Raw genomic sequence first — 72,089 nt, 5'->3', positions numbered from 1 at the left:
CTTGTTTCATTCTAGACTTAAATTATTTCCAGGAAAACTAAGGTCAAGATGGGTTGGACCATTTCTTGTAACTAATGTGTTTTCTCATGGTGCAGTTGAAATTCAGAGTCTTCGTACTAATAAAATATTCAAGGTTAACGGACATTGTCTTAAACCTTATTATGAAGGATTTCAACTGAACAATTTGGAAGTAATCAGTTTGCAGGTTCCAATTTATGGAGATTGATTTGGGACTTCTTCTAGCCAAAGACGGTAAATTTAGGCTCTGGTTGGAAGGCAACCCAACATAATTAGCAAGCTTTTGTATGCTTTCTTTTACAATTGCTACTAGCAAAGCACCAGAGGATATGATCTGTTCAAATTAACTACTGTCATTTTGACAGTCTTATTTTGATTTTTCAACTTTTACTGTTTCTTCAACCTTTGGAAAAAGGCAAATAGACCAGCAATCCTTTTTCATGGCTGGGAGGTTTATTTGTGGTAAGGCTTTGGTTTTAATGGTAAATGGTAATATCAGTAGAGTTACAAAAGTTGCTAATATTTTTACTTTTTAGTTTTTAGGTTTATTAGTGTTTTATATTATGTATTGTCGTTTTTCTTTGTAGGTTTAGTTTTATTTATTTAGCTTATTTTAATTGCTTTACTTTTTAGTTATGTCCCTTGCACTTAATAACTCTATTTTACTCTTTTTGGTGAGTGAATAGCCGGTGAATGGCGTCGACAGCATGTTATGTGCGAGAGGTTGAAGTCGTCGTTTACATCCTGTAAGCAATCTTCTTTCTCACTCTCTACTTGCTCTGATCCGGTCTTCATTATGCGCACCTCTTGCCTCCACAACCCTAGCCGCCGCCATCTACCAACTGTCCCGGCGGTCACGAATATTCAGGGCGCTGCTATCTCGCCTTTCAAATTCAATATGTGCTGCTTGTGTTTTTCTGCTCTTCGAACAGCAATCATCCGAACTCGCTGTCGCTTCCTTCTCAACTCAGTGTTAATGGAGATTTTTGATTCACATCAGATTGCATATTTCCATTTTACCCATCATTTGTCAATCGGTTTGATTTTGTAACCCTTCTCATTATTCTCAGTTTATTGAATTCTTGGTTATGAAATTGGTAAAATTGACAGTAAATTGAGACTAATTTCTCTTAAAAGATCAAAATCTGAACTGATTGAACTTCTAGAACTTGGGCATGTGAATTGAGCAATTGAGATGTGGAGTATGTTTGGTCTAAGCTAATAATTTGGTTTGCTGAGATTGAATTAGACTATTCATGTTATATTGTTGACACTTTAATTGGGAATCATTTGAAATATGTGAATTGGCTTGCTGAGATTGAATTGAGAGGGCTGAACTTGTGGGTTGTTAATTGATTTTGTTGATGGTATGGAGTTTCTTTGATTTTGTTCACTTAGATTTCATTGGTCAATATTGTTTGTTTAACATGAAATCCCACCTTATCTGATGAATTTTTTTTACCAGTTGAGAAGAATAAATAAGTGAATTGGTGGTAGAAATATTGTTGTTTTCAAGCCTTGGTTCAACATGTTTTTGTTGGTAAATTGCAACTATAGTTTCTGATTGGTACAGCTCTGGTTTTGGGTCTGAAGAAATTTGATTTACAGCTGCTAATTGGTTCTTGGACTTAGTTCTCACCAGGCTATTTCATCATTTACCCTTTAAGTTCAGGGAAGTTATCTTTTACTTATCCTATTTATATTCTGTTTTATCTTTGTTTTTCTTTTGTTACTTAAGCTTATGTCTTGGGTACATTGAGGACAATGTCAGATTTAGATATGGGGGTGTATATTTATAGCTTGAGTGTTTTTTTTATGATGCTAAATTGGCCAATTGCTTGTGCTAAAATGCTTCTCAAGTTTCTAAAAGAGTTGAAAAAAAAAATTCGAACAAATTTTCCATTTTGTCAATTTGCAGCTTGTGTTCCTTTTCAAATTAGTATTAAGTTGCCATGTTCTATAGACTTGACTTGATTAGCTTGAGGAAATTTGAAAAATTATAGCCAATCTTCATTTACCAATTTAACTTGATTATTCTCTTTGAAATTGATTTGTTTGACAAGAGTGCTAGACATTAAACACCAACATACACCTTTTCTGTGAGATTTTGAGCCTAATGAGCAATTCATTACACATTGTTCTTATTTTTCTTTGTTTGAGTGATGTCCACTTTAGATTGAGAATTCTAGAACTTGCTTTGTTATGCATTTTGAGACCACATTTAAACTGACTCATGTATGAATATGATAAGGGCAACTAGGAGTAGCCATTTTGAACTTTCTGAAATAGCCAGCCTGCAATTTATCCACTAGTTAGCCAACTTTGAGCCTTAATCCATTTTTTTTGTTTGAAATAAACACATCAGTTTCTAGCCCTTTGCCTAATGTTATCCTTTCTACCCTTGATCACTTGAACTAAATCACACATGGACATGTTCTTAAGTCAATATTTCTGCAAGATCTTTTCATTCATAGATGTAGCTATTCTAATGCTACATAACAGCTTAAAAAAAATCATAGATTAAATAGCACTTGAAGTCACCAAAGCTTGAGAAAAAGTCCTCATTCTAGTGTTGTTCCTTCCTCTTGAAAAGAAACAGAGAAAAACTCCAAAGGGCCAACGCTTCAAAATCTTAAAACAGCTTCTCAAAATCCTTTATATCTGTGCTGTGTTCTTCATTCAAAAACAAAAAAAAAACAAAAAAAGGTTGCTAAATTCTCTAATTCTATATGATTCAAAATAAAAAAATAAATAAAATGAAGCTGATTATTGAGCTTTCTTTTCTTGCTACAACAAATTGACATGAACAATGTTTGATTATTTAGTTCCTTTGATCCTTTCACCTAAATTTTTCCTTTACCATACCAATACCCTTGCCCCATTACACCCATCTTAAAGACCCTTCGATTTTTACATTGAGTTCAATTTAGTGGTGGAGATTTGATATATCCGCAAGCTTATGGTTAATTCCTTTTTATTGTTCTGACTTGAGTGCTTCAATTCAACACCCTTAAACACTTGTGTGAATAGAGTGACATCAATGGGAGGGTGTTTAATTCTAGTATTCTTTGATTCCATTGTAAATTGTTAAGCTAATGAGATAATTAAATTGGTGAATGCATCTTGTGCTATGAGTTGTTTTTTTTCCAATGGTTAATTTAGTCTATAGTGCTTGGTATATGCAAGAAAGTTTGGAAAGGTAAATATAGCTGGGTTGAGAAGTGTTGAAAACTTGTTTGTTTTGTTTGCTTGAGGATAAGCAAAGGCTAGGTATGGGGGAATTTGATGATAGCATTTTATTCTTGTATTTTTACTTCTTTTTCATATGGGTTTTAATCTTTTTTTGGGCTTATTAGAAGTAATTTTACAAGTTAGATGCATTTTGGAGGCTAAGGAATTAGTTTGCTAGAAATTGGGTTAAATTATGACACTTTTGGTTATTGATCTTTGTTACTCATTTCAGGTTTTCACCCGCGTCGAGTTTTAAATCTAAAGAAGGTCTTAATCAAAGTTGAAGTATACATTTCAAGCTTTCCGAAAAGCTATTACGGGATGAAATCCAAGTTCGTTTCAGTCCCCAAATAAAGCTGTAAAGTTAGTCAAGTGGAGATGTTATTTGAAGAATTTTCAATTCAAGACCTGTTGACAAAACAGATATTATCTCGGGCCTCGGTTATCCAAATTGAGTGATTCAAAAGACCAAATTCAACTATATTTCAAGGGCTACGTTTTCTCTGAAGAGCCCAGCTTGAGATACAAATGTTTTGGGCATGAAAAATACAGTACAAGATTTCTAGCAAATTTGTTGGAAGAAAAATCTGATATTATTCAAATTTTATTATTTGAAATAAGAGGATTATGTGGGATTCAATTAGTTGATTACCTAATTTGTTGGAGAAAATCTCTTCATTATTTTGACCATTTGATCCTATAAAAAGGGGCGAGAAATGTACAGTAAGGCATCCTTTTTTTTTTCATTCTTTTGAGATTTAGTTTTCAATCATTTGTTTGTGTTGCAAAGTCATGAGTGGCTAAAAACCTCTGTTCTAGTCAAGATTTATCAAGGTTTGATTCAATAATATTGTGAGAATTGTTCTTCATTTAATTCCTCTTCTTGAATGTTTGGATATTTTCTGTAATCTTGAGATTTATTTGATATTAATATTGACGTCTTATTTCTATGTGGAAAACCGATGCATTCAATGAAATTAAATCGTTTGAATTGCATTTGTGAAAATATTCAATCCATCTTAAATAATCCAATTCGAGTATTATTGGGTGGAAATAGGTAGCTTTACTAATTTCTAAGGCTGTTTACATTCTAAATTCTAAAAGCTTATTTAGAATTGATTGATAAACAAGGTTTATTGGTGGATCAATTCCCTTTTAAATTACAATTAAGGAAAAGTAGAGTATTAGAACTTGTTAGTATTCATAACCATTTCATTTGAGAGAGAAATTTATATTTCTATTCGATGATCAATTAAATGGGATCAATACTGAAATAGATCTTAACTGGAAATTTTCTTATCATTCTTAAAGTCTTAATTTAATTATTTACTTTCAATTGATCAACAACAATTTCAAACCCCCCTCTTTTATTTATTGTTTATTAAAAATTCAGATTATAATATCAGTCTTTGTGGATTCGACCCTGCTTACTGTTTCTACAAAATTTACAGAGTAGGAAATAATATTTGGTTGTTTCGACACCTAACATCAGTGTATATTTTCACATATCAGTGCCTCAACTTTGGAGGTTTGTCCTTGAAACCCTTCATCACATACATCTTTTGATGCCCCTAACTTAAATGCCTCAATTTATCGCCTATGGACACGAAGTCAGTTAAACAAATCTTGGCCTCTTGACACATTGAGTACATGTCGACCATGATCTTCCATCCATTGCGTATGATCTGTATGGGAGCTAGGTTGAACTATTTCAATACCTCTATGACAAACGAAAGCAAGGGAAACCGTATACCCATGTCTAGTTGATCCTCGTACACTATCATTTCATTCGACTATATAAAATTGTCAACTCTAGCTGTTTTCGGAAGAGAATTTATGTGTAGGGGATGACCTATCAAATATACCATTGAGAAGGTAAAGAGAACCCTACTTATGATAATAATGTACGCATTTATCAATGTCTTAGACTTTGGCACCGATGGATGGCCAAACGGATAAAACCTTTCCCATCGAGACTTTGGCCTCAGTACTATACCTCAAGGCTAGATCTTCTCCCTCAAATCCCAAAAAACAAAAGGAAGTGTGGGGTCAGTATCCCTATAATATTGAGGCAATACTATTTCCATAAGACAATAATGATCGCATATAACATTGTCCAAACAAGGCAAGTGTGGGACCGACTTTGTGTCCGATGCTTTCCTTTTATTCTTTTTTTTTTCTCCTCACTCAAATACGAGGTCTTTGTTTTAGTAGCAGGCGATGGTGCGGATTCACACCATTCATATTCTTATTCTCGATCTTGACCTTTACACTAAAGGAAAATAGGCTAACGTTTGACAAAGGAAATATAAAATTTTTAACCTTTTTCCATTAAACCAAGATCCGTTAATCGTTATTTCATATAAAGAGGGATAGAAGGAAATACCTTTTGATGAACTATCTACCATTGCAAGCGAAGTGCCCTCAACTCTTACTCTGAGTTTAAGAGCACAAAACAAAACACAAGATCAAATCAAGTTAGAACTCAACCGTATAAAAACAATCAAGAATAGATTGCCTCTAATTAATCAACACAAGATCAAGGAATAAGAAAGATATGAAAATCAATTGAATGGAAGGAAGCGGTGGATGATCTCGTCCTCAACAAGGGGTGTCAAAATTCTCTCTCCAGGAATACTAGGGCTGGCCGAATTTTGCTAATAGGAGGGGTATAAATAACCTCTTGTATCTAAACCCTAGTTAGATAGAATTATGTTACTTAATAAGAGTTATATTCTGAATAATACTCTTGTTATTATTATCTATAACTATATCTAAATATAAAGATAATATTAACTTATTTAATAGGATAACTATTAGAAGTAATTTTTTATTGCTTTTTTAGTCTGTGTTCATATATTTCTTCGAAACTCTTTATCCGTCTGATTGTATCTGCTCTCTATTATTCTGTCGTTTATACTTTTTTCGAATTTAGCAAGAACGAAAATGGTTTATCTTATCCGTAGATCAATAAATCTACGTGGTTGCAACAAAAAAATGACTCAGATCCGAATATTCGGAATGGTCTAAAAGATGAAGTTTGGATTGCAGATGTCTTTCTACAGATTTGGATTAACGAAGGATATATTGTTGTTTTGTGTTTTTTGTGCCTTTTATGGGCTCTTTTTGCTCTTTGTAGTCATTTTTATCCCTTTGTGGATGTTGTATTTGCTTTAGTCTGTGTGAGGTTTTATTCCTTACATTTTGCTTGTTGTACTCCTTCATTTTTTATCTAATGAAATTACAAGCATTTTTCTCAAAAAAAAAAACAATTAGAAGTAATTTAATCATAATAAACCTTCTAATTGAATTATCCTATAATTAATTTAATCCACAATTAAAATCTAATTAAAATTGTTAAAATCAAATTAATTATTTATGTATTTTATATACATAAAATCGCCCCCTATATACTGGGCCATAGTGGACTCAGTTGGGCTTCCATCAATTAATTAACATATGTTTCTCTTTTGGGCTCCAAGTCTTATGTGTGACCCATTAGGTTCTTATCGCTTCTAGTCGTATACAACTATTAAATTAATTTTCTCAGAATTATATTTAATCTTTGTATAACGGAATGAGTACGTGAACTGTGATTGGCAGATCCGAAACATTCCCCAGAGCAATAAGAAGGCAGGTTGATTCCGTCGTTGACCTTTTCGTATTAGTTACAGTATAATTCGATCCTTCCTCAACTACATCCTTGAAAAAAATCTTATGACTATGGATAATGTCAAGTCACATATAGCGAGACGTTCGTTTTACTTGTACAGGCCGAGTTAACTCCAATTAAATAGGTTAAGTGAAATCCGCATTTCAAGTCTTAAGCTATCACCTTGCAAGGATTTAGAGTTAAGTCTTCCACAAGCGATCTTTGGACGTATCTCCCATTTATTAGGAGTGACAAATGCTCAATCCAATGTATAACTATCCTGCAATTACTTCTTGTGACACCCAACGTCTGCCGTTCACACCCAAGAGTCATCTCTGTTATGGATCGTGTTATAACAGGATCAAAGCATCACATTCCATAATCCAGAATCACTAATTAACATTCCTTTGAGTCTTAGGATTACTTATACTTATTAATACCAATTATATGAACAGGTGACAAGGATAAATCTACCCATCCTGTTATCTCAAGTCGGGTCCCCAATCCTAATGAACCCCTTTCATTTGATCCATGTAACTGTCCAGATATCTACATATCTGAAGCTTGCGAGATCAGCTCTCTGGTTCGACAGAAGACATTATTACATGCAAGTCTCAACAGTGATATGTCAATCCCTATTTAAAACATATTACTTGACTTGGGGTGGTTTTAAGTTTATTAATTTATTATAATGTTTCGTCTCACTTCATGCTTGTATGAACACTTTATAATCACTTTAAATAAACTTAGGGATTTCCTTTTATTAGACTTATTTAGTTCTTTAAAAGAGGTTGCCTTTATATAGTTATAAAACCATATCTTATTAAAACAAATGACATAAAAAACAATTCATTTATATTAGGTTTATATCCTGGAACAATTGTCTATAGGACACTAAACCCCAACATACTCCCACTTGGACTAAAGCCAATTGTTTCTACAACTTATCCCAGTAGAACTTAAATGACGATCATGTACTTTCTGGGCTAAGGGCTTTGTCAACAGATCTGCAACGTTGTCCTCTGTAGGTACTCTTTCTATTCTCACATCTCCTCTCGCAACAATCTCTCTTACAAGGTGGTATCATGTAACATCCCTAAAACCCTAACATATGAGTCTTCCCACATTCATATATGTTTTCATGATTGAATACATGCATTTTAGATTCATCTCATTGTCATTAGAAGTTTCGTATTCATAATGCGATTACCGTGCGATTAGGAGGTGATTAGTGTGTCATTAAGATGTAACGATTGGTTAATTGAGTTTGGACTTAAATGAATGAATGCATATATCCTTAATTGATTAAATTAGACTTATAGAGGACTGCAAATGAATTTTAGTAAGTAGCACCTCACAAAGCATGATGTCACTCAATAGTAAGACAAAGTATGCCTCTTCACTTTTAAAAAGATGTACACAACTCATTCTTTATCTATTCCAGCCACAATTTCGACCAAAGCTTCAGAAAAACCTTCCTTGTTCATAAACTAACACCCTCCAAAAAAAACTCTTCCAATTTCTTCCATTTTCAAGCCAAACAAGTCAAGTTAGGAAGCATACTAGGTGATAGACACAAGTTGAAGGTTAGTATGTTGTTTTAGCTTGTTTTCTATGAGTTTGAGATTCTGAAATACCTAAGTATGATCATAGGATTTGTTGTGGATGCGTTGTGATTGAGTTTGTTGAGTTTTGGTTTTGTTTAAAGTGGTTATAGGCTGTCCAAATGAAAGATATGTATCAAGTGCCCTAAACAGAAATCTAGGGTACTGCTTTCAGTCATTTTGGAGCATGTTTTTCATATTGCTATTGTTCGAATTTGAAGATACATAAAGAATAAACTATGTTCCTATATGTGTTATTAAACCCTCTGTAAAATATGGGACTTTAATTCCATATATAGAGTAAGAAAACCTAGATGGATCATGACTGCCTCGAAATTGAATGTCATGTGAGGCAGCCATGTTGATGTAGCATTTTGAGGACCTTAGAGTCATAATTTAGGAAAGTTTATTTATTCAAAAGTGTACTAACTACTTGAAGTATATGTATGTAAAAGGATTTGACAATCCATTGTGTTTAGTGTGATCTAGGTTGAGTGAATTATGGTAGATGCAAATCTGGGTAGTCTGTTTCTTGGCTGGAAACAGGACATAATCATTTTGCATGCCATATATTGTGTAGAAGTGATATTAATGTGAATTTTGGATATGTTATATTCATATATGTCTAGTTTCAGTAGGTTCAATAAACAGGACATTTGGATTTATATAGAGAAAGTTATGGCAGAATGTGTGCAAGTAGGACATTTGATGATCTAAGACAAAAGGATTAGATTGCATGAACTTTGTGGAGTTAGTGTCTTGTAAATCATATAGCATTCATTAGTTTATATTTTCATTAAGTTTATGTTAAGGCTAATTGTATAAATTTTATGTGACATTAGGAGGACAAGGTGCAATTGAACGCACACCCGATCGTGTTGAATAGATCGAACCAAGTGCGACGGTAAGCATATTGCTTATATATGTGTATGAATGTATCGTGCCTTGTGACTTGTTGAGTGTGAGATGTGGTTGAATCTGATGTGAATGATGTGGATAATGTTTGAGTGTTTGTGATACGTCATGATTGATAAGAAAGTGATATGATTGAGTATGTTGCAGTGTTATGAGTAAATACGGCATGTTGAGCCTTGTGCACATACTGGAACTGAATAATGGTTGGATTATAAATGAATATGAGCTTGCTTAGATGGATATGTGAAATGGTCCAAGTTGAGAGTGTTATCCGAATATTGTGAGCAGGAAGCACATGTGTTGAGATATATGAGTACGTGAGTTGAGTGTAACTCCTCCGTAGCACAGATGATTATATTCCGAATTTAGTGAGCCGGAATACAGATTGGGCCCAAGGACCATTTTATATATATTGTCTAAGTACAACAAGGCCTTTCTAAAATAATTATTACTATAATAAGTGAAACAGGTGAATAAATTCTAACTTGGTACTGATGATATATTTTGATTTGTGCTCTTTACATTACTTTTGTATATACATATATGTGTAATATGTTTATTGAGTAGGCAGCTCACCCCTTGCCAACAGATTTTACAGGTTAGGTGGAGTTCTTCTTGCTTAAGGTCGCACCAGCAGTGTCAGTCCATTCTCATCTAGGCATTTTGGAGTCTTGTGATGTACTTTTGTTTTGTAAATCCTCTATGTAGGATAATGACTTAAACGTGTATTGTAAATGCTTTCTCTTATGTATAATATGTAAAGTTTATATGAGATTGAAGTTTATATGATTGAGAATTGAAAGCATGTCTATAACTGATATTGTGTGAGATATCATGTGATCCAAGTGAGGGGGTTACATTTAGTGGTATCAGAGCGGGTCTACTTTCCTAGGGATTAGGTTATGTATGACTTGTTTTGGATTCCTAGGTTAAGACCACATAATCATATTTTCTTATTCTAAAGCATGTTGACATGGTCATGTTTCATGTAGGGTTATGGAGTCTGATGGTGAGAATGGACAATCCGGTAATGTGTCTAATCATGGTTCAGTTGGTCATGTTCATAAGTCTGGGGGCTCAGAACATATAGGAGCTTCAGGACATGCAGGTTATCCGCTGTGTTACAACCAGTTTGAAAAAATGATGGGAATCTATTTGGCTCAAGGTCAGCCTCAGCCACGTGTTCAAGCTCGTCGAGATGCGCCAATCTTTGAAAGAATTTTTGAAAGGCTTAAAAAGATGGGTGCAACATAGTTTGAGGGTAGCACAGATCCTGATATAGTTGATAAATGGTGGGCCAAGATTGAAGATGTACTTGAGAACACAGAATGTCGACTAGACTCAATGGTCAAATATGTTTCTAATCTTTTCACTGGAGAAGCTTTAGAATGGTGGAGATCTATAAAAAGGACAAGAATTAGAACTGAAATAACATGGGATATTTTCAAGAAGTTGTTCACTAATAAGTACATGTCAATGATATACAAAGATAGGAAACAAACAGAGTTTTTGACCCTTATGCAGGAGGATATGTCTGTGGCTGAATACGAGCTTAAGTTTAACACCTTAGCCAAATATGCACCTGCAAATGTGGCTACAGAAGAAGCAAAATGTCATAGGTTTGAACATGGTCTACACCTAGATGTTAGAATGGGGATTCATGCACATGAAACGAGCTTTAGATTGTTAGTAGAATCTGCACTCAGAGCTGAGGAAATTGTGAAAGATAGAGAACAACTTTTTGTAACCAAAAGGGCTAGATTTGATACAGAGGGTCAGTCTAGTAGGCCATCAAAGAGAGGTGGATTCTCAGTTTCTTCTAGAGGCTATTCTCAACAATTTAAAGGTAGTAGTAGTATCCATCGTGGTGGGACTAGATCACGGGGCGGATTTGGAGATGTTTTGAGTAGTGCTCCATCTGTTGGTAGTAACAGATTTTCAGGTGGTCGGTTTAATAGTGGGTATAGAAGAGGAGCGAGGACAACATCTTTTCCAGCTTGTCAGACATGTGGACGGGTACACAGAGGTGAGTGTTGGGGACCTTCCCTGGTTTGTGGTAGATGTGGCCGATCTCACACAGGAGAGTGTTATGGTTCATTTAAGAAGGGTACATGTTTTGAGTGTGGAGAAACAAGCCATTATCGTAATGATTGTCCCTTATTAGTTGATAGAGGAGAGAGAGTTCAACCTCAGTCTAATATAGGAGGTGGTGCAGTTGGAGTGGATAGAGGCAGAGGTAGAGGTCGAGGAGGAGGTAGAGGGGGTAGACATGATGCTCCTATGGGTGGACAGACACAAAATTTACCACGGAATAGAGCCTTCAATATGACGAGGGGTGAAGCTCAAATAGAACCAGAGGTTATATCCGGTAAAATTTCTACCACATATTCATGGTCAAAGTGACCAAAAACTCTACCACATATTCCGTAATACGGGGAAAACGCATAGAAACAAATTCTTGCCAACCCAAAGTTTCAATAAAAGCATCAATTCTAGTAGAGAAATTCAATGCTCTTACCGAATCGAAGTCAAGTAAGTGCATATCCACAAACTCCCATTTGGAATTGGAAAAGTGAATGAATCGAGCGGCTTCCTCCTCCGTTTCAATGTCAAAATAGGCTCCGCAACATATACGAAGGCGATTAGCTTCCGTAACTGCCGGCTTGTGACTAACACGCTTTGTTCTAGGCATGTTAATGGTGTTTTTAGGGTTTGCAAAGAAGAAGAAGAGAAAAAGAGAGAAAATCAAAGGTTGAAGGTGAGGTGAGAATTGTAAATGAGGAATTGAATTGATAAGTGATTAGAGGGGGTAAAGAATAAGTTGGGAAGAGTAAAAGTAATTTATGGGGAAGAGTTTAGAGTAGGTGATTGGGTAAAAAGTGAGGTGATGTGAGGTTTGTGTAAGGAGTAGGTTTATATAGGGTGAAATAGGGAGGTGTAGAGGTTGAATAGGAATAGGAATAGGCCAAAAATATGTCAAAAATCCGGAGAGATTTGCCCTACAGGTCGCGTGTCGCGACCGAGAATGCCGATCCGCGGTCGCGGCACGCGAAATTCAGAGAATTTTTTGCTCTGAATTCGGCCTGTTTTTGCTGGACTTACCGAGAATATATAATTCTCGGCCGAGAATTGGTCCCTGGTGACTGTTTTTGTGTATTTTTACTTGGTTTGTGCAATTTTGTTGATTAATTGTGTCCTGAACTTAATGTAAACTCTACCTACACTTAAGAACTTAATTGAAAAACATTAAATTCAAGGAAAACCAAAGGTTTATCCTTATTAATTGTAAAAATAAAGAGAAATAAATGACATATTAAGAATTAATGAAACATTAATGCATATTTACGTATATAAGTTAAATGAATCATATTAAGTGCAAATAAATACAAGTTCATGTATTAATTAATTGAATTAAATCCTAATGTATTGAACACAATAGATTAAGTTTATGAATTTTGAATTAAGTGTGAATATATGTGTTGATGAACAAAACCATACTAGTTCATTTTAAGCATTTTTTATCTCCATTTGAGCAAGGATAATTAGAATTGGTCTACAAAAAATTGACTTAGTATAGATTTATCCATGATCACATAAGAAATGGAATAAATATATAATAACTATGATTAAATCAATAAATGAACTAAAATGAATAGAAATTTTATTGAATTAACATATATGTACAAAAATTAAAACAAAACATAAAAAAATAAAGAATGAAATTAAATAACACAAAATACATAAATATTTACAAAATAAAACTTATAAACCTAAACTATTCTATATACTCATTCCTATCAATCGGGATTTCTCTAGTCCTCAAGCGGTCAATTTTCAATTGCACGAAAGCTTGACGTTCTGGTGCAGAAAGAAAATGCAGGCCTGCTCGAAAGACACGTTTCACTAGACCTTCATACTCTAAAAACTCAAAGTCTAGCGTCGGAAAAGATTCATCCTCACTCCAAGGAACAGTAATAGTACCCTTGGTACCGAGAATTATTCCGCAAATTATATTCCTGAATCCAATCTTTTTATCCTTGGATCGAGAAGCGGCAACAAGACCCTCCATCAGAATTTTTGAAGAATCAACTGTATTTCCTTGGAATATATCGCCAAGGATATACAAGTCGGTGTCGCGGACCACACTGCTAAATGTGCGACTGAACAGACTGTGACACAGAAACTTGTGTAGATACAGCATTGAATTGGGGTGAAAAGATTGATTGTAGGCGAGTCTAGGATTGAAACGCCAGAATCCAGTGAGCATTCTCCATATGTCTGTGGATGTCATATCTTTGCCAGGATGATGTTTGATTGTATCCCTCGGGGGAAAACCAAACCAGGCATGCAACTTAGGATATCCAAAAGTAAATATTTTGCCATCTCGACGAAAACTAAGACGCACCTGTCGTTTGTTAACAAAACAAACGGTACAGAAAAACTCGAGGATCCAATCGCCAATTATAGGAAATCGCATGTTGGCGAATTTTGTCCATCCTAAGCGTTCCAAATAGCGACTCATGTCATCGCTTATTCCGAGTTGTTTATTCAAAAACTCATCCTTATATAACATTCCGACGAAGAACTTGTAAAGAAGCCTCCAGTAGCGCCTGCCTTCATCATGATTGAAGATAGGAAATGGCGCACCATATCGCTTGGATAAGTCGGGACGTTTATTTCTTAAAGCAGCATTTTTCTTAGGGGATTTGTGTTTAGTAGTCATGGTTTTGTAAAAAGGAAGAAGAGTTCTGTAACTTAGTTAACAATGGTGTTTTGAGAAAATCAGAATTTTGTTCTGGTCGAGATGAAAAGAATGTAACAGAACTTTGATCCTCTAGGATTTATTTATAGGATTCTAGGATGAAATGAGGTGTTGTTTTGATGCGAAAAGGCATAAAATCATACCTCTGAAAGTTGAAGAAACTCAATTTTTCGTTTTTGAAAAGCTGTGCACTACAACAAATATCTAATATTGTGACGAAAATTCGTCTGAGAAAATAAATTTTGTCACAATTAATGTACTTATTGTGACAAAAAAATAATTAGTAAAAACATTTGAAAATTCCAAACAAAATTATGACAAAATAATATTTCGTCCAAATATTTATCACAATAAATCACCAGTCAATCGATATTATGACAAAAAAAAATTGTCACACATTTTTGTCATAAATACATAAGGTTGTGACAAAAATTCATACGTAAAAATAATTTTTTATCACAACTAATGTATTTATTGTGATCAAATAATAATTAGTAAGAAAAGGTAAAAAAACCAAAAGAAATCGTGAGAAAAAATATTTTGTCGAAATATTTATCACAAGAAAGTAGAACTTAATACGTATTATGATAAAAACAAATTGCCACATCATTTTTGTCATAAATATATAAAGATGTAACGAAACATTCATACGATAAAATAACTGTTTTCGCAATTAATGTACTTATTATGACAAAATTACAATTAGTAAAAAAATGAAAAAACAAAACCTAATTATGATAGTAATATTTATCAAATTAGACTAATATATTGTTTCGAAAATCAATTTACAAATTTTCATATTTATTTGGGGATTAGAATGTGTCAGAGATTAATATAAGATATACGATTAAGCCTTAATCATTTTGAGCTTTTAGTTCAAACGGTTCCATGACATGGTATTAGAGTTGCTTGGACCAAACGGTCGAGGGTTCGAGTCCTGGCAACCTTATAAATTTGTAGAATTAAAAACACATGGCGGGTTGGGCCACCCAATGAGAATTTGCATGTGGAGGTGTGTCAGAGATTAATATAGGATTTACGATTTAGCGGGTTGGGCCTGTGTTGTACAAGCTGCAAGCCCAATGGGCATTTGCGAACGGGGGGGTGTGTATGTAACATTTTTCTTGCTACATTATGTAGTCACAATAAATCATATTTCACGGTTATTTAAATTTTGTCATAATAGCTAGATTAATGACAAATTATAGTTGTAACAATAATTAAAAACTAATTATGAGGTAATACAATTTTGTCACTAAAAACTTATTAAGACGGGCTTATTGTGACTAGGATGGTGACAACACACTTTGTAACAAGAAGTTTCTCATGATAAAAATATAACTTATTTTGACAAATTAAATTGTCGCAACAAGCTTGAATTCTTGTAGTGGTGTCTGCAGGTAGAAGATGATACAGGTCTGATGGGCAGAAAAATCCCGTGTCGCGACCGAGAATCTCAATTCTCGGTTGCGACACGCTGATTTCCTTGCATAAATCAGGCGTCGAAACCCTATGTTTCCGAATCTCGGCCGAGAATATAAATTCTCGGTAAGTTCAGAAAATTCCTTACCTGTTTGGACAATTCTGAAAATGTGAATTCTCAACTGAGAATTCCAAATTCTCGGCTGAGAATCACCAATTTTCTCCTAATCCGTACTAAAGACCTAAAAATAAAATAAAAGCATGACTTAAACATATTTTTATGTATCTACACCTTAATATAAAGTCAATTAATAATTAAAAATCATAAAATTGGCATGTGTAAAAATTTAAACTAAATTAAAAATCATTAAAACATATTAAAAACTAATAAAATGAAACAAAATAAAATAAAATAAAAATAAAAATAAAGTACATTAAATCTAAATGAATTAATCGTCAGAAAAATGCGTCACGAACGCAATTTCTTCGTTTGAAACATTTTCGTAATAGATTTTACATCTATTGCCGTTAACTTTGAAACGAACCCCGTCAGGTCCCTCAAGTTCTAAAGAGCCATAATCAAATACTTTAATGACTGGATATGGTCCTGTCCATCTGGACTTAAGTTTATCTGGAAATAAACGGAGCCGTGAATTAAATAATAGCACTTTATCCCCAATGTTAAAGCTTTTGACTTTAATCTTGGCGTTGTGCCATTTTTTCACTTTTTCTTTATATATCTTCGCATTTTCGTAAGATAGATGACGTAACTCATCTAACTCATTTAAGTTGAGCAACCGTTTCTTACCTGCTTGTTGCAAATTAAAGTTAAGTTCCCTAATAGCCCAATAGGCTTTGTGTTCTAATTCGACTGGAAAATGACATGCCTTCCCATACACTAATCGGTATGGAGTCATTCCTATTGGTGTTTTAAATGCAGTACGGTATGCCCATAACGCATTGTTTAGTTTATAAGACCAATCTTTTCTTGAAGATGAAACTGTCTTCTCTAGAATCCATTTGAGTTCTCTATTTGATATCTCTGCCTGACCATTCGATTGAGGATGGTATGGCGTTGACACGCGGTGGCGTACTCCATATTTTTTCATAAGTATATCAAAACTTCGGTTTATAAAATGGGTACCGCCATCACTTACAATGACTCTAGGACAACCAAATCTACAAAATATATCTTCAAGAAAACCAACAACAACTTTAGAATCGTTCCTCGGGGTCGTAATTGCTTCAACCCACTTCGAAACATAATCTACGGCGACTAATATGTAAGTTTTACCATTAGAAGGGGAAAAGGTCCCATGAAATCTATTCCCCACATGTCGAAGACTTCAACCTCTAACATGTTTGTGAGGGGCATCTCATCTTTTCTGCCTAAATTTCCTGTTCTTTGGCACGTGTCACAAAGAATAATAAATGAACGGACGTCTTTAAACAATGTAGGCCAAAAGAATCCACATTCAAATATCCTGGCTACTGTCTTACTAACGCCGTTATGTCCCCCATAAGAGCTAGAATGGCATTCAGACATTATAGACTCATATTCATTTTCACTAACGCATCTCCTAATTATCCCGTCACCACAAGTTCTGAACAAAAAAGGATCTTCCCAAAAATACTGTTTTATGTCGAAGAAAAATTTCTTCTTTTGTTGGAAAGTTAATCCTTTCGGAACAATGTTGGCTGCAAGATAATTTGCAATATCCGCATACCATGGCGACATGACACTTTTTATTTGATAGAGATATTCATCGGGGAAATCATCTCGTATACCGATAGTCTCACCTATAGGACCGTTTTCATCTTCGAGTCTTGATAGATGATCAGGGACAAGGTTTTCTACTCCCTTTTTGTCTTTAATTTCTATATCAAATTCTTGTAACAATAAAACCCATCTAATTAGACGTGGTTTTGCATCTTTCTTAGCAAATAAATACCTTAAAGCTACGTGATCAGTATAAATAATAACTTTCGAACCTAATAAGTATGACCTAAACTTATCACATGCAAAAACTACAGCTAACATTTCCTTCTCGGTTGTGGTGTAGTTTAATTGTGCACCGGACAGTGTGTGACTTACATAATAAATGACATGAAGTTTCTTATCCTTTTTTTGACCTAAAACACATCCGAAAGCTAAGTCACTTGCATCACACATAATTTCAAAAGGTAAATTCCAATCGGGTTTAGCAATAATAGGTGCACTGACTAAAGCTGTTTTCAATGTTTCGAAAGCTTTAACGCAATCTTCATTAAAATCAAAGGTTGAATCTTTCATGAGTAAATTAGTAAGTGGTTTGGAAATTACAGAGAAATTTTTAATAAATCTTCTGTAAAAACCTGCATGTCCTAAAAATGACCTTACTCCCTTAACCGTAGTTGGAGGGGGTAATTTTTCTATTACTGAAGTTTTTGCTCTATCCACTTCTAATCCTTTTTCAGATATTTTGTGACCTAAAACAATTCCCTCGTCAACCATTAAATGACATTTTTCCCAGTTTAATACTAAATTTGTTTATTCACACCTAGACAAAACTTTATCCAAGTTCTGTAAGCATGAATCGAAAGAATCTCCATAAACGGAAAAATCATCCATAAAAACTTCCATGATATCTTCAATAAAGTCATTAAAGATCGCACTCATACAACGTTGAAATGTTGCTGGTGCGTTACATAGACCAAAGGGCATTCTCCTATATGCAAATGTTCCGTAAGGACATGTGAAGGTTGTTTTGTCTTGGTCATCCGGGTAAATATATATTTGAAAGAATCCGTAGTAACCGTCTAGAAAACAATAAAAAGCATGACCAGCTATCCTTTCAATCATTTGATCAATGAAAGGAAGAGGAAAATGATCTTTCCTAGTTGCTTTATTAATGTTCCTATAATCTATACAAACCCTCCAACCAGTGGTGGTTCGTGTAGGTATTAATTCACCTTCGTCATTCCTTACAACAGTTATGCCTCCCTTTTTGGGTACACAATGGATTGGACTAACCCATTCACTATCCGAAATAGGATAAATGATTCCATTATCTAGAAGTTTAGTAATCTCATTTTTTACTACTTCTTTCATATTCGGATTTAAGCGCCTTTGCATATCTGCTTTAGGTGGCTTATCTTCTTCTAAGTGAATTCCGTGCATTACAATACTAGGATTAATTCCTTTTAAGTCTGGAATTTTCCACCCCATACTTCCTATTCTATTTCTAACAAAATCCTTTAATTTTTCTTCCTGAACCTGTGTTAGTTTGTTAGAAATAATTATAGGTAGAGAATCGCCTTCGCCTAAGAAAGCGTACCTCAAATGGTTTGGTAATTCTTTAAGTTCTAATTTAGGTGGAACTATAATTGAAGGCGGAACTGGTCCATCGTCTCGAATCAAAGGCTCTGGGTCCTTATCTTCTAATTCTTCACTCATTATAGGTTCTATTATTTCTTCTTTTTGAACAATGTCATTTACACATTCTTCAACTAAATCAAGTTTCATATAAGCGAAATCCTCCATAGGATATTTCATTGCTTGGTTCATGTCAAACTCTATCTTATAATCTCATATTCTTAAAACTACTTTCCCTTCCAACACATCAACTAGAGCACGTCCCGTGTTCATGAACGGTCTACCAAAGATTAGCGGACAATTAACGTCATAAGCAAAATCTAATATAACGAAATCGGTGGGAAAAATAAATCTGTCAACTTTAACTAAGACATCCTCTATAATACCATATGGTCTTTTAGTGGTTTGGTCCGCTAATTGCAAAACCATATTGGTACGTTTGATATCTTCTTCTAAGGCTAACTTATTAAAAATTGATAATGGCATCAAGTTTATGCTAGCTCCTAAATCACAAAGACAACTTGGGAATTCAATATCTCCCAACTTACACGGAATGGTAAAACATCCGGGATCTTTGAGTTTAGTGGGCAAATTACTTGACACAATTGAACTACAATCTTCCGTTAGTGAAATGGATGAAATTCCTTCCCAACTAATTTTCTTTGAAACTAAATCTTTTAGGAATTTACCATAATTGGGAATTTGCGTAATCGCATCCATAAACGTCAAATTAATATGCAAATTTTTAAGTTTGTCTAAAAACGTTAAAAATTGTTTGTCATAGTCCTTATTGCGGACTTTGTGTGGAAAAGGTGGTTTGGGTACAAAAGTTTTTGTACTTGAGTCAATTGGTGTATCTTTTTGATTTAACATATCTTCTTTGGATTTTGGTAAATCAGTTCCAGGTAAGGTTGAATTTTCGGGCATTTCCGGGCCTAAGTAATTTTTCCCTGAACGAAGAGTGATAGCCTTTACATGCTCTTTCGGATTTTCTTCCGTATGGCTTGGAAGACTTCCCTCTTTGCGGGATGGAATTGATTTAGCGAGTTGTCCAATTTGAACCTCCAAATTATGGATGCTAGATGATTGGTTTTTAATAAGCTGATCGAATTTATTCTCGATCCGTTTAAAACCATCGTCGTGATTACTTATTTTTCCGCTCATAGCATCTATAAATTTGTCGATTTTAGAAGATAAAGTGCTAATCGTATCTCTTGATGGATTTTGATAATTAGTGGTATGATTTTGATTAGCATTGGCATTACTATTATTATCTCTCCAGTTAAAGTTAGGATGATTTCTCCATCCGGGATTATATGTATTGGAATAAGGGTTATTAGTTTGGTTTTGCCCTTGGACAAAGTTTACCTGTTCAATTTCGCTCATACCTTCATAATCCACATCCGTTTGGATTGGCTTACCATTAGGATCACACGGTGCCATAAACCTATCAATTTTATGCGATAAGGCAGAAAATTGGGCTTGCAACATCGCAACTGGATCAAGATTCACTATACCTTTAACTGATGATGTAGTTGAGGATGATGATTTCGCCACTGGTATGTGTCCATGTTCCGCGGGCCACATACTACTGTTGATTGCCATTTCCTCCAAAAGTTCTCTTGCTTGGGCCGACGTTTTCTTCATGAATAACCCTCCAGACATAGCATCTAATGAACCTCTAGTTGTAGGATTTAATCCATTATAAAATGTTTGCATTAAAAGTTCAGCGGGCAATTGGTGGTGTGGGCATAAACGTTGAAGTTCTTTAAAACGTTCCCAAGCCTCATAAAGAGTTTCATTATCATTTTAAGAAAAAGATGTTAACTCTTTTATGACTCTTGCGGTTTTTGCTAAAGGAAATTTTTTAGATAAAAATGCTTGGGCCAATTGCTCCCAAGTTTCAAATGTTGCGGCTGGCATAGAAGTTAACCATTCTTTGGCTCGATCCTTCAAAGTAAAAGGAAAAAGACGAAGGTTGATTGCTTCCGCAGTCACATTTGGTATTTTAAAAGTGTCACAAATTTCTAAGAAATTTGTCAAATGGGTGTTAGGATTTTTGTTAGGTAACCTGTAAAATGTTACATTATTTTGCAACATATTAAGCAATGCTGGCTTAATTTCAAATTGGTTTGCATTTATTTGGGGTCTAACTATGCTGTTTGTTACACCTGCCACTCCTGGCCTAGCGTAATCCATAAGTGTGGCCATAATTTCTGGCTCAGTAACTCTAGTTTTTATTGGAGTCTTGTTTTTGTTTTTCTTGTCTTTCTTGTTCTTTTTAACCGTTTTTTCAATTTCTGGGTCTAGCGGTTTTGGTGGAATGTCTGAACTTCGATAACTGCACATGAACTTGAAATTTTGCACGAACCGAAACTACCTTCAAAACAGAATTTGAAAAATAAATATGTTAGTAATTTGAAATAAGTAAAATATAAAAGTTTGAATAAATATAAATAAACCTAGATTCGAAATAAAACATGAAAAATCTAAATTTTTGTCAAAAAGTTTGGCGTTCCCCGGCAACGGCGCCAAAAACTTGTTGAGCGATTTCCGCAAGTGCACGGTATACGTTTGTAGTAATAAAAGATATCGATCCCACAGGGAACGTTTTTTAACAAAAACTTATTTTGAATTGGTTAAATTTACTTTTAAGGTTTATAATATGAAAATCGTTAAATCGGATTTGCTTTTGAAATTGCTAGAATAAGAATTAGAATAGAGTATAACAAATGTTAGAAATTACTTCTGATTTAGGGATAAATTTACAAAACAGAAATGTTTAGTTCTTTTAGAAAAGTAAACAAATGTATTCGTTTGCATTAAGCAAAGAAAACAACTTTAAACTTTGCATAAATTAAAACAATGAAATAAACGTCGGTTCCTCTAATTTTTGGGCTTTGAACTGCAGTCAATCCTCCTACGGTCGGGTTAGCTTGCTACCTTAACCAAATTGATACTCTACTGATGATATCAATTTGCCTAAGTGTTCAACAAAGTTTCCTTGTAAATATTTTGAATTTAACTACGTTTTAATGAAAACACCAGCATCCACCTCAGATCCTTTACCAAAGTGCTGCATAAAAATCTATCGAATTGAACAGACTTTATTAGATGAAATATAAATTTGATACAAGTTTACAGAGAACAAGAAGCATGAAAACATTTGACGGCGTGCAAGTGAACGTGTTGTCAATCCTTTCCTTGAGTTTCGTTAGAGTTTGTCAGACTCAGGGCGGATTCTCTACTCAATTTTCTCGCTGTAACTTCGTAATAGGGATGTGGTCGGACACTACCAAAATGTAAACTAATATGAACAAATCTAAATGCTACTGTCTTTGTAATTATTGAATAAACAATTGATAACAAGGGAGAAACTTCTGATCGGAGCTCGTTCCTGTGGGGGGCGTCGTTGGGTTCGACGGGGGAAACTCCGATGCTAAAGTCAGTATAGAGTATGGAGAATAAACTGTATTGACAAAGCTTAGAGAATATAGAAAAGTCTGAGTACCCTGATAGCCTAGAATGGTAGGCTATATATAGTTGAGAAGTTCGTAACCTCTAGGTAACTAGAAAGTCCCCATTAATGCTCATTTAATGGCGGTTACAAGTTACTCTTAACCTGGCGAGTAGGACAGTTAATGACCCATTTAATGATCCTTTATGGCCGAGCCGGCGGCCAGCCATTACCAAGGTGAATGGAGAGATTCGCCTTAGAGATCCGCCAGCGAATCTCCTAGAGCTAGTCCAGGGAGATCCGTCAGCTGACTTCCTTTGCTACGTGGCATACTTAAAGGCAAATATCTCTTTTGGCCCTCATGATAATATCTCAATGTTATCAGAAGCCCCCCCTAAAGTGCCTTTAAAGTCCTTTAGGGCTTTTAGACTTCCGCGCGCCGTCATATGCTCCATCATTAATGTGCGCTCTGTTCAACGCCATTTGATGGTTGACACGTGTGGTGGCACACTGTCTTAGGCAAGTTCAAAAGAAACCTTTTTCTCCTTCTAATTTTTCTTTCTTCTTCGTTTCTTCATCTCTCTCCGTCTTCGAAGCTTTTCCTAGAAGTTTTCCAGAGTTCTTCTTCAAACTTCTACATTTCCATGTAAGTGCCCTTTCATTTTATCTTGAATGTTTAGAAGTTCATCCTCGTCTTCTGGGTCGACTTCTGAACTTTTTAACTCGACATCTCCTCCTAAGATTGAAGTAGATTTTAGTTGGACCACTTCATCGTCGGAGGACTCCCAATCTTCTGTAGGTGCGATTAATTCCGGTTTAGCTGAGTTCAGTAACTCGGCGCGTAACCATTACCAGACTCGTTCAACCAGAAATCCCTCTTTCTTTTTTTCTGTTTCCGGTGCCGTTTCGGGCGGTGCTCGTAACCGGTTTCTGGGTTCAATGGCCACTTCTTCCATCCCTGCTAAGAAAAAGAATCCTCGAGCGGAGTCCACTCCATCCCGTATGAATGCCGCGGATCTAGCGAATCTGGCGAATCGCTTTCCGTGGATCAAAAATTACGAAACCCAACTTGCTGCTTCTCATCAACGCCCCTCCAATCCGCCTAACGGCTTCTTTACTGTATTCTGTAGTCATGTAGAGAGAGGGTTTCGCCTTCCTCTTCCCAAGATGATGGCGGATATCCTCTCATACTTTGACATTGCCGTCAGTCAGCTACATCCTAATGGCTGGCTCGATATGGCCCTAGACTGATACCTCGCTTCAAATTTAGGCGTTGTTTATACGGGCCGTATTTTTAGGGCCTTTCATAAACCTTCCAAGAGGAAGTCAGAATCCTATCTTACATTTGCCAAATTTGGTGTCTATTCGCCCTTTTACGACAAAATGTCCAACGTTCATAGCTGGGATGAGAGTTTCTTCTATGTGAAGATAAATGAGGATGAACCGTTAGGTTTCCCTTCAGTTTGGAATTCTCGTCCGCTACATATGGCGGGTGACATGCGGATCTTAACAAGCAGTGATGAAGAGGTGGCGGATCTCATGAAGCAGATCAAGGCGGATGCATGGACTTATGCAAATGCCTTAGCCTTCATGATGAGTGACATTCCATTGATTCACCGAGAAGGGGATCAATTTATTTATTCGAAAATTACTCAGTTTGATCAAGGTACCTTTCTATTACTTCAGAAGTCTTGATTATCTTGATGTCTTCTTTGACAGGGGTGTATCTAAGGCCAATCACGCTCTTGCAGAGACGCGCAGGAAGCTTTTGGAAGATGAAGCGCGCAAGAAAAGTCAAGCGGCTAATCCTCAAGCCGATACGGGCAAACGTCCTGCAGAGATAGCTGTTGATCCGCCACTGAAGAAGAGGCGGCCTAACACTATGGGTAGTACCAAGATTATGGCGGACGCGATACGATCCGCCAAACCTGCTGAGAAAATTGTTCAGGTAATCCATCTTTTGATTTCCTCTGCTGCTCATCCGATTCTAAAGCGATGTATGGCTCTTCTCTGTTTGTGCAGATGGCGAAGCCCGATATTGGAGGATACTGGTCCGCCAAATTGGGGGCCCAAGGTTCTTTTGAGAATGAATCCCTTCTGAATGATCTGGATGAGGCCTTGGGTCAGGTGGGAGAGGTACAAAGGAACTATAACCAAATCCCTGGGCCAACTCACGTCCAGAAGGGGAAATCGGAGCTTCGTTCGGTGAGTTTAAAAAGAATGTAGATAATGGTAATTCCTTCACCTCTTTTTCGCCCTTGGACTAAATCATTCTGTCTTTTATAGCTGTATGCCCGTCTGCGTACTTTGGAAAATGGGCTTCTTCAGAACGTGGCGGACAGGGCAACCATTGAAAGGTTAGAAAAAGAGATAGCGAATGCCAATTCCACCATTGCCTCTGCAAACGCGGATCTTGCTTCCGCCACAGCTGCTTTAGTTCTTCGGGATGAAGAGATTAAAAGTTTAAAGGCAACGATGGCTTCTGATGCCAAAAGCCATGAGGATGCTCTCGGAGAAGCTGAATACACGGCGGGTGTATAGGCGTTTTACTATGGCGAGATGCTTATGGCGTACTTCTCCCTGGCCCATCCTGAAGTTGACTTCACAGATCCTCTGCTCACCGTCCCCGAACCAGAAGACGTGGCGAGGTTCAACAAAATGCCAGATGTCAGGGAATACCTCCGCAATTATGTACGGAAATGGATGAAAGGACCCCCGCAGGAAACCAAACCTTCTACCACAGTTGTGGCGGACAATTCCGAAGAGATGCCGCCCAAGGTAGGTACAGAGCCCATTCTTGATTCTGTCCTTCCACCGGGTCCTACTTCTTCGAAGGATAAGGAGGTATCTCCTGGTGGCGAATCTGTGACTGTGGAGAAGAAGGATCCTCAAGCAAGCATCATAGGCGAAGGAAGCACAAAAGAGGATGCCCCTATTATTATTTAGTTTTTGTTTAAAGATCTTTTTGTAAAAAATCTTCTAAGTACAATCTGGTTAATCTTTTACGCTGTTATCTATTTATTTTACTCTTACATTTACGTAAAGAAGTACTTTGAACATACGTATGTTTAGGATTTATGTTTGGAATAGGTGGCCAGTCATACTCCATGGTATGAACCTTTGTGAAGGTTTGAAGCTGTTTTATTCCTTCTTAGAGGAAGTAAAGCTGCCCAGGGGTTCAATTTGCTACCTATCTTTGAGGTGAAATGATCCGCCCGCAGGACTTGTGAATCCTTCTCTGGGAGGGATAAGAGAGTGTAAAGACCTTGCGTCCAAGGATCGTTTTAACTCTATCGGTGATCAGGATCCGCCAAGTGGCGGATCTACATTGAATGTGGAGAGCGTTGGATGCCCCCCTTCTTTTTAAGACTGGAATATTGATATTGCAGCAGTAAACTATAAAAAGAACATAGATGATAAAACCAACAATGTTTATTAATGGGAGAAACACCTTATTACAGCGAATAGGTCTTTATAAATGAGCCTCGTTAAAACCTTTAACAAGAAAAACCACATGGGAAAAAGCTTGTTAAAGGAAAAAGAGTACTCAAGACCATGAACATACTTCATTTTTTAACAAAGTATTTGTGGAGGTTTTGGAGATTCCACGTGCGTGGCAGTGTATTGCCCTCCATATCTTGTATTTTGAATGTGGCCGGTCCAACCTTGTCTACTATCTGGTATGGACCTGTCCAGTTGAGCCCCAACTTGCCCTTGCCTTCTCGAGATTGGACTTTGTCAGTTTTGCAAAGCACAAGATCTCCTATCTTTAGATCTACAAGCTTGGCATTTTTATCATGGTAAGCCGCGATCCGCTGTTTGTATGCTGCCATGCGTATATAGGATTGGTTCCTGCGATCCTCAACCTGATCCAAACGCTCCCTTAGTCGTTTGTTGTTGTCCTCTTCACAATAAAAGGCTACCCGATCACTAGGGACTTGTATCTCAACTGGGATCACGGCCTCCACTCCATGAGAAAGGGCGAATGGTGTTTCCCCAGTAGCTGTTCTTGGGGTGGTACGATAAGCCCATAAAACACTTGTAAGCTGATCCGCCCACTTCTTGTCATGCTCTCCCAACCTCTTCTTTATCCCCTTAACAATTGTCCGATTGGTAACTTCGGTCATTCCATTGGACTGAGGATAATAAACGGAGGCGAATCTGTTCAGGATGCCCAACCCCTCACAGAAAGCCTTGAATTTGCCACAGTTAAACTGTGTTCCGTTGTCAGTGATGATGGTATGTGGAATGCCATATCTTCCCACGATGTTGTCCTTGACAAACTCCACTATCTGTTCTGCTGTAATAGAGGAAACAGCCTCGGCTTCTACCCATTTGGTGAAATGGTCCACTGCCACTATTACGTACCTCTTTTACCGGCGAGTTGGGGGAAATGGGCCAACGATGTCTATTCCCCAGAGGGCGAATGGACGTCCCTCAATGATTGGCTTTTGGATATGTTTGATAGTATGTGACTTATTTGCGTGAATCTGACAATTGTGACAAGATTCTACCAAACTCTGGGCATCTAATTCAGTTGTGGGCCAGTAGAAACCTGTTAACCTAGATTTCTTCAAGATCGTGGCGGACGCTTCATGTGACCCACAGGATCCCTCGTGTAGCTCCTTGAGGATCTGCTGCCCTTCCTCTGGTAGAATGCATTTCAGCCAAGGATGACTAAAGGATTTTCTGTAAAGACCATCATTGATCAAGGAGAAATAGGCTGATCTCCTAACTATCCTCCATGCCTCTTCCTTGTCTTCAGGTAATGATCCGTTCAGCAGATATTGGCGGATGACCGATCTCCAATCACCCTCCATCGTTGTGAGTAGAGACACTTCCTCAGAGGCAAATGCTGGAGCCATTTTTACTTCAAAGGGACAATCCCGGTCCGCCCATTTTTCCTCACAAGAAGCCATTTTGGCCAATTGATCAGCCTCTGTATTGGATTCCCTTGGTATATGAATCAATTCCCACCTAGTTTCTTTAACTTCAAGGTGATCCAGCAACTTTTTGACTTCTGCTACATATTTGGCCAGAACCTCGTCTTTCACCTCGTAATTCTTGATTACTTGGTTGACCATTAGTTTTGAATCGCTATATATCACGATCCGCTCTGGGGTGATTTCTTGAAGTAGACGTAATCCCAGTATCAGAGCTTCGTACTCAGCAGCATTATTAGTGGCATGGAAATTTAATTTTGCTGCGTATCGTAATCTTATGTAGTGGGGACCTTTGATCACAACTCCCACACCTGCTCCATCCGCCGAGGAAGCTCCATCAGTGTACATCGACCATTCTTCTAACGGAGGCTTGGGATGAGATATCCCTTCATCAGTGAATTCATTCACGAAGTCCGCCAGGACCTGACTTTTTAAAGATGATCTGCTTTCATATCTTACATCAAATTCGCCCAGGCGAATCGCCCATTCCATCAACCTTCCTGAAGTGTCCGGCTTCTGCAATACCTTTCTCATTGGTATATTGGTTCGAACTATTACAGTATGCACCTGAAAATATGGCCTAAGGCGAACTGCCGTGGTTACAACAGCCAGTGCCATTTTATCCATCTTTGAATATCTGGTTTTAGCGTCTTTCAAAACTTTACTTACGTAATAAATTGGGAATTGTTGGCCATCTTCTTCTCGTATCATGACTGTGCATACGGCTTTATCCGTAACCGATATGTACATGTATAGATCCTCCCCTTTCAAAGGTCGGCTCATCATGGGTGGCTCTGTGAGGAACCGCTTGATTCCTTCAAAGGCATTTTGACAATCCTCATTCCACTCGAATGTTTTTTGTTTCTTAATGACTTCGAAAAAAGGCTGACATCTACGAGCTGAGCAAGAGATAAACCTGCCCAAGGCTATGATACGTCCGTTGAGGCGTTGTACTTCTCTGATATTCTGGGGCGCTTGCATTTTTAGGACTGCTTTGACCTTGTCCGGATTTGGGCTGACTCCTTTTTCGCTGATCATGAATCATAAAAACTTCCCATATGTTGCCCCGAAAGTGCATTTCTCTGGATTCAACTTGATGTTGTGGTGTCGAAGTACGCCCAATACCTCCTTTATATCTTCTGCATGCCTTTCTACAGTTGTGCTTTTAATGATCATATCATCTACATAGACAGAATAATTACCGCTCTTATTGTCCGCAAATATCTTGTTCATCATCCTCTGATAGGTAGCACCTGCGTTCTTAAGCCCGAAGGGCATGACTTTAAAACAATAAGTAGCTTGATGCGTCACGAATGAGGTCTTAATTCTATCTGAGGGTTCCATGGGGATTTGATGATAGCTTGACTTCACGTCAGTAAAGGAGTACATTGCGTGACCGGCAGTTCCATCTACAAGCATGTCTATGCATGGCAAAGGATAATTATCCTTGGGGCAAGCTTTATTGAGATCTGTAAAGTCAATGCACATGCGGTAAGATCTGCCAACTTTCTTGACTAGCACGACGTTCGCCAACCACTGTGTGTAGAGTACCTCCCCGATGGCATCCGCCTTCTGGAGCTTGGCGATCTCTTCCTCTATCACCTTTTGCCTTTCCGGACCATGGTTTCTCCGCTTCTGAGCCACAGGAACTGCATCTTTATCGATGTTGAGCTTATGGGTAATTACATCTGGGCTAATTCCTGGGAGAACTTCGTCCTTCCATGCAAAGACATCTTCAGCTTCACAAAGTACTTTGGTGATTGCATCTCTGATCTTGCCTTGTAGCCCCTTAGCTATTCGCACCTGCTTCTCCTCTGCCATAAAGTACATTTCGGTTTCGCCTAAGGCCATTGTGACACGCTCCTCTTCATCTTCTTCTTTAGATTGAGGGCGAATCATTAAGGATGCCGAATATGTTTCTTGGGCCACCTTTTGACAACCTTTGACCATGACACCTCCCTTGACCGTGGGAATGTAAAGTGTCAAATGGCGAATAGAGATAAGAGCTGCAACTTCGGAGATAAAAGGTCGTCCGAGGATAATGTTATAAGCTAATTGTCCATCCAAGATCGAGAACTCCAAATCTCCTCTCCAAACTTGATCATTATCAACAAGCTCACAATCCAAAGTAACTTGGCCTTTCGTCTGAATGGTATGACCTGTCACTCCCAAAATGTCAACCACCGTCGGCTCCACCTGGATGGGATCAATCCGGAGTCTGGCGAATGCTCCTCGGGTAATGACATTACATGAACTTCCCGTATCAATCATTACCCTCTTCATTTCCCAACCTTCAACCATCATGGTGACGACCAGTGCATCCGCATGGGGTGGAATCTCAGGACCTGTGTCTGAGAAAGGGAGATTTAATGATGTCCTATCAAGGGCGGTTGTCTTCGCCTTTTTCAATGCTGGCTGATAACCAGGTCCTCCTGCTATGACATTGATGGTACCCTTTCCTTTCTTCTTTGGGTCCTCCTTGGATCTATCATCTTCTTTTCCTTCAGCTTGGATGAACCGATCCAATTTACCTCTTTCAATGAGTCGTTTAATTTCTCGAGCTAACTCCCAGCAAGCATCCGTATCATGGCCATTTTTCCTCTGATACTTATAATAATTTTTAGGATTTTTACCTTTATTGGTGTACTCCCCCCCTTTTGGCTCGGGGTATGAAATGCTCCGCTTGTGCTGGCTGTTCTCAATCCACATAAGAACTTCACTTTTAGAGGCATTAAGAGGTGTGAAGGAGGTGACAAACGTTGATTTATTCCGAGAATCCCTTCGTTTGTTCCGAGAAGAAGAATCCTGACGTTTGTCCTTGTCCCGGTCCCGAGGACGAGATTCGCCTCTGTCCTTTTTTGGTGATGATGGCGAACCTCGACGAATGTCATCTACTTCTATAAAGTCTTTACGACGCTCCATTAACTCTGCCATGCTGGTGGGATTTTTACGAATGAGATCCTCTTGCAAACTTTTACAAGTAGTGTTTCTCACAAAACACTCCACAGCTACGGAGATATCTACATCAACGATTTGTATACACAATTGGTCTCGGAGGGGTTCATTCGCCTTCTGCTTTAATTCAAAAAGCTTTCCAGATTTCACCACTGCAGGAATACAACCAGCAAATTTAGCACAAAATTCCCTGCTTAATTGATCAAAGCTGTTTATTGATCCTGGAGGTAGAGATTGAAACCACAAATAAGCTGGACCTCCCAGCGTGGTGACAAACATTTTGCAGAGCACGGGTTCGGTGGCTCGATTGAGCCTGGCCAAGATTCGATACTTTCGAACATGAGCTTCCGGATTATCTTTGCCTGTGTATATTGCAAGATTAGGAATCTTGAAAGCTCTGTCGGTTTCCTCTGCCTCGATCCAGGCTGCAAAAGGCGAATCCCTATTGGCGAATGGATTGTGCCTAGCATTTTCTTCGTTCATTTGGAGTACTAGGGCCCTCACTCTATCATCAAAATTCTCCGGATCCGCCCTGGGGTGACCCCTTCGTGGCGATCTGCTTGGAGAAGAAGAAGAACTTGACTCAGACGATGGATCTGATGGCGAATGTCTTCCTGCATTACCACATCCGCTCCCTCCTCTTCCTCCACCATCTCCTCCACCACTTCCTCTGCCTGGGGGAGTTGGACCATTTCCTCCTTGCTGGCCTCCTGACGAGGTGCGTCCAACAGTTCCTGAAGATGGATGTGGCGGTGGTCCACCTATATGAGATGTTTTTTCTGGCCTTTTACTTCTTCTACGACCAGTAGATGGAGGTGATCTACCACGGCGTAGGGATCCTGCTTGCTTATTTTTATCCTTTTTATGCTTTTTACGAATGGGCTCCTTAAATCCGCCAAGAGACGAATTTGTCCGCGGGCGCCTAGGTACATTTGGTCCATCAAGATTAAACCTTGGAATCTCCGATCCTCCAGGAGGGACCATATCATTCCTTCGACTTCCCTCGCCAGGAAATAACTCCCTGATAACCGGTCGTCCGCCACCCGATGCCGTAGTAGTTATCATGGAATCAATGTTGTGAGCTTGAAGGAATGAAGAGCTATGGGCACCTGGTCCCAGACCAAAATTTAATGGAGGCAAAGATGAGACAGCTGACGTAGATATCGTACTCCAACGAGGAGGAAGAGTCATGAACGCCCGGAGGCGGTTCCCAATTTCAAGCCCATACCGTGCCTCGATATCCCGAGCACACATATCGATGAAGGAAGCAGTGGGCATGTTTCCATCGATATTTGTTATAGGAGCAGTTGTGTTAGTGCGATCAGCGCTAGATGGTGTAATTATCGGTGATTCAATCCCAGAGGAGGGATTTTGTCCTCCATCGGTCATGATATTTCAGTGTGAACGAAAAACCCTTTATTTGATCAAGGATTCCACCTTCACCGCACCAATTGATAACAAGGGTGATTCAATCCCAGAGGAGGGATTTTGTCCTCCATCGGTCATATTGCTTTTTACAGAAATGAACTCTAAATTCTGAATCACTTGACTCGGAATTTCTGCATTAATTCTATACTAATATTCTCTTTTTCTATCTCTCCAACTCTCCATCAACTCTTTATTTATAGATGTTGAAGAGTCGTGATTGAAGTGTCGTGTCCGTTGTGAAGGGACGTATCCTCTGCGAAGAGATGTCTTTATCCACCCGAACGAACGCTTTTCGTCGAAAACGAAAGTGTGCGAATGGCTCTCGAGAAATTGCTGAACTTACCGAGAATAATTAATTCTCGGCCGAGAACGGGGGAGCAATTATTTGGTCTTCGGACGAAAGGGAGGGGCGCTGGACTTTAGCGTGTCACGACCGAGAATTTGAGATTCTCGGTCGCGGCTTCACAAATTCTCTACCGAGAATTTGGTTTCTTCAACCGAGAGTTTGGCATTTTTCTCTGTTTCTGACTTTGTCTTTGTCCTCGTTTTGGTGTAATTGATCTTCGTCGTTTTTTGACTCCTTTTGTAGGGTTTTTATTCTGTTTTTAACCTCTTTCGTTCCTATTTGGATTTTACCAAATATTTAGGTACCTTACAAGAAAGAAATATATTCAAATGTAAAAGTATTCTAAACAGGTATAAATATTATGAATTCGAAGCAAAACTGATGTAAATACTAATGATATTTTAGGTATATTTTGGGCTTAACAATAGTATATGGGTGATAGTGGATAGACTTACAAAATCTGCTCACTTTCTACCGGTTCAACAGACAGACTCGATAGATAAATTGGCTAGACTTTATGTGGAACAAATTGTGAGATTGCATGGAGTACCTATATCTATTGTTTCAGATCGTGATCCTAGATTTACATCTAGATTTTGGGGCAGTTTACAGCACTCCTTGGGAACAAAATTGCATTTCAGTACAACTTTTCATCCACAGACAGATGGACAATCAGAAAGAACTATTCAGACCTTAGAGGATATGATGAGAGCTTGTGTTCTTAATTTCCAAGGTGAGTGGGATATACATTTACCTCTTATGGAGTTTGCTTATAATAATGGTTATCATTCGAGTATAGGCATGACACTTTATGAGGCATTATATGGAAGACCGTGTAGAAGCCCTATATGTTGGGATGTTGAAGGAATGAGGCAATTGGAAGGACCTGAGTTAGTCCAAGAAACTGTTGAGAAGATCAATGTCATAAAGAAGTATTTAAAAGCTGCACAGGAACGTCAGAAAGCCTATATGGATCAGCACCGAAGGGAGATGGAATATAAAGTTGGAGATAAAGTGTTTTTAAAAATATCCCCATGGAAAGGAACAGTTCGTTTTGGCAAAAGAGGGAAGTTGAATCCAAGATACATCGGGCCTTATGAGATCATTGAGAGAGTTGGACCATTGGCTTATAGGTTAGCTCTACCACCAGAATTGTCTTTAATACATGATGTATTTCATGTGTCAGTATTAAGAAGATATAGATCAGACCCAAGTCATATGATTCCTGAACCTGAGATTGCAATAGTGAACACAGACTTGACTATTCGTGAGCAACCTTTAGAGATTTTGGGACGAGAAATGAAACGACTCAGAAACCGTGAAATTCCAATGGTTAAGGTGAGATGGAGTCATAATCAAACACTTGATGAGGCAACTTGGGAGGTAGAAGAAAATATGAGGACACAATATCCTTACCTATTTGAAGCTTCTAGTAAGTGAATTTCGGGGACGAAATTCTTTAAGGGGGGAAGAACTGTAACATCCCTAAAACCCTAACATATGAGTCTTCCCACATTCATATATGTTTTCATGATTGAATACATGCATTTTAGATTCATCTCATTGTCATTAGAAGTTTCGTATTCATAATGCGATTACCATGCGATTAGGAGGCGATTAGTGTGTCATTAAGATGTAACGATTGGTTAATTGAGTTTGGAATTAAATGAATGAATGCACATATCCTTAATTGATTAAATTAGACTTATGGAGGGCTGGAAATGAATTTTAGTAAGTAGCACCTCACAAAGCATGATGTCACTCAATAATAAGACAAAGTATGCCTCTTCACTTTTAAAAAGATGTATACAACTCATTCTTTATCTATTCCAGCCACAATTTCGACCAAAGCTTTAGCAAAACCTTCCTTGTTCATACCCTAACACCCTCCAAACAAAACTCTTCCAATTTCTTCCATTTTCAAGCCAAACAAGTCAAGTTAGGAAGCATACTAGGTGATAGACACAAGTTGAAGGTTAGTATGTTGTTTTAGCTTGTTTTCTATGAGTTTGAGATTCTGAAATACCTAGGTATGATCATAGGATTTGTTGTGGATGAGTTGTGATTGAGTTTGTTGAGTTTTGGTGTTGTTTAAAGTGGTTATAGGCTGTCCAAATGAAATATATGTATCAAGTGCCCTAAACAGAAATCTAGGGTACTGCTTTCAGTCATTTTGGAGCATGTTTTTCATATTGATATTGTTCGAATTTGAAGATACATAAATAATAAACTATGTTCCTATATGTGTTATGAAACCCTCTGTAAAATATGGGACTTTAATTCCATATATAGAGGAAGAAAACCTAGATGGATCATGACTGCCTCGAAATTGAATGTCATGTGAGGCAGCCATGTTGATGTAGCATTTTGAGGACCTTAGAGTCATAATTTAGGATAGTTTATTCATAAAAACGTGTTCCTAACTACTTGAAGTATATGTCTGTAAAAGGATTTGACAATCCATTGTGTTTAGTGTGAGCTAGGTTGAGTGAATTATGGTAGATGCAAATCTGGGTAGTCTGTTTCTTGGCTGGAAACAGGACATAATCATTTTGCATGCCATATATTGTGTAGACGTGATATTAATGTGAATTTTAGATATGTTATACCCATATATGTCTCGTTTCAGTAGGTTCAAGAAACAGGACATTTGGATTCATATAGAGAAAGTTATGGCAGAATGTGTGCAAGTAGGTCATGTGATGATCTAAGACAAAAGGATTAGATTGCATGAACTTTGTGGAGTTAGTGTCTTGTAAATCATATAGCATTCATTAGTTTATATTTTCATTAAGTTTATGTTAATGCTAATTGTATAAATGTTATGTGACATTAGGAGGACAAGGTGCAATTGAACGCACACCCGATCGTGTTGAATAGATCGAACCAAGTGCGACGGTAAGCATATTGCTTATATATGTGTATGAATGTATCGTGCCTTGTGACTTGTTGAGTGTGAGATGTGGTTGAATCTGATGTGAATGATGTGGATAATGTTTGAGTGTTTGTGATACGCCATGATTGATAAGAAAGTGATATGATTGAGTATGTTGCAGTGTTATGAGTAAATACGGCATGTTGAGCCTTGTGCACATACTGGAACTGAATAATGGTTGGATTATATATGAATGTGAGCTTGCTTAGATGAATATGTGAAATGGTCCAAGTTGAGAGTGCTATCCGAATATTGTGAGCCGGAAGCACATGTGTTGAGATATATGAGTACGTGAGTTAAGTGTAACTCCTTCGTAGCACAGATGATTGTATTCCGAATTTAGTGAGCCGGAATATAGATTGGGCCCAAGGACCATTATATATATATTGTCTAAGTACAGCAAGGCCTTTCTAAAATAAGTATTACTATAATAAGTGAAACAGGTGAATAAATTCTAACTTGGTACTGATGATATATTTTGATTTGTGCTCTTTACATTACTTTTGTATATACATATATGCGTAATATGTTTATTGAGTAGGCAGCTCACCCCTTGCCAACAGATTTTACAGGTTAGGTGGAGTTCTTCTTGCTTAAGGTCGCACCAGCAGTGTCAGTCCATTCTCATCTAGGCATTTGGAGTCTTGTGATATACTTTTGTTTTGTAAATCCTCTATGTAGGATAATGACTTAAACGTGTATTGTAAATGCTTTCTCTTATGTATAATATGTAAAGTTTATATGAGATTGAAGTTTATATGATTGAGAATTGAAAGCATGTCTATAATGGATATTGTGTGAGATATCATGTGATCCAAGTGAGGGGGTTACATATCGCTTTAGGTAATGCTTGGATGCATTATGAGATCGTGGTTCCTTTGCTTGTGCAATGGCTCCATTGTTATCACAGTACAGAGTAATGGGATTCACAATGTCAGGCACCACACCAAGTTCGGTAATGAACTTCTTAATCCAAACAGCTTCCTTTGTTGCCTCTGTAGTAGCGATGTACTCAGACTCGGTCGTAGAGAAAGCCACGTTTCCCTGCTTGGAACTCTTCCAACTGACCGCGCCCCCATTCAAGATAAACAGGTATCCTGATTGGGATCTAAAATCGTTCTCATCTGTGAGATGACTAGCATCTGAAAATCCTTCTATTTTCAGATCCCCTTCTCTGTACACTAGGAACATATCCTTAGTCCTTCCCAAGTAATTAAGAATGTTCTTGACGGCATTCCAATGCTTGTCACCCGGATTACCTTGATAACAACTCGTTATGCTTAACGCGAACGCTACGTCAGGTCTAGTGCAAAGCATAGCATATATAATCTAACCGATTGCGCTGGCGTACGGAATTATAGCCATGCGTTTCTTATCATCTTCGGTTTTAGGACACTGATGATTGCTTAACTTTACCCCATGTACCATGGGTAAGTTACCTCGTTTCTATTTAAACATGCTAAACCGCTTTAGCACCTTTTCAATGTATGTACCATGTGAAAGACCAAGCAGTCTTCTTGATCTATCTCTATAGATCTTTATCCCCAGTATATAAGCTGCTTCACCAAGGTCTTTCATGGAGAAGTTACCTGATAACCATACTTTCACCGACTGTAGTAGAGCTATGTCATTTCCCATTAGCAATATATCGTCAACATATAATATGAGAAATGCAACTGAGCTCCCACTTGCTTTCTTGTAAATACAAGCTTCTTCCAGCTTGTTCCAGCTTCTAGATGATTGCTTGAGTCCAATCTTCTTGAGAAATGCAAACTTTTTTATGGTTTCGTCAAAACGTTTGTTCCAGCTTCTAGATGATTGCTTGTGTCCATAAATGGATCTCTGAAGTTTGCAAACCTTGGTTGCATCCTTCGATGTGAAACCTTCAGGTTGCATCATATATACATCCTCAAGCAGGTTTCCGTTTAGGAAAGCTGTTTTCACATCCATTTGCCAAATCTCGTAATCGTAGTGAGCGGCAATAGCGAGCATTATTCTGATTGATTTGGACATGGCTACAGGAGAGAAAGTTTCGTCATAATCAATTCCTTGCTTCTGACGATATCCTTTCGCTACTAACCTAGCTTTGTAGGTGCTAACCTTTCCATCCATGTCGGTCTTCTTCTTGAAGATCCACCTGAACCCAATGGGTTTTATCCCTTCGGGTGGATCAACCAAAGTCCACACTTGGTTAGTGTACATGGAATCCATTTCAGAATTCATGGCCTCAAGCCATGCTTTAGAATCTAGACTGGTAAGAGCCTCTTCGTAGTTTTTGGGTTCGCCGTCTAACACGGGAACCTCATCATGATCTCCCACTAGAAAATCGTATCTAACTGGGAGTTCACGATCTTTTTGTGACCTACGAGTAGGTGGTGACACTTTAGTCTCATCTAATGGGATCGCTTCGGGGTCCTATACCGCCTCTATTGTTTCAGCTGGTGTTTCTTCTTCTTGAACTTCATCAAGTTCAATCATGCTTCCTTTTTTTGTTTCTTCAAGAAACTCTTTCTCCAAGAAGGTTGTGTGCTTGGATACTATTACTTTCTGATCATATGGATGATAGAAGTAATACCCCATAGTTTCCTTAAGGTATCCAACGAAGAAACATTTATCAGATTTAGAATCTAGTTTATCTGACGCTACGCGTTTGATGAATGCTGAACAACCCCATATTCTCATATGGTGTGGAACTAGCGGATTTAGTTGGTACTCGATTTAGGGTGAAGAGGGCAGTTTCTAAGGCATATCCCCAGAATGTCTTTAGAAGTAATGCTATGCTCATCATAGATCGCACCATATCTAGTAAGGTACGGTTCCTCCTTTCGGATACACCATTGTGTTGTGGTGTATAAGGAGGTGTCCATTGTGAGAATATCCCACATTCAGTTAGATAATTCAGAAAATCATCTGAAAGATATTCACCACCTCGATCGGATCAAAGTATCTTTATTTTCTTTCCTGTTTGATTTTCTACTTCATTCTTGAAGCATTTGAATTTCTCAAAAGCTTCGGACTTGTGCTTCATCAAGTAGACATAACCATATCTGGTATGGTCTTCTATGAAGCTTATGAAGTATCCGAATCCTCCTCTTGCTTGGACTGACATAGGACCACATACATCTGAATGTATTAATCCTAGAGTGTCTGATACACGCTCACCTTTATTGTTAAAGGGTGTCTTTGTCATTTTTCCTTTTAAACAGGCTTCGCATGTTTCCAATGATTCATAATCAATTGAATCTATAAGCCCATCTTGATGTAGCTTAAGCATGCGTCTTTTGTTTATATGGCCTAAACGACAATGCCACAAGTAAGTCGAATTATCTAGCTTATGTCTTTTGGTATCAATTGCGAATACAGAAATTTTATCGTCTAACACATAAATCCCATTTAATGATATTCCTGAAAAATAGAAAATCCCATCTCTATAAAACTCGCAATGTTTGTTCTTTATTGAAATATGAAAGCCATCATCAATAAGACAACTAATAGAAATAATGTTTCTAGACATCTCTGGAACATACAAACAGTTCCTTAATTCTATTACAAGCCCAGAGGGAAAACTCAAAGCATAATGTCCAATCGCGAGGGCGACAACTCTTGCTCCATTTCCTACTCCCAAGTTTATGCTTCCCTTCTTCAATTCCTTAGTCCGATTTAGTTCCTGCATATTCGTACAAATATGAGATCCACATCCGGTATCAAGTACCCAAGATTCAGACTTGAAATTGTATTTATTTCAATATAAAACATACTAGATGTTGAAGCACCGTCTTTTCCCTTCTTGAGGGAGGCTAGGTACTCCTTGTAGTTCCTTCTCCAATGCCCGTCTTTACCACAGAAGTGGCACTCTCTTTTGGGATTCTTCACTTCCTTCCCCTTAGCTTTAGTGGCCATGGCCCTCTTGCCTTTCTTAGGATGTTTAGGATTGGGAAAATTCCCATTCCTCTTCTTTGATCCCTCTATAACAAGAGCCGGTATTGCCTTGTCTTTCTTCATATTGGGCTCAACTGTCTTGAGCATGTTTGCAAGCTCTTCAAGAGAGGTTTGCAAGTCATTCATCTGGTAGTTCATGATAAACTGTGAATAACTCTCTGGGAGGGATTGAAGGAGTAAGTCCACACTTAGCTCGTGATCCATCGCGAATCCAATACTAGAAAGTTTGGTAATAAAGCCTGTCATCTTGACACAATGTGTCATCACAGATGTGCCCTCTTGCATCCTGCAACGATATAACAGTTTTGATATTTCGTAGCGTTCGCACCGAGTTTGTTTCCCAAACAACTCTTTCAGGTGCACGATGATGGAATAGGCATCCATCTCCTCATGTTGCCTTTGCAATTCCGGTGTCATCGATGCAAGTATGATGCATCCCGCATGATCGTCATCAGCCTTATGCTTCTGGTAAGCATCGATCTCTTCGATGGGAGCATCATCAGCCGGGGTAGGGGGTATCGATGTATCAAGTACATACCCTATCTTATCGAACTTCAAAACGATTTTGAGGTTGCGATACCAGTCGATGAAGTTTGAACCGTTCAACTTGTTATCGGTAAGTATATTTTGCAGATTGGTTTTAGTCATAATTTTACGAGTGTTTTAATTTAACCTGAGAGTGAGAAAGAGTAAACGTATGTTATTCATTTGCTTTAACGTGTATCAATCTAAAATTATAGGTCTTTAATTTATTTTAAATTGCTCCCACTATTTTGCCAAATTAATAGCCCTCCATATTAATTCGAAGAATTTCACAAATCCTTTAATGAGCTAGGATCCTAACTCCTGAAATTTCACCTTGAGTTTACTCAACAAGCTAGTCTCATTTGTTAGGTAGATTCATACAATCAATCACATCAACAATGTGATTCCTAGGTTATTGGGTTACTAACCACATTAGTAACTAATATGCTATTCATATTAATCTCAACCATATTGCCCATTAGTTTATGACAGCTTGAGTTTACCCATCTAATTATCATAATCTAATTTAAGTATTACCCCATATTCATGAAAACGATTTTCGATAATTCAGGTGTTACCATAAGACCCCGAGCTTGAGTTTACTCAACAACGCAAAGGCCCCCAGTACTGCCGGCTGAATTATAATATTAGGGAGGGGCAACCGATTTTAATAACTTGCTTATTTACTTAAATTTTAATTAGTGAGGGATTTTTATTTTAAGTCTCATAATCTAACCTAGTCTTGATTTGCTTTAGCATACATCAGACACATACATTGGCGTTATGGACATATTATCTAAATTATTCCGTTGAGCCAGAAACGGAATAAAAGGCCAAACCTAGGGAAATACTAACTGTTACATATTTCTCTTTAGGTCCTCCGTCTTCTCCATGGCGCCTCGAAATTACATCAATATTAATTTCTATACTACTAAAGAAAACTTCAATTGACTTGAAGGGCATTAGATGAGAGGAGAAATTACAATAGATAGTAGATAGGCAGGACACACATGCCCTATTTCAAAAATACCAAAAGACTAAATAGAGGGTCCAAATATGTCCATAACTCCAAACATACATAGACTCAATTAAATAAATTTAATTGGTTGATTACATAAAATATTTATGTAATATTTAGGTTAATCACATTAACTTATCAAATTAACTTTCATCCAATTTTAATTCGATCAGTTTCGTATCTTCTATATTTAATCTAATTAAAATGTAACAATTACATATTAGATTAATACAACTATACGAAAACCTTTTGTTATGCATATCCTTGTTATTTTGTTTTAATTCATTTAACATCTTTGATTTACAAATAAGTAAAACAAATTTCCAAATAAATTCTTTTATTCGATAATCAAAAAAGAAAACTATTTATTTCTGAAACCTCTCTATATATATATATATATATATATATATATATATATATATATATATATATAATTGATTTTATTTTAAAAACAATTTTTAAAACACAAATAGACACAACCTAGGCCGGTGCCCGTAAGGCCCGACCTAAATTGCTGCTGCTGTTTGGCAGCAGCATTGCGGCTGGGCCGCCGCTGCCCCACGGCAGCGATGCCCAGTCGCTACTGGTTGCTGCCTCGCGGTGCAACCTGAACTGCTGTTCGGTATATATATATACATATATATTTTTAAATATATATATATATATATGTTTTAAAACAATTTTCAGAAAATAAGAAAACCTAACCCCTCCTCTCTTTGGGTTCGCCTCTTTTGTGGTAAGTATCGGAAAGACAAAATCTTCGGGGGCCCGAAAGAGAGAGTTGCTAATTGTTCCTTCCTTTGGAAAGGACTTAGTGCTGTGTTTGATGAGTTCTGCTCGGGAGTTGGCCTAGAGGTGGGGAATGGTAAGTCCATTAGTTTCTGGTTTGATAACTGGATTGGGGATAAACCGTTAATTGAGGTGTGTTCTTCCCCCCCGCCTAGTGATATACGCAACTGGAGGATTGCCGATGTGGTTGACTCGGAAGGGGACTGGATCTGGTCAAAGTTTGATACTTTCTTTAGCCTTGAGACTCTCCTTAGAATGCGGGGAGTGAAGGTGAGTAATCAAGAGGAAGACTTGGATAGGCACTGCTGGGCGCTGACTAACAATGGAGTTTTTTCTTGCAAATCGGCCTTTGAAGCTTTCTCTCTCTTTAGATCTGATCCTCCCTCGGATGTGTGGAAGTCGATTTGGACCCTTAAAGTTCCTTTCCGTATTAGGAGTTTCCTGTGGCTGGGCGTTAAGGACAGGCTTCTTACTAATTCGGATAGGCACAGAAGGCACTTGGCTGATTCTGGAGCTTGCAGTAGATGCAGAGGCCATGTTGAGACTTTGTGCCATGCTCTTAGAGATTGCTCTAATAGTAAAGAGGTTTGGAGGAAAATTCTCCCACACCATATTTTCTCTTCCTTCATGGCACATTTTGAGGTCGACTGGTTCTCTGATGGTGTTAGAGGAAAGTTGCTTCCATACATGGATCATGGTGACATTTTCTTTGCTATTATCTGTCACCAAGTTTGGAAATGGAGAAACGAGGAGATTTTTGGAGATAAAACTGTTTTTATGACAAACTTAGCTGATTTCTTCTCGAAAAAACTTTTCTCTATTATCGATAGTTTCAAAGGAGAGTCCCTTGCCAGAGCCTCTCAGTGTTGTGATGTCCATCTCGTGGGATGGAGCAGGCCAAGAGAGGGGGTTGTGAAGCTGAATACTGATGGTTCCTGCCTCAGTAACGGTAAGATTGCGGCTGGAGGTGTGCTTAGAGATGCAGGGGGCGCCTGGCTTTCTGGGTTCTCCCAGAATTTAGGGTTGGGTTCTTCCTTTTCTGCGGAGCACTGGGCTATTCTTACTGGAATCAATCTTGCTAAAAGGCTGGGTGTTAAGAGGCTCTCTGTGGAGTCTGATAATTTGGAAGCAATCAAAATGATTTCTGAGAATCATTCTATGGGTCTTAACAGTCGCAACCTCATCAAAGCTATTAAAAGGCTTTGCTCCTCCTTTGAGTTCGTAGAGTTCAGACACATTTTTAGAGAGCAGAATCGTGTTGCTGATCGCTTGGCGGCGGCGGGCCATGAAGGGACGTTAGGCGTTACTACCCTTCCTGTTTCCCCTAGTTTCATCTCTCCTCTTCTCTTAGAAGATAGAATTGGGGTTAGCTTCCCTAGGCTAATTCCTGGGTAGTTTGTTGTTGTTCGTTTTTCTTTTCCTTTTCTACCAAAAAAATAAAAAAAATAAAACTAACTTTTATCAATCTAACTATAAAACTAACAGATTTTGTTATGATGATTATCAACCAAAATAGTTAGGAATATATGCATAATTAATTTTAATTAACAATTAATTAAAACTTACTTATCTTTAGAATTAATTAATCAAAACAGTTTTGTTAATTAACCTAACAATAAATATTCATTCAATCTCATTGAAAAACCTTTTAATTTTCATATATGAAATAACGGATTTAACTCAGGCTCTGATACCACTGAAGAAAAATACGCTAATGTTTGGCAACGGAAATATAAATTTTTTAACCTTTTTCCATTAAACCAAGATCCGTTAATCGTTATTTCATATAATGAGGGATAGAAGGAAATACCTTTTGATGAACTATCTACCGAGTTCACGAGCACAAAACAAAACACAAGATCAAATCAAGTTAGAACTCAACCGTATAAAAGCAATCAAGAATAGATTGCTTCTAATTAATCAACACAAGATAAAGGAATAAGAGAAAGAGATGAAAATCAACTGAACGGAAGGAAGCGGTGGATGATCTCGTCCTCAACAAGGGGTGTCGAAATTCTCTCTCCAGGAATACTAGGGCTGGCCGAATTTTGCTAATAGGAGGGGTATAAATAACCTCTTATATCTAAACCCTAGTTAGATAGAATTAGGTTACTTAATAAGAGTTATATTCTGAATAATACTCTTGTTATTATTATCTATAACTATATCTAAATAAAAAAATAATATTAACTTATTTAATAGGATAACAATTAGAAGTAATCTAATCATAATAAACCTTCTAATTGAATTATCCTATAATTAATTTAATCCACAATTATAATCTAATTAAAATTGTTAAAATCAAATTAATTATTTATGTATTTTATATACATAAAATCGCCCCCTATATACTGGGCCTTAGTGGATTCAGTTGGGCTTCCATCAATTAATTAACATCTGTTTCTCTTTTGGGCTCCAAGTCTTATGTGTGACCCATTAAGTTCTTATCGCTTCTAGCCGTATACAACTATTAAATTAATTTTCTCAGAATTATATTTAATCTTTGTATAACAGAATGAGTACGTGAACTGTGATTGGCAGATCCGAAACATTCCCCAGAGCTATAAGAAGGCAGGTTGATTCCGTCGTTGACCTTTTCGTATTAGTTACAGTATAATTCGATCCTTCCTCAACTACATCCTTGAAAAAAATCTTATGACTATGGATAATGTCAAGTCACATATAGCGAGACGTTCGTTTTACTTGTACAGGCCGAGTTAACTCCAATTAAATAGGTTAAGTGAAATCCGCATTTCAAGTCTTAAGCTATCACCTTGCAAGGATTTAGAGTTAAGTCTTCCACAAGCGATCTTTGGACGTATCTCCCATTTATTAGGAGTGACAAATGCTCAATCCAATGTATAACTATCCTGCAATTACTTCTTGTGACACCCAACGTCTGCCGTTCACACCCCAGAGTCATCTCTGTTATGGATCGTGTTACAACAGGATCAAAGCATCACATTCCATATTCCAGAATCACTAATTAACATTCCTTTGAGTCTTAGGATTACTTATACCTATTAATACCAATGATATGAACAGGTGACAAGGATAAATCTACCCATCCTGTTATCTCAAGTCGGGTCCCCAATCCTAATGAACCCCTTTCATTGGATCCATGTAACTGTCCAGATATCTGCATATCTGAAGCTTGTGAGATCAGCTATCTGTCTCGATAGAAGACATTGTTACATGCAAGTCTCAATAGTGATATGTCAATCCCTATTCAAAACATATTACTTGACTTGGGGTGATTTTAAGTTTATTAGTTTATAATAATGTTTCGTCTCACTTCATGCTTGTATGAACACTTTATAATCACTTTAAATAAACTTAGGGATTTCCTTTTATTAGACTTATTTAGTTCTTTAAAAGAGATTGCCTTTATATAGTTATAAAACCATATCTTATTAAAACAAATGACATAAAGAACAATTCATTTATATTAGGTTTATATCCTGGAACAATTGTCTATAGGACACTAAACCCCAACATACACGTCTCACCGCCTTCTCAGTCCTATCACTCTTCTCCATAGTGGTGTTCTCTAAGTCCCCTGAAATCCCCACCGAGTTCACTAGACATACTCAGTAAAATGGTTACAAGTTCAGAATAAATGCGGCAAGGATGATAACTCAAATCCACTTCCATAGAAAGAATAAAACATACATTTAAAGGTATTGAAAATAAGGATAAAGGACTAGCCTTTAGCAAAAAGGAGAAGATAATTTTTTTTTCCTAAGATCAGGGTACGAAAACAAAAAAAAATATATTCTCTCTCTAGAAATCAAAAGCAAAGCATGATTTCCTCTCTACAAGAAAAAATAGAGTTTTTGCTGCCACAACCAAGAAGGTTATTTATCAAAGCAGCGGGGAACCCAAACAACAACCCACTTTAAAGCCTGTGACACAACATGCAAAATGATGCTTTAATGATAATTATGACACTATGGAAAATTAAAAAACACTTTTACTTTTTTATGAAAAATGTGCATGTTGTTCTAATTAATATGTCCTCTTGCATTATCCAAAAGGTTTCTTCCATTTATTAAAAAAATCTGAGAAAATACAACGAAGAAACTTCCCGATTAAACTTCAACATCTCGCATCAAATACGTCACTCCCCGACCATCCCACTTAAAGGGGGGACTTCTTAATGCGACAATATCGGACTTTCATCTAATCTGATTCAATTAGAAATAACAACACAAATTGACCAATACCACATAGTTAGAACTTGCAGCCTAAACCCATCAATAACACCACTGGATCCAGCCTCTGTAGACACCGAGTCGGAGGACCTGTGACGAAAATCTGAAAACAAGACGGTTGAAGCGGTTGATTCCGGAAGTTTTGAAAAAAAAAACAAAAAAAAAAATAATAAGTACATAATAAGGAAGAAAAAGTTACGGCGGGTCGCTGTTGCCGATCGGATGGCTCGCGAGTGCTTAGCGGCAGTCGACGGGCGTTCGACGACAGTCGGACGCCCGCTTGACAGCACGGGGCACGCGCTCGACGTCCGTCGGACGCACGCGTCCAACCGCGAATGACGCGCACTCAACGTCCGAGCGATGCACGAGCCCGGTGGCGCGGAGCGCGCACTCGTCGGCCACGGGGCGTGTGCGCCCGGCCTCGCGGAACGCGCGTTCGGCGGCCGCAATGCGTGGGCGTCCGGCGGCGTGGAACGCGCACTCGACGGCCACGGGACGTGCGCGCCCCGGCGGCCGTTGGGCGGCCGCCCAACCCTTTTGGGCGACGCCCGATTTTTCTCGGGCGTCGCCCATTCCGCCGGGGATCCAAATGCCTATAAAGGCACGGATCCCCATGCATTTAGGGGGAGGAGCTTTTTTTGGAAGGATTTTCTCACTCTAGACATTTTTAGAGAGAGAAAATTTATTTTTTGGGAAAAAATATTTTTTTTTCCTAAAAATTTCAAATCTCCTAAAAGTTATCAAAAACATCGGGAAGCACGATTCGTGGAATCAATCGACGTCAACCGTCAATACCGAACTTAAGGTATTATCCGAGGACTAGACACTTTTATTTTATTTAATTTATTTCCTTCTTCTATTTATTTTTATGTTATGTTTTTATTTATTTAGTTATTCATTTATTTTATCACTTTTTATTTAATTTTGGGTATTTATTTAATTTTCATCTCGTGTTGAATAAAATTGGGTTTTGTTTTAAAATAAAAAACCTCGTTTTGATATCCCAATACGAACCGTGATCCGATAAAAAGGTAGTTCGGGTATTGCAAACGTTGTAATTATAAGTTTTTTAATTTAAAGAAATTTTCAAATAATGTTTTAAAATAAAAACGTCGTTTTAGGAACTTCCGTTATTGACTATGACCCATTTTTGGTAGTTCGGAAATCCAAAACGATTGAATTAGACTTAATTTAAAGCTTTTGAATAAATCTGGAAACAATTGAAGTGCTGCTGTAATTTTCCGTTTCAGTCACTAATTGCTGTTTACCGACGGATTTTCCGTCGGTAAATCTGCTGGAATGTAAAAAATGCTGTTTTGGTCCATGTTTCTTAACTTTTAAGTTTTTGGTCCTTTGTATATATATGTGTATTTATGTAATATATATTTTCAAACTATTTTTAGACATTTGATACATATAGTTATTTAGAATGTTTATATATCATTTTTTATTTTATTTTAAATATAAGTATATGTATATATATCTTTTCTTTTCTTTTTCCTTTACTTAAATGGTAATGAATTTTATTTTAAAATGATATTTACTTGGGTGTTTTGGGAGTGATTAATTAGTAAACATTTTGTGGATAAATCGATATTATTTTGACATTTAAATTACATTAGGTATGCATATATATAGTTTTGGGCTATTTGGGCTATATTAGTTATTATTAGATAAAACTATTTAGGGGACAAATGATATTTTCTTATTTAGGGGTTTTATTTATTATTTTCACATATTTAAAGTAAAAATGTATTATATTTAGTATTTTCATATATGTATTATATAGTATCTTTTCATTAACCTTTATTTCATGTTTCTTTTTGGCTAAAATGTATATATATATATACGCCTATATTATTTTCTTTATTCTTTTGGTCATTCATGGGTCCATGTTTCAAATGGGCTTTATTTGGGAGTGAGTTTGGATTTAATATGTTTATTGTTGTAATTATGACAAGTAAAGAATCCATTAAGTAAAAAGGGGAAAATAAATCACAAAAAGGATTTTCAATTTAATTATTTAAACTAATAGATTTTTAGAGGTTCCTAATGTAAATAAATAGTGTTTTCTTGACATTTCAAATTGTTTCTCAAAACACCACGTTTTAAAACCTTAGTCCGTTCCAACGACGGATTAAGCGAACCTTGTAATTAAAATCATTTTCATGGTGAATAATAGAGTTTTCGAATCGTTTTCTTAATGATTTATACAAAATAAATTGACTTGTATGCTTAACCACGTTTTCTTATTAAAGGTTTTTACCTTAACGTTTTCAAACACTTGAGTCGTTCCAACGGCGATTCGGGTGAACTTCATCAAACGGGGTTTTGAAACGTACCTAAATCGTTCCAACGGCGATTAAGGTACGAACCATGTAAATAAACTCGTTTTGGGGAAATGAGTTAGTATAGAATTAACACGCAACACGATATGTAAATCCCGTGGTAAATAAACCACTTCTTTCTTCCTCCCCTCTCTTTGTATGTATATCAAATTGATGTAAATGGGTGATTCTTTACTAAAGTGGCTTTTCAATAATATATGCTCAAAACGGTTTCTAAAAAGAGAAAGAAAAGGTTTCAAATGAATTTTAAACTTAAAGAAGTATACGATTAGTCCGTTATCGCCTAACATGCTGAGTAGGAGGCCGGTGGTTCATAACCGGGCGATGTCGGGGTGCCTAGTAGCCTTTCTCCGGAAAGGAGCTAGCCTTCTCGGCTCGTACCTAAGTTTCCCGAACCCACACCGGTCTCCCTCAAGGGATCGGTGTTCATTTTCCCATTCGTGGGTGGCGACTCTTCCATATCTCCGAGCTCCGGTCCTGCCGAGCAGCTTGATTCCACGATTGGTTGCTTTCGGCGCCAATCACCGCTTACGTCGCCATGAGGTTGTCCACCCCCCGGTCCGCCCGGGAGATTAGGTCGCGGCACCTCGTCTAACAAGTGGCGAATCTGCTGGGGAAGCGAGAAATTTGATTCCGGAAGGCGTGTATTAAGCCCTTAACGGGGACGGATCGTATTATTTCTTTTCGTATGCATTCATGTGCATTATTGCAAACCTTTTGGGTAATTTCCGCGAAACCTCTAGCGAGAGTCCATTCGTCGCTCGAAAGAGGCTAGTGTAAGTTCCCCCTTACAGTAAGGCGCCAAAGGGTCCCCATCCATTCGTTAGGGGCGAATTTGTGCGATCCTGTGAGGTCCCGCGATCAGCCGTGTCAGTATATAGTAGCCTTAGAAGTTGCCATAGGATTACCCGTTACTATTTTTGGCGTGATAAATGAATCAGTTCGTGTTTTCAAATCGCCATGATACGTGTCTAAATCCTAAAGTATGTAAAGAAAATGAAATGATGCGTTAATATATACTCTTGAGTCGACATACTAATTACCCTAAAACATCGAAACGATTTAAACTAAAGACGACTTAGTCATCTCGTATGAATGAACATGTGCGGCCCGCCTTGTCCCTTTCTATGTCCCGACGAAGGCACATGTTCAGGAAATGCGTTACGACGTAAGCACGTATTAGTATGCGTCGGTTTGGTGTTAAGGATAGTTACATTTCGATACAAAAGACTATATTAACAGTAGCCGTTATTCACATTCTTTAAATAAATTGGGATAAAACGAGATCATAACGAAATGAAAACGAAGAACATTTCTGTTTCGAACGACCCTGTCATAACGTGAAAAGTTTCGCGCACGTAGCCCGTCCCTTCCGAATAAAAGACGAGCTTTTACGTTATGCCCCGTGTCGTTCTTAAGAGAAATGGACGTGTCCGCAGAAGTGACTAAGAAAAGAAAAGCAAAAAATGAACTAAACGACCAAAATCATTCCGAATCTACGATATGTCAATACCGAGAGTAGTTAAAGAAAATAAACCAATGTCGTTGAATACGTGCCTCGAATGAGTGTATACCCCGTTTAAAATCACGAAGCCGAATTAAGCCAAACCATATAATTGCGCCATATGGACGAGACTGCGGGTTTTGACTAACGACTCGATCATTTCGACCGTTACCAAAACTGCAAGAAATATGGCCCGATGTACGTGTTTGCTTAATTCGTACCTAAAGGAAAGAAAACGGTGATATCCTCGCTTCGAACAAACACGCGATTCAACGAAACGTTGATTTTCTATAACCACACTAAGATGATATATCCCGTGGATTGGGAAGAACAACGAACTGTTGCTAGCCGAAAGGTTACCGTGCGCTCAAAATAAGACTCGCCGTCTTTTCACGTAGCTAAAATGAGCAAATGGATCCTCGACGCTAAGAACAAACGCGTTACGCGATGAGTCCGTTCCCTAAAATAAAATCCAAAAGTGATTCCATCACTAAATAAACACGTGGTTACGTCTCTCGATAGATCCAAAAGATCCCATTGTAATCCAAAAATCGAGACACGAACCCGCGCGAACAAAAGGGAACGAGTCATTGACAATAACGAACGATAACTCGTACCACGTTTAAAAACTGAGATGCGCTCAAAGGGAGTCAAAACCCGAACTAATGCATCTCACGAAAGGACGAAAGACGAGTTATTCCGAAAGGACAATCCAACTTGGTCGATTTCTTAGTCACTGAACGTTGATACGTCAAAACGAACTGTATTGTTTGATGAATGATCTACTTTTCCGCAATAATCGATGGCATCACGCGTCCCCTAGACCGCAATGTGAGCCCCAAACCAAAATCCTAGAAAAGAGACTTGGACCATCGAGTGTGTGGAGGAATAAGGGTGGAAGAGAGATGTTGTGATACGTGTAATTAGACTAACGTTTGTTCTTCTTATCTTATATATCCGTAAATAAATAAACGCACACACCACGAATCATGCATATAAAATCATGCATACATACTAATGGATACCGTTCACGCAGACGTCATCATTAAGCGATTGTGGTACCGAGAGAGCAGTCGGCTAGTTAGGCAGTTTGACCAGTTACAGATTGACAGTTCTGAATCGGCAGCTGTGGCTTCGGAATCATCTTCGTCCGAGTATACTCAGTCTTCATCTAGTATGTCTGCGACCGACGAAAAAGTGGCCGGATTGGAAAACTCTGTGAACAATATTAATGAGCAGTTAGCGGTGATAGCGGCCCAGTTAGCTAAGCTGGCCATGAGAGATGACAAAAATGGCAGTAAACACGCTGAGAATGAGGTGAATGATGGACCTCGCTTTGGGAATGAGGATGACTATCAAGATTATATCCGGAAGCAGCTTGAGAAAGAGAAAGCTAAGGAAGAGGAGTGGAAACAACACATCACGCAGGAGGTGCAGGATCTACGTGGGGGAAGTTCCGGGAGTCAGGACTTTTATAACTTGAAGAATTGTTTATCGACAACGGCTTTGCCTTTGAAATTCCGGCTCCCTGACATGAAAAAGTTCGATGGAACTGGGAATCCCACTGCCCACATGAATCAGTATGTCGCTGTAATGAAGCACACGATCCTGACTGAGGATCAAGTCCTGGGACTGTTTAACACTTACCTAGAGGGGGCTGCCCTCACATGGTTTCATGCATTGCCGATGGTAACGAAGAGGGATTGGAAGGAATTAGCAAAGTCATTCATCGCTCAGTATAGCTTCAATACCATGCTTGAGGTCACTTTGAAAGAGCTAGAGAGCACTAAGCAGCAGACCGGGGAGTCATTTTCTGATTTTGTGAAAAGATGGAGGGCCAAGGCCGCGGTTATGAAGCAGAAGTCGCTTGAGCAGGATCAGATCCGAATGGTAGTCGGTAACACCTTGCCGTATATTAAGAATGAGCTGCGGTATATGCCTTTTACCGATTTCAATTAGATGTATAGTTGTGCCTTAACTGTTGAGGGGGATGGAGAACCAAAAAAGGTGTACACTAAATGGATGAAGTCTGGGTATAGTGCCGGAGGGCCAAGTGCGAGTGCGGAATCTGCAGCAGTGAAAGTGCTTGATCTTAATGCTATCGAAAAGAGGCAGTTCGCCAAATTTGATCAGACCTACGCAAAAGTTTTCGAACGATTGCAGAAAAAGGGGCTGCTGAAAGCTCTTACTCATTATAACAAGACACCGCCTCCTCCGCAGATACAAGCTAGGGGATATTGCGAGTTCCACAGCAATTATGGGCACACTATTGAGAACTGTGAGAGATTGAAGCATGAAATCCAAGATTTAATCGAGGAGAAAAAGATAGTTGATCCTTCGTCAGCGAACCCTTCCACTAGGCGTAATCCATTGCCTAATAATAGGGTGAGCATGATCGGAGTTGGTTTGACAGAATGCGTAGTGATGGAATCCTTCGAGGAGAACGTAGAGGAGTTGCTGGATTCCGACGAAAGGGACAATGTAGGAAATAGTCTATATGTGTCCTTCCTTGGCGAGGAACAAGAGGATGAACCGATGGGAGAGGGATTGGATGGTGGAGCACCGTATGATGAAGATAGTGCCGAAGAGACCGGAGAAGGGTCGTCTCGAACTATTGTGCCCAATTTGGGTCTGTTTAGTGGAGGGGGAAATCCCGAGGTGCACTTGCGTGAATATATGCGCGATATGTTTGTTGAATCCTTCGGGGTGGATGAGATTGCTCAGTGGTTCCACCATTCGCTGATAGGCGAGCCTTTGGGGTGGTTTCACTCATTACCCGACTCTTGCAAGTATGATTGGGATCAATTGTCAGATCTATTTCTAGAAAAGTATCAAAGAGCTGAGGACATGACTGCAGAGCGCTTTGCGATGCAGATCGGACCTATCAAGCGTCCGCTACCGAGGGTCAGTAAGTATAATGGCAACAAAGATCCGATGGAACACCTTCATTTCTACTTGTCGGCCATGGCGCCCTTGGGTTTTAAGGAAGAAGAGATCACCAGCTTGTTCTGTAATTCATTGATAGGTGAGCCGTTGATGTGGTATATGTCACTTCCGATGTATGTTAAGACCGATTGGGCGACAATGACGAAGAGGTTTATCAAAGAGTATACGGTATGGATGTTGGCGGATCAAACCCCGGACTCCCCCTCTTATGAAACGCCCGAGGCAGTGTTGGCAATGCCTAGGTATGGTGGATACCAGGATCCTGTTGAGCATGCGAGGTTATTCCGCAACCATATGTACGACGCCGGATTCCCGCAATGTGAATTACATGAACATTTCCCGGAAACTTTAATGGGAGAAGCCTTGTTATGGCACCAGGGCCTATCAGAAGAAGAAATGGGTCATTGGATACCTCTTAGGAATGCTTTTGTGGCGAGATATGAGATGTATGTTCCATGGACGGGATCCCTGGAAGATCTGGATAGGATCAGGCAATTCCCCGAGGAACCATTCGTGGATTATGCTAGGAGGTGGAGGCACCGGTATGAACAGTGTCACGAAACAATGAGTGATAAGGTGCAGCTTATGTGCATACAGAGAGGAGCTATTCCATTGGCAGCTAGAAGGATGAGCAGAGTGTCCCTCCGAGATTACAATGATCTGATAGGTTGGGCTTTATATGGATCAGCGGATCCTTTTTATTTGAATCCGAACGTTCCTCACGTTATGGATTTAATGATTGTGGATATTTGGGAAAGTTCCTCGGACGAGGAAGATGCTAATCGGAGGATTCCTATCAATATTTGGGATGAATCGGATGAAGAGCCGGAAATCGCCGTCATGACAAGGTCAGGACGAGTGGCCGAGGGAAAGGTGTTGGTCCCTTGTAAGGTTGCAAATATAGTTCCAAGGGGGGGTTAGGAACTATGTTACCTTTTTAGAATAATTTGGGCAGATTTCTTTTCTTTAAGAAAAGTTTATATAACAGCGGCACTTAACACTCAGCAAGACACTGGCTTAGTCAACTAGTGACTAGGACAGCTTCGTTGCTTAGGTCAGGAAATAGCACTTAGAGTCTATTCCTGAACCTGCTCGTTTGTAGCGCACAACTCAGCTTGACCTCTTTTACTTGGTCAGTTTTAGTTTGTTTTAAGCAAGCAATATAAATAAGGAGTTAAGGTTTAAGAAAACTTCACTCAGCAGATTTATCCAGGTTCGGCTTCTTCTAAGCCTACGTCCTGTCCCCGGAACACCTCCGAGATTTCAAATCCTCTACTGAGCTCTTTAAAGGTAGAGCCTCAAACCTTTTACAATATCAGCAATTGAGTATGACAAGAGTACCTTCCTCTATACTTCTACTCAATCCTAATCTCTCCGCTGAGTACTTAAAACCGAGTACTCAGCCTCTCCTTTCTACTTCTAGAAATGATAAAGATTTTGTCCTAAACAACAATTGCTAGAACACCTTAGATGATTGAAAAACAATCACTCTAGACTTTTACACAGATATGAAAATGTAGTGTAAGAATTTTGCTTTGCTTCTTGCTTGCAGAACTTGTAGTGATTTGAACAGCGTAATGGCTTGATCAAGTTCTGTGTGTTGTGAAGCTTGTGATGGCACTATTTATAGAGACGTCTGGTCATTCGGTCATTTCGAATTTCGAAATAACCGTTGGAGGGAAACGGCTATATGTCTTTGTCATCCTGACTTGCACAGAGCTCTTGGCCAATCACAATCGTGTATCTTCTGTCCTCGGTCAGCACAGCAGATGGTCTCTCCTTTTATGGTAAAGTCAACTGGACAGCATACTGTGTCGTCTGAACTTTGCTAAAAGAAGAAACACTTTGTCTGGAAGTTTTCCTCTGCCGGTCTGCTGTCTTGTACGCTTTGTCGAGACGACTCAGCAGCTTCATTGTGAAGTTGTTCCTGAAGGTCTTCTAGATCCTTCCGTTTGCTGAGTTGCGTTTTTGTCCAAAACGACAACGTCTTGACATACGCGGGCCGAGTGTACTGAGTTGTTTGACTTGGGCCTTGGCTTCCGTATTGGGCTTGGGCCTTCCAATCCTTATGACTTATAACATTTATACTCAACATTGAACAAACACATTAGTAGAATAAATCAAAGCATTTAAACTTAGTGTGTTTAGAATATGTATTCTAATTTATACTTAAACAATTTTGTCAAATCAAAATTATGTGGAAAGGTGTTTCAACAAACTCCCCCATTTTGATGTTGGCAAAACTATTCAGCAAGGAACTCAGTATGAGCTCCCCCATGATAGTTGACCTTATATCATTTAGCAAACTCCCCGTAAGGGTTGCACTACTGACTTAGTTTTAATTGCAACATTTAAGAATTTAAATGAGTGAGTCTAAGGTCAGTTTTTAGGTGAAGGTCAGCTATATTACATATTCTATTTACTCAGTGTTAAGCGGAAGTTTTAGACATACAGAGCGCGCTGAGCAAATTATTATTCAATGAGTTCTTTATCAGAATGTTTCATAAGATCATAGTATGATGTCAAACATGTTATCAGCATATCATTTATAAGTGTTAAGCATAGCTGATATAAACGAAGATACATAATAACTCAGTACTCAATAGCATATATCATAACTCAGTATTTAAATAAGAAAAAGAGGTATGATATATTGATAGAAGTCAGCAGTTACTCAGCAAAAGAAATAAGATAGCACATATAGCACATATTGCAAAAGTTAAGACCTAGACTAACTATTTCTTTTTCCTAACTATTTCTTTTTCTTGCCCTGTGACTGACTTCTCTCGTACTGACGTTGCTCATGCTGAGCTCTAGCAGCTTGCACTTTCTCCCCCATTTTGTCAACTTCAGGGAGCTTAAACGCATCGGTTAAGACAGCGCGAGTCAGTTATTGTGAAAGCTCTTTGAGTTTGTCAGCACTTTCATTGACCCCATCAAAAATGGCAACGCCATCAGCTGATACTTCGACTGGTATATGAAGATCAGCAGCACTGAGCATATTTACACTGAAGGCTTGTGCTTTGGCTTGCCAAATGAGAGCTTCAGTGAGACCAGCAAAGACTTGGTGGAAGGTTTTCAAGAGTGCTGAGTCATAATGATGACGCTGGATATTGTTATGACGGATGTGATTGAAGGATTGCTGTGCAAGAGATAGCAACTCATTTTGCTTCATCGCGTCAGTATCCATCTCTTGCTTGTTGAGATTAAGGAGCCGGATGGCCTCACCAATTTGCTCGACTGAGCACTGACTATAGGATACCATTTGCTCATTTGTCTTAAGTTGCTCAGTATGAAGCTGAGCAAAGAGCATCTTGAGTTCTGAGGAAGTGGCGTAGTCAGTGTTCACAGTAGACAACTTCTGAACTTGCTGATGGAGTGAGTTCAGATGTTGAATTGTTGACAGCTGTATCTCTGCCAACTTGGCAATTGAATCCTGCTTAGCTTGCTGGGCTTGTAATGACAGGACAACATTCAGCAAATCCTTGAGTCCCTTGACTTCGTTGAGAAGTAGAGTGATGTGAGAGAGCTGAGTTGCATCAGGAATTGAAGATCCAGCAGCAGGCAAAGCGGAATGTTGAAGATCGAGGATGAGTGCTTGCACTGAGTCAAGGAGCTTTCCGCTCTTGGTACGGAAAATCGTCTCACTCAGGGTATACACTAGGAAACTACGAACTGCCAAGTCAGCATCGTCCGTCTCGCAAAAATCCCGGCGACTCAAAAGGCTCGCAGTAGAAACAAACTTCGCTGGAGAAGATCTGGCGCCTGGGTAAACTCCCGGCCCAATCAAAGCAGCTAGCCTAGCGCGGTCGACCCGCGGTCGTATCATATCAAAACGAAAGGGAACTGGAGTGCTACTCCCCCGCAGCCCTGTCAGCAAAGAGAAATCTCTGGGCGAGATAGTCATCTCCCCAAAAGAAAGGTGGAAGGTGTGGGTCGAGTCAACCCACCGCTCGCATAAGGCACGTAGGCCAAAACGATCGCACACCCCATTGGTGCTGGGCAACGCTGAAATAAAGGGCTCGAAGCCCAACTCACGCACACGGGCTCTCGCCGCGGCGCCTAGCATAGCATACCACGTATGGATCTCAGCCGTAGTCCCGGAAATCTCGACGAACTAGAAAGAACAAGACAGAAAAATTTAAATTTGATTCCTAAGCGTACGTTTGATGAAAACACGTTAGGACTAGTTATTCTTTCAGTCGGGGTCTAACCTAGAGACATCTGATCAATTCGGATCAACTTTCTGTAAAAATCTCTCCTTTAGGGTCGTTTATGTAAGGTTTAGTTAATTCTTTATTCTTTAATCCACTCTCGTCCGCATTGACAAGGAGCATTAATTAAGTTTTCACTATTCACGTGCATTAGTTAAGTTTTCACTATTCACGTTTTTACTATTCACGTGCACTATTCACGTTTTTGCTATTCACGTTTTTACTATTCACGTGCATTAGTTAAGTTTTCACTATTCACGTGCACTATTCACGTTTTTACTATTCGCGTACATTAGTTAAGTTTTCACTATTCACGTTTTTACTATTCGCGTACATTAGTTAAGTTTTCACTATTCACGTGCACTATTCACGTGCCCTATTCACATTTTTACTATTCACGTGCACTATTCACGTTTTTACTATTCACATTATCTTTACTGTTAGCATGCATAAATTCATAGTTTTACTATTCACATGCATATAGCGCGCATTCTTACACAGAAATAAACAAGTGTCACTTGTAAGTAAAGAAATTCACGCTTTCTAGCTAAAGTCCTATAAGGCAATCTAAAGGTTAGCATGCAAATCATGTTCGGATAGGAACACTAAAGCCTAGAATTTGAATCAAATAACGAAAAAGTGAGAAAGTACTTACCTCGTTGCAGCGTGTCCGGCTCAGATGTGTCTCAGGATCGTGGAAAGGGTCCACTCTATCCAGGTTCACGTAAACCTCCTCCATGCCTCTCGTGCCATCGCATTCATCTAAATCCATCCCGAGAATAATCCAAATCAAAATCTAGAGAGAGAAAGAAGAGAGAGAAGGTGTGGGGTTGAAATGGAACCCCACCACCTTATATAGGGAAGAGGAATGGCATTCCCGTAAATACTGAAAAAGGTACGATGTGACATAAATGTAAAAAGTAAATAATTAATTACCAGGCGCACAGACCTCCGATTTGCAGTCCGGTTCAGCCTGCGTTTCTCCCAGACAGCAATCAATATTGTCAAGATATGAACTCCAGACAACAGCCAATTTTTACAGAACAGTGACACCAGTCAAAATACAGACGACAGTCAACAGAAAAATAATCGTTAGTCTATATCATTCTAGACTAAAACACGTTCCCATTAAACCTCCGAGACGCTAGCTCCAGTGAGAAAATACAGATAACAGTGTTGTAGAAGAATTTAGAGACAATCCTCGTTTGTGAGCCATTCTTACTCACGGTCTTAGACCGGATTTGCTTTTGAGCCGTTCTACCCGCGGTCGTGGACCAGGGTTGCTTTTGAGCCATCTTACTCACGGTCGCAGACCGGAATTGCTTTTGAGCCATTTTTACCCGCGGTCGTGGACCAGGGTTGCTTTTGAGCCATCTTACTCACGGTCGCAGACCGGAGTTGCTTTTGAGCCGTTGTACCCGCGGTCGTGGACCAGGGTCGCTTTTGAGCCATCTTACTCACGGTCGTAGACCGGAGTTGCTTTTGAGCCATTTTACCCGCGGTCGTGGACCAGGGTTGCTTTTGAGCCATCTTACTCACGGTCGCAGACCGGAGTTGCTTTTGAGCCGTTGTACCCGCGGTCGTGGACCAGGGTCGCTTTTGAGCCATCTTACCCACGGTCGTAGACCAGAGTTGCTTTTGAGCCATTTTACCCCGGTCGTAGGCCGAAATCGCTTTTGAGCCCTCTTACTCACGGTCGTGCACCGAAATTGCTGTTGAGCCATTCTTACCCATAGTCAACGTACGCTAGATTCCGAGAGAAAAACATCCACCGACGGCCGATTCAGAGGCAAGGCTGGAGAGAATCGGAAAACGACACCGGAACGCGCAGCGCGAAGGTCAGGTATTCTCCCTCCTACTCTTTACGTGTCTTTTACTTTTTATATGTTTTACATTGCTGTAGACACCGAGTCGGAGGACCTGTGACGAAAACCTGAAAACAAGACGGTTGAAGCGATTGATTTCGGAAGTTTTGAAAAAATATATAAAGAATAATAAGCGAAGGAACATCGGTGGCACGGGACGTGCGCTCGGCGTCCGTCGGACGCACCGCGAGTGGCACGCTCTCGATGTCCCAGCAATGCCCGGGTCCGGTGGCACGATGCGCACTCTCGTGGGCCGCTGAGCGCACGCGTCCGGTAGCGCGAAGCGCGCGTTCGGCGGTCGCGACGTGTGAGCGTCCGGCGGCGCGGAACGCGCGCTCGTCGGCCGCGGGGTGCGCATGCGCGACGGCGCGAGGCACGCCCCGAGGGTCGTCGGGCGAGCGCCCAACCGTCGGGCGTACGCCCGACGACCGTTGGGCGAACGCCCGACGAAGGTCGGGCGCGGGCGCCCAACCTTGCGTTGGGCGCTCGCCCAACAAATGTTGGGCGGCCGCCCAACATTGTTGGGCGGCCGCCCAACAAGGTTGGGCGGCCGCCCAACCCCAATGGGCGACGCCCAATTTCCTTTGGGCGTCGCCCATTGGTCTGGGGACCCGTTTGCCTATAAAAGGCACGGATCCCCATGCAAAAAGGGGGGAGGGATTTTTTGGATAGCTTTCTCACTCTAAACATTTTTAGAGAGAGAGAGTGAATTTTTTTGAGAAAAATATTTTTTTGAGAAAAATATTTTTTTTCTCAAAAATTCCAAATTTCCTAAAGTTCAATTTTTACTAAATTTTCATTAAAAACGGAAGATCGTGGTTCGTGGAATCAATCGGCTTCGACTGTCAGATACCGAATTTAAGGTATTATCCGAGGACTAGACTCTCTTTTATTTTATTTTATTTATCTTCCTCTCCTATTTATTTTTATGTTATAGTTTTTATTTATTTAGTTATTTATTTATATTATCACATTTTATTTAATTAGCGTATTTATTTAATTTTCATCTCGTGTTGAATAAAATTCGGTTTTGTTTTAAAATAAAAAACCTCGTTTTGATATCCCAATACGAACCGTGATCTGATAAAAAGGTAGTTCGGATATCGAAAACGTTGTAATTATAAGTTTTTAATTTAAAAGAAATTTCTAAATAATGTTTTGAAATAAAAAACGTCGTTTAGGAACTTCCGTTTTCGATTATGATCCATCTTGGGTAGTTCGGAAATCCAAAACGATTGAATTAGATTTAATTTAAAGCTTTTGAATAAATCTGGAAACATTTAGGAGTGCTGCTGTAATTTACCTATTCTGTCACTAAAGGCTGTTTACCGACGGATTTTCCGTCGGTAAATCTGCCAAAACGTAAAAAATGCCATTTCAGTCCCTTTTTCCTAACTTTTAAGCTTTTAATCTTTAATATATATATGTATAATTATGTAATATATGTTTTTCAAATTATTTTGGACCTTTAGCATATATAATTATTTGATAATATTTGTATACCATTTTTCTAAATATAAGCATAATTATGTATATGTATTTCCTTTTTATTAATTTAGGCTATGTTTTAAATGATAGTTATTTGATATTTTGAGAAATAATTGATAGACATTAGTATATGTTATTTTTGATATTTAAAACTATATTAGTTATGTATATATATATAGTGTTGGGATATTTGGGTTATTTTGTTGATTATTGAATGAAATTATTTTTGGGTAAATGTTATTTTCTTATTCATAAGATTTACTTATTATTTTCACATTTTTTTTTGTATAAATGTGTTGTACCTATTATTTTCATATACATATAGTTCCTTTTGTGTTAACTCTTACTTTCATATCTTCTTTTTTGATTTAAATGTATATATATATATGTCTAAATTATTTTCTTTATTCTTTTGGCCCATTCATGGGTCCATGTTCCAAATGAGTATTATTTGAGTGTGAATATTAGTTTAAAGGGGTTTATTATTGTAATTGTAATAAGTAGAGAATCCATTAAGGAAAAAGGGGGAAAATAAATCACAAAAAGAGTTTTCAATTTAATTATTTAAACTAAAAGGTTTTTTTTAGAGATTCTTAATGTAAATAAATAGTGTTTTCTTGACATTTCAAATCGTTTCTTAAAACATCACGCTTTAAAACCTTAGTCCGTTCCAAACGACGGATTAAGCGAGCCTTGTAATTAAAATCGTTTTCATTGTAAATAATAGAGTTTTGAATCGTTTTCTTAAATGATTTGTACAAAATAAAATTGACTTGTATGTTTAACCACGTTTTCTCATCAAAAGTTTTTATCTCAATGTTTTCAAACCCTCGAGTCGTTCCAACGGCGATTCGGGTAAACTTCATCAAACGGGGTTTTAAAACGCACCTAAATCGTTCCAACGGCGATTAAGGTGCGAACCATGTAAATAAACTCGTTTTGGGGGAACAAGTTAGTGTAGATAAACACACGACATGACTTTTAAATACGGTTGTAAATAAACCACTTCTTTCTCCCCCCCTCTCTGTGTATGTATAATATAAATGGGTGATTCTTTACTAATATGGCTTTTCAATAATATATGCTCAAAACGGTTTCAAAAAAAAGAGAAAGAAAAGGGTTTCAAATGAATTTTAAACTTAAAGAAGTATACGATTAGTCCGTTATCGCCTAACATGCTGAGTAGGAGGCCGGTGGTTCATAACCGGGCGATGTCGGGGTGCCTAGTAGCCTTTCTCAGCAAAGGAGCTAGCCTTCTCGGCTCGTACCTAAGTTTCCCAAACCCACACCGGTCTCCCGCAAGGGATCGGTGTTCATTTTCCCATTCGTGGGTGGCGACTCTTCCATATCTCCGAGCTCCGGTCCTGCCGAGCAGCTTGATTCCACGATTGGTTGCTTTCGGCGCCAATCACCGCTTACGTCGCCATGAGGTTGTCCACCCCCCGGTCCGCCCGGGAGATTAGGCCGCGGCACCTCGTCTAACAAGTGGCGACTCTGCTGGGGAAGCGAGAAATTTGATTCCGGAAGGCGTGTATTAAGCCCTTAACGGGGACGGATCTTTTTACTTCTTTTCGTATGCATTCATGTGCATTATTGCAAACCCTTTGGGTAATTTCCACGAAACCTCTAGCGAGAGTCCATTCGTCGCTCGAAAGAGGCTAGTGTAAGTTCCCCCTTACAGTAAGGCGCCAAAGGGTCCCCATCCATTCGTTAGGGGCGAATTTGTGCGGTCCTGTGAGGTCCCGCGGTCAGTCGTGTCAGCATATAGTAGCCTTAGAAGTTTCCATAGGATCACCCGTTACTATTTTTGATGTGATAAATGAATCAATTCGTGTTTTCAAACAGCCATGATACGTGTCTAATCCTAAAGTATGTAAAGAAAATGAGACGATGTGTTAATATATACTTATGAATCGACATACTAATTACCCTAAAAACATCGAAACGATTTGAACTAAAGACGACTTAGTTATCTCATATGAATGAACATGTGCGACCCGCCTTGTCCCTTTCGGTGTCCCGACTAAGGCACGTGTTCAGGAAATACGTTATGATGTAAGCACGTATTAGTATGAATCGGTTCGGTGTTAAGGATAATTACATTTCGATACAAAAGACTATATTAACAGTAGCCGTTATTCACATTCTTTAGATAAATTGGGATAAAACGAGATCACGATGAAACGAAAATGAAGAACATTTCTGTCTTGAACGACCCTGTCATAACGTAAAAAGTTTCGCACAAGTAGCCCGTCCCTTCCGAATAAAAGACGAGCTTTTACGTTATGCCTCGTGTCGTTCTTAAGAGAAATGGATGTGTCCGCAAAGGTGACTAAGAAAATAAAAGAAAAGAAAAATGAACTAATCGACCAAAATCATTCCGAGACTACGATATATATCAATCCCGAGGGTAGTTAAAGAAAATAAACCAATGTCGTTGAATACGTACCTCGGACGAGTGTATACCCCGTTTAAAATCTCGAAGCCGAATTAAGCCAAACCATATAATTGCGCCATATGGACGAGACTGCGGGTTTTGACTAACGACTCGATCATTTCGACCGTTACCAAAACTGCAAGAAATATGGCCCGATATACGTGTTTGCTTAAATTCACGCCTAAAGGAAAGAAAACGGTGGTATCCTCGCTTCGAACAAACACGCGATTTAACGAAAGGTGGGTTTTCTATAACCAGACTAAGATGATATATCCCGTAGGATTGAGAAGAACAACGAACTGTTGCTAGCCGAAAGGTTACCGTGCGCTCAAAATAAGACTCGCCGTCTTTTCACGTAGCTAAAATGAGCAAACGGATCCTCGACGCTAAGAACAAACGCGTTACGCGATGAGTCCGTTCCCTAAAATAAAATCCAAAAGTGATTCCATCACTAAATAAACACGTGGTTACGTCTCTCGATAGATCTAAAAGATCCCGTTGTAATCCAAAAATCGAGACACGAACCCACGCGAACAAAAGGGAACGAATCATTGACAATAACGAACGATTGGACTAGAAGAATAACTCGTACCACGTCTAAAAACTGAGATGCGCTCAAAGGGAGTCAAAACCCGAATTAATGCGTCTCGCGAAAGGACAAAAGACGAGTTATTCCGAAAGGACAATCCGCTTGGTCGATATCTTAGTCACTGAACGTTGATACGTCAAAACGAACTGTGTTGTATGGTGAATGATTTATTTTTCCGCAATAATCGACGGCATCACGCGTCCCCTGGACCGCAATGTGAGCCCCAAACCAAAATCCTAGAAAAGAGACCTAGACCAACGAGTGTGTGGAGGAATAAGGGTGGAAGAGAGATGTTGTGATACGTGTAATTAGACTAACGTTTGTTCTTCTTATCTTATATATCCGTAAAATAAATAAACGCACACACCACGAATCATGCATATAAAATCATGCATACATACTAATGGATACCGTTCGCGCAGACATCATCATTAAGCGGTTGTGGTTTCGCGAGAGTAATCGGCTTGTCAGACAGTTTGATCAGCTACGAGTAGACAGTTCAGAATCAGTAGTTGTGGCTTTTGAATCATCTTCGTCTGGCCGCGATCTTGGCCCAGCTAGCTGAGTTAGCACTGAAGGACAACAAGAGTGGTAGTAAGCGTGCTGAGAATGAGGTGAACGATGGTCCTCGCTTTGGGAATGAGGAGGATTATCAGGATTATATCCGAAAACAGTTAGAGAAAGAGAAAGCTAAGGAAGAGGAGTGGAGGCAACACATCACACAGGAAGTACAGGACTTGCGTGGAGGAAGTTCCGGGAGTCAGGACTTTTATAACTTGAAGAATTGTTTATCGGCAACAGCTTTGCCTCTGAAATTTCGTCTCCCTGACATGAAAAAGTTCGATGGAATGGGGGATCCCACTGCTCACATGAATCAGTATATTGCTGTGATGAAGCACACGATCCTGACTGAGGATCAAGTCCCGGGGCTGTTTAACACCTACCTAGAGGGGGCTGCCCTCACATGGTTCCATGCATTGCCGGTGGTGACAAAGAGGGATTGGAAGGAATTAGCGAAGTCATTCATCGCTCAGTATAGCTTTAACACCATGCTTGAGGTCACTTTGAAAGAGTTAGAGAGCACTAAGCAACAGGCTGGGGAATCCTTTTTCGATTTTGTGAAAAGATGGAGGGCTAAGGCCGCAGTGATGAAACAAAAGCCGCTCGAGCAGGATCAGATCCGAATGGTGGTTGGCAACACGTTGCCGTATATCAAGAATGAGTTGCGGTATATGCCATTTACTGATTTCAATCAGATGTATAGTTGTGCCTTGACTGTTGAAGGGGATGGGGAGCCAAAGAAAGCTTATACCAAGTGGACGAAGTCTGGATATAGTGCCGGAGGGCCTAGTGCGAGTACGGAATCCGCAGCAGTGAAAGTGGTTGATCTTAATGCTATTGAAAAGAGGCGGTTCGCCAAGTTCGATCAGACCTACGCAAAGGTTTTTGAGCGTCTGCAGAAAAAGGGATTGTTGAAAGCCCTTACCCCGTATAACAAAGCTCAACCTACTCCGTAGATACAGGCTAGAGGGTATTGTGAATTCCATAGCAGTTATGGGCATACAATTGAGAATTGCGAGAGGCTGAAACACGAAATCCAGGATTTAATCGAGGAGAAAAAGATAGTTGATCCTTCGTCAGCGAACCCTTCCACTAGGCGTAATCCATTTCCTAATCATAGGGTGAGCATGATCGGAGTTGGCTTGACAGAATGTGTAGTGATGGAATCCTTCGAGGAGAACGTAGAGGAGTTGTTGGACTCCGATGAGAAGAATAATGTGGGAAATGGTCTGTATGTGTCCTTCCTTGGTGAAGAACAAGAGGATGCACTAATGGATGAAGGGTCGGACGGTGGAGCACCGTATGATGAAGATAGTGCCGAAGAGATCGGAGAAGGGTCGTCTCGGACTATTGTGCCAGAATTGGGTCTGTTTAGTGGTGGAGAAAACCCCGAGGTGCACTTGCGTGAATATATGCGCGATATGTTTGTCGAATCCTTCGGGGTGGATGAGATTGCTCAGTGGTTTCACCATTCGCTGATAGGCGAGCCTTTGGAATGGTTCCACTCATTACCCGACTCTTGCAAGCATGATTGGGATCAATTATCAGATTTATTCTTAGAAAAGTACCAAAGAGCCGAGGACAGGGCCGCAGAGCGCTTCGCAATGCAGATTGGACCTATCAAGCGTCCGCTATCGAGGGTTAGCAAATATAATGGCAACAAGGACCCTATGGAGCACCATCACTTCTACTTGTCGGCTATGGCGCCTTTGGGTTTTAAAGAGGAAGAGATCACTAGCTTGTTTTGCAATTCATTGATGGGTGAACCGTTAATGTGGTACATGTCGTTGCCAATGTATGTCAAGACCGATTGGGCAGCAATGACGAAGAGATTTATCAAGGAGTATACAGTATGGATGCTAGCAGAGCAAACCCCTGATTCTCCGTCTTACCAAACACCTGATGCGGTGTTAGCAATGCCTAGGTATGGTGGATACCAGGATCCTGTGGAGCACGCGAGGTTATTCCGCAATCATATGTATGACGCCGGATTTCCGCAATGTGAGTTGCATGAACATTTTCCGGAAACCTTGATGGGTGAAGCCTTATTGTGGCATCAAGGCCTATCAGAGGAGGAAATGGGTCATTGGGTACTGCTCAGGAGTGCCTTTGTGGCAAGATATAAGATGTATGTTCCACGGACGGGATCCCTGGAGGATCTGGATAGGATCAGGCAGTTCCCCGAGGAACCATTTGTGGACTATGCTAGGAGGTGGAGGCACCGTTATGAGCAGCGTCATGAAACAATGAGCGATAAGGTGCAGCTTATGTTCATACAACGAGGTGCTATTCCGTTGGCCGCCAGAAGGATGAGCAGAGTGTCCCTCCGGGATTATGATGAGTTGATAGGTTGGGCCTTGTATGGATCGACGGATCCCTTTTACTTGAATCCGAATGTTCCTCACGTCATGGATTTAATGGTTGTGGACATTTGGGAGAGTTCTTCGGACGAGGAAGATGCCAATCAGAGGGTTCCTATTAACATTTGGGATGAATCGGATGATGAGCCAGAAATCGCCGTCATGACAAGGTCAAGGCGAGTGGCCGAGGGGAAGGCACCTATGATAGAAACAGAGATTGGAGAAGGGTCGGCTCCTAAGCCCGATGACCAAGTTCTTGAGCAGTTGAAGAAGACGCAAGCTAAGTCCACAGTCTGGGAAGTCTTATGCCATTCTAAGTACCATCGTGAGAACCTGATAAAAGAGTTGCAAAATCTGGTTATTTCCACCGATACTGAGCCGGCAGCGCTAGTGGGAGCAATTATGGCCCGAAAGAAGGCTGAAATCACATTTACTGATGAGGATCTCCCAGAAGAGGGGAAGGCTCACAATAAGCCTTTGTATATCCGAACGAAAATCAACGGAAAGAAGACTAGATGTGTGATGGTCGATGATGGATCGGCTATTAATGTTTGTCCGTTGAAACTCTTGTCGAAGTTGGGAGTGGAGAGGGGAGACTTGACAGCCTCTGAAACTGTGATTAGAGCATATGATGATAGCCGTAGGCATATTGAAGGAGTCTTTAAGGCCAAGTTGAAAGTGGGGCCGCATGAAGAAGAAACTGAGTTCACCGTGCTGGATATACCGGTAAACTTTGATGTACTGTTGGGACGCCCTTGGTTCCATAAGCTAGGAGGTGTGCCCTCTACGCTCCACCGAATGATTAAATTCCCCTTCGGGGAGGAGATAGTGACAATTAGAGCTGAGAAATTAAGCTCGGTGGCAGCATTGGGAATTGAGCCTCAACTTTTCTCCGAATTCCAAGTCTCCGGGATTTACGAATCAAGCATGACCACCGACGTGGTGAAGATGATGAAGGGAGGTTTCATCCTAGGAATGGGCTTAGGAGCACACCATCAGGGGTTGCCAGAATTTCCGGATTTTAAGAGTCAGAAAACCCGGAGGGGTTTGGGATATGAGCAGGGAGGTCCATCCAACGCAAGTGGCGAAGGAAAAGTGGGCTTGAGGAAGTACTTCGTGAACGAGGGGCATGGGAAGGCGTATTCAGGGACCCCCGAGGCATGGACTAGCACAGAAGGGAAGATTCTGCCAGGGTTCGAAATCTTCAATGATGTTGCCGACTGGGGCAAAGGAAAGGCGAGCTGCTTTGTCGAGGAGATTATGATGCTAGATTTGAATGTCGAGGAGCAAGTCATCACCATTGAAGCAACTGCGGGAGCGGTGGACGAGCCCAGTACCTCCAAGGTTCATGAGGAGCCCGAGAACCCTGATGATGAAAATTGTATTACCGCTTTGTTTGAATCAGATGATGTAATCACCCATGCTATCAATGAAATGAATTCTGATTTTGCTTACTTGCTTGATGTTGATCATGATCATTCCATGCATTCTCATTCATATAACATGCCTACATTTGAAATCAATACGATAGAAATGTCAACTTTCAATCTTGGTACGGATGAAAATCCTAAACTTATACAAATTGCTCAAGCATTAACTATTGAAGAGAGAAAAGAATTTGAGAGAATAATTAAAAAATACGAAATTGTATTCGCTTGGATATACGAAGACATGCCTGGAATTGATCAATCTATCGTAACTCACCGCATTCCAACTATCCCGAAGCAAAGCCCGTAAAGCAGAAGCTCCGACGTATGAGACCCGAATGGGCAGATAAGATCAGGGAGGAGGTGAAGAAGCAGTTAGAAGCAGGATTCATCGAAGTGATCGACTATCCCCCTTGGGTCGCAAATGTGGTACCAATTGCGAAAGAGGACGGCAAAGTGAGGATGTGCGTTGATTACAGAGATCTTAACAAGGCATGCCCCAAGGATGAGTTCGCATTGCCTCATATCGACGTATTGATCGACAGTGCAGCGTCAAGTGTATTACACACGAATGTGGATGGTTTCATGGGCTACATGCAAGTCCAGATGGCCGAAAAGCACAAAGCAAAAACCTCGTTCACACCTGAGTGGGGGACATACTGTTACAGAGTAATGCCGTTTGGGTTGAAGAATGCCGGGGCAACTTATCAGCGAATGGCCACAGCACTGTTCCATGATATGATACACAAGGAGGTAGAAGTCTACATGGATGATATGATGGTCAAATCAGAGACAAGAGAAGGGCATTTTGCCGCGCTCGAGAAGTTTTTGGCCCGAATTGCAAAATTCAAGCTAAGGTTAAACCCGAAGAAGTGCTTTTTCGGCGTTTCGTCGGGGAAAATCTTAGGCTATGTAATCGGAAATAAGGGAATCGAGGTGGATCCTGATAAAGTGAAGGCTATACAGGAGATGCCGGCGCCGAGAAATGAGAAGGAAGTGAGAGGGTTTCTGGGGTAGGTTCAGTATATCAGTCGGTTCATAGCGAGACTCACCGTAATCTGCGAGCCAATCTTTAAGTTGCTAAGGAAAGACCAACCTGCTATTTGGAATGATAAGTGTCAGCAAGCTTTGGAGAGCGTCCGGAACTATTTGTCTAATCCGCCAGTGCTGAGACCCCCTAAACTGGGAAAGCCGCTTCTCCTCTACGTAGCAATTGAGGAGCGATCTATTGGGGCAATGTTGGCTCAAGAGGGAGACACCGGTGTGGAGCACGCGGTGTATTATTTGAGTAAGAAATTCCTGGAGTACGAGCTCAAGTACAACATGATCGAAAAGACATGTGTGGCAGTGGTATGGTTGACAAAGAAACTGCGGCACTATTTCCAATCGTATAAAGTGATCATTATTTCTCGGATGGACCCCGTGAAGTATCTATACCGAACTCCATCCTTGACGGGGAAGTTAGCCAGATGGTTGTTGCTTTTATCCGAGTTTGACATTGAATATGTGACAAAGAAGGTTATCAAAGGGAGGGCCGTGGCAGAATTTCTGGCCAACCAACCTCTAAATGCAGAGGAAGAAGAGATAAGCTATGATATCCCCGATGAACACTTGAACGCAATCGAAGTTATACCGTGGAAAATGTTCTTCGATGGAGCAGTTAATTCGAATGGAGCCGGAGTAGGAGTACTACTTACCTCACCGGAAGGAGAAAGGATCCCGATGGCCAAGAAGTTATCCTTCCCTCTCACTAATAATATGGCCGAATATGAAGCGTGCATTTATGGTTTAGAGTCATTAGCGGCACTGGGAGCGTCATATGTCGAAATTTAGGGTGACTCAAAGTTGATCATCGAACAGGCACAAGGAAACTAGGAGGTAAGAGAAGGAAGACTACGTCCGTACCTCGACCAGCTAGAAGGGTTGGCACAAAGATTCAAAGAATGCCGTTTCTATCATATTCCTCGAGCACAGAACCAGGCGGCGGATGCTTTGGCCACTTTGGTGTCAGTTTGGGACAACCCCCGGAACCTTGCCTCGAAACCGTTGGTATTGAGGAGATCTCACAAACCCTGCTACGAGGACGTAATGCTGTTAGAGGCAGATGAAAAACCGTGGTATTTCGATATCGTGAACTTCATGAAAAATGGAACATATCCGGCAGAGTCAGAACCGAGGGATCAAGCTGTGATTAGAAGGTTAGCTCGTCAGTTCGTCATCCACGACGACTTACTTTACAAAAGGCACATCGATGGGTTACAGCTAAGGTGCTTAGATGCGGGAGAAACCCGCGAGGCGATGGAATCGGTGCATTCAGGAATTTGCGGGGCCCATATGGGAGGAGCGGTGTTAGCAAAGAAAATCATAAGGCAAGGCTTCTATTGGCTCACCACGAAAAGAGATTGTAACGAGTATGCGAAGAAATGTCACGATTGTCAAATCCACGGAGATTGCAGTCATCTTTCGGCCACGGAATTACATGTGTTAGCACCTATTTGGCCATTCGCTGCCTGGGGCATTGACATCATCGGCAAAGTAAGGCCTAACGCTTCAAATGGACATAAGTTTATTGCTGTCGCCATCGATTATTTCACCAAGTGGGTAGAAGCAGAGTCGTTTACCAAACTGGGATCCAAGCAGATGAGGAAGTTCATTGAAAAACACTTGATCACCAGGTTCGGAGTGCCTCATCATATGATTACGGATAATGGGGTCCAGTTTCAGGGGGAAGTAAGGAATCTGTTCCGAGAATATGGCATTGAACATCACAGATCTTCTCCGTACCGTCCACAAGCTAATGGGGCAGTAGAAGCAGCTAATAAGAACCTTAAAAGGATTCTCGTAAAGACGGTGGAATCACATCGGAACTGGCATGAGCACCTCCCACTCGCGTTGTGGGCTTATCGCACGACAGTCAGAACCTCGACTGGGGCAACGCCATTCTCCTTGGTATACGGAACAGAAGCAGTCCTGCCGATTGAGATCGAAAAGCGATCGTTGAGAATCGCAGTGGAGGTAGAAATTCCCGAGGCGGAATGGGTGAAGAAGCGATGTGAGCAGTTGGCTCTAGTTGACGAAAAAAGGATGGAAGCGCTTTACCATGTACAGTTATATCAAAGAAGGATGGCTCGGGCTTTCAATAAAAAGGTCAAGACCAGTCCTATCAAAGAAGGAGATTTGGTGCTGAAACAGATCTGTGTGACGCACACCGACCCAAGGGGGAAGTTCAGGCCTAACTAGGAAGGACCATTCGTCGTGAAGAAGATACTAAGCAAAGGAGCGGTGAAGTTAACCACAATGGACGGCATGGAATTCTCCGAACCTACCAACCTAGATAGGCTTAAGAAATACTTTTCGTAAAAAAAAAAAAAAAAAAAATTCTCGATAGGTTGAAAACCCGCAAAGGGCGACCTATGCAACAATAAGGGAAATCCCAATGGGTGAAAACCCGAAAGGGCACTCATTTAAAAATTCCGGGATAGTAAAAGGAGAGGAGAAAAATCGCCGGGATCCGAAAACCGAAAGGCGGATCCTGGTAACAATAGTTATGACTTGAGCAATTACAAAAACAATGTATAAGAGACTAAGTATTTCTGTTGTTTGTAAATAAATAAAGGCATGAATATATTTGACGAGAATGATTGGAATCATCATAATCTACTGAATGCATGGTAATATGAATCACGAGTTATACATTTCCTATCCTACTTTTCACAAAAAGCCTACCTACTATCCACCCCACTCCCTATACATCAGCTATACATCGGGGAAATTCTAATAAAAGCTACAAAGCAATAATGAAAGCTACAAAGCAATACGTAACGAGCCTAATACGGAGGGAAGTCCCAATAGTCCTCAAAATCTCTCAGGTGTGATGCCCGCTCCGCAGATAGTGCCTCTTCGGCAGCACGCGCTCTCTCATCAGAAACTCGCGCTCTCCCAATAGTCCTCTGCAGCAAGGCGCCTGATCGACTCATCACGCGCCCTCTCCTCGATGGCAAGGCGACCCTCAGTCTCCCGTCGCATCATCCCTGACCAGTGGTCATTTCTCTCCTGATACACCTGACCAACCCGGGCGTCGGCCTCCCGTACCAACTTGCTCTGCCTCCGCTCGTGGGCATGCAGATCACTCTACAGAAAAAGAAGAAAAAAAAGAACAGATAAAAAGCAGCATAGGCAAAAACATAAATCATACATACATGCATACATTCCACTACACTAAAGTAAAGTAATGATACATACCAGGTGATCGGTGCAGCGCAAGCTGAGGCGATCTCGTAGGTAACCAGACAGCCCCACGTAATCCGTACAAGTCTCCCTCGTGGTCAGAGAAGCGTCTGAAGGATCAAATGGGACCCTCGAGGAGAAGATAGGAGGAGCCGCCTCGAATCCCGCATAAGCTGCCCCGGACTCGTCATAGCAAATCGTGGCATAATCTCTCCCGTAGTCTGGTAGGGGCACGCCTAGGGAAGACCTCTCCGGTCGGGCAGCGCTGGAGGACTCGCCGACGTAGTAGGGCTGCTCGCACACAGGCGTCTGAGCTCGAGTACCGTCAAAGAAATCAGATAAATGGGCACTCCTCTAGGACCCCTCCTGCAAAAAAAAAAAACACAATAAAAACCCCTAAACATCTCATGAATGAAAGGTAAAATAAGAAGGGGATGGAACCACTTACCGGGACCTCCTCCTGACCGAAGACTACCGCGACAGCCTCCCTCGAAAATACATCTGCCACCGGATCTACCTCCATCGCTGCCGCCGGGGCATCCCTCGCGCTCAGCAGAGTAGATAAGTAAGGCTCACGGCCCCTGGCGTGAATCCACACCGCTCTACCAACAAACC

The 72,089-nt window shown here is 39.7% G+C and overlaps 1 long non-coding RNA gene and 1 other non-coding gene across 2 annotated transcripts; both read left to right on the top strand.

The window, feature by feature from the left end:
* The first annotated feature begins 20,694 nt into the window (after positions 1–20,694).
* Positions 20,695–20,801, top strand: LOC136216022 (small nucleolar RNA R71). Its single transcript, XR_010683019.1, has one exon. It is a non-coding gene; the product is annotated as a small nucleolar RNA R71 (small nucleolar RNA).
* Positions 20,802–33,926: 13,125 nt separating this feature from the next.
* On the top strand, positions 33,927–35,662 carry LOC136219868 (uncharacterized). The gene is made up of 3 exons (XR_010684304.1): positions 33,927–34,063; positions 34,925–34,986; positions 35,587–35,662. It is a non-coding gene; the product is annotated as an uncharacterized lncRNA (long non-coding RNA).
* The last annotated feature ends 36,427 nt before the right edge of the window (positions 35,663–72,089 follow it).

This window comes from Euphorbia lathyris, chromosome 1 (assembly GCF_963576675.1).
Source record: "Euphorbia lathyris chromosome 1, ddEupLath1.1, whole genome shotgun sequence".
Classification (NCBI taxonomy): Eukaryota; Viridiplantae; Streptophyta; class Magnoliopsida; order Malpighiales; family Euphorbiaceae; genus Euphorbia; species Euphorbia lathyris.
Note: the sequence above shows the minus strand (reverse complement) of the source record. Positions and strands in the feature narration are given on the sequence as shown.